At 56.9% G+C, this 68,730-nt stretch overlaps 2 protein-coding genes across 8 annotated transcripts; one reads left to right on the top strand and one right to left on the bottom strand.

The window, feature by feature from the left end:
- Positions 1-20,582: 20,582 nt before the first annotated feature.
- Positions 20,583-62,835, bottom strand: LOC135192403 (collagen, type I, alpha 1b-like). Of its 7 annotated transcripts, XR_010308979.1 has the most exons (5): positions 62,385-62,835; positions 60,251-60,392; positions 58,443-58,491; positions 58,173-58,330; positions 55,819-56,207 (listed from the first exon to the last, which is right to left on the bottom strand). XR_010308979.1 is itself a non-coding variant. In XM_064175509.1 (3 exons), exons 1-3 carry the CDS (start codon positions 62,828-62,830, stop codon positions 20,646-20,648), a joined length of 573 nt encoding a protein of 190 aa, XP_064031579.1. In that variant the 5' UTR covers positions 62,831-62,835; the 3' UTR covers positions 20,583-20,645. The 7 variants fall into 7 exon arrangements, 1 of the variants encoding a protein (XP_064031579.1); XR_010308978.1 differs by lacking the exon at positions 58,443-58,491 and having other exon boundaries at positions 60,227-60,392; XR_010308982.1 differs by lacking the exon at positions 58,443-58,491.
- On the top strand, positions 62,195-65,234 carry ZNF703 (zinc finger protein 703). Its single transcript, XM_064175508.1, has 2 exons — positions 62,195-62,423; positions 63,034-65,234. Exons 1-2 carry the CDS (start codon positions 62,211-62,213, stop codon positions 64,411-64,413), a joined length of 1,593 nt encoding a protein of 530 aa, XP_064031578.1. The 5' UTR covers positions 62,195-62,210; the 3' UTR covers positions 64,414-65,234.
- The last annotated feature ends 3,496 nt before the right edge of the window (positions 65,235-68,730 follow it).

Here is a 68,730-nt window from a genome sequence, read left to right as displayed (position 1 = left end):
TTGGACAGATTCACCCTCATATAGGTCATGAACTGGCTGGAGGGCTGGGCCTAGAGAGTGGTGGTGAATGGTGCCACATGCAGCTGGCAGCTGTCACTGGTGGTGTACCCCAGGAATCAGTGCTGGGCTCAGTCCTGTTCAATATCTTTACTGATGATCTGGACCAGGGAATTGAGTCCAGCAGCAGTAAGTTTGCAGATGGCACCAAGCTAGGAGCAGGCTCTGTTGGAGGGCAGCAGAGCTCTGCAGAGGGACTTGGCCAGGCTGGATGGGTGGGCAGAGGCCAAGGGGAGGAGACTGAACAAGGCCAAGGGCAGAGTTCTGCACTTTGGCCACAACAACCCCAAGCAGCTACAGGCTGGGGACTGAGTGGCTGAGAGCAGCCAGGCAGAGAGGGAGCTGGGGGTGCTGGGAGAGAGGAGCTGCAGAGGAGGCAGCAGTGCCCAGGTGGGCAGCAGAGCCAATGGCATCCTGGGCTGGCTCAGGAGCAGTGTGGGCAGCAGGACAAGGGAGGTTCTTGTGCCCACCCCTGTGCTCAGCACTCCTCAGGCCACCCCTGCAGTGCTGTGTCCAGTTCTGGGCTCCCCCATTGCAGAGAGATGCTGAGGTGCTGGAAGGTGCCCAGAGCAGGGCAGCAAGGCTGGGGAGGGGCCTGGAGCACAGCCCTGTGAGGAGAGGCTGAGGGAGCTGGGGGGGTGCAGCCTGCAGCAGAGGAGGCTCAGGGCAGAGCTGATTGCTGCCTGCAGCTGCCTGCAGGGAAGCTGTAGCCAGGTGGGGTTGGGCTCTGCTGCCAGGCAGCCAGCAACAGAAGGGGACACAGCCTCAAGTTGTGCCAAGGCAGGTCTAGGCTGGATGTGAGGAGGAAGTTGTTGTCAGAGTGATTGGCACTGGAATGGGCTGCCCAGGGAGATGGTGCAGTGCCCATGGCTGGAGGTGTTGCAGCCAAGCCTGGCTGGGACACTCAGTGCCATGGTCTGGTGGTTGGCCAGGGCTGGGTGCTAGGTTGGGCTGGATGAGCCTGGAGCTCTCTGCCAACCTGTTTGGTTCCATTCTATTTCATTCTAATAAGGTCACCTGGGAGCCTTCTCCTCTCCAGACTGAGCAGCCCCAGCTCCCTCAGTCTCTGCTCACAGCAGAGCAGCTCCAGCCCTCTGCTCATTCTCATGGCCCTTCTCTGGACCCCTTCCAGCATCTCCACATCCCTCCTGTCCCAGAGGCTCCAGAACTGGACGTAGTACTCCAGGTGTGGTCTCACCAGTGCAGAGTAGAGGGAGAGGATCATTTCCCTGGATCCAACTTGAGCTTCCCCAGGCAGAACTTGAAGCTGTTTCCCCTTGTCTTGCTCGTTGCATGCCAGAAAATGGCAGCCCCCAACACTCAGTCACTTCCAACTCGATTATTAGGGAAAATTTCCTTGCTTCAAGCGTGGTCAGGGCTTGGTACAGGCTGCCCAGGGGGGTGGTGGAATCCCCATCCTTGGAGGTGTTCAAGAAATGTGTGGCCATGGCACTTGGGGCCATGGTTTGGTGGCCAGGGTGGTGCTGGACTTGATGATCTTAAAGGGCTTTTCCAACCTTAATGACTCTGTGATTCTAAATCCCCCAGAGCTGTCCTCCTGTGCTGCACCATGCAGCAAAGTGAGGCTCTGCAGGAACATGGCAGTCTTGGCTAAGAAACCTCTGAGCACATGAGGCTGGCCTCAAGCACAGAATCACAGAACTCTAGAGGCTGGAAGGGACCTCCAGAGATCAGCCAGGCCAACCCCCCTGCCAGGCAGGATCCTCTAGGGATGCCCACAGGAAGGCATCCAGAAGGGTTTGGAAAGCCTCCAGAGAAGGAGACTCCACAACCTCTCTGGGCAGCCTGCCCCAGGGCTCTGCCACCCTCACTGCAAAGAAGTTTCTCCTCCTGTTGAGGTGAAACCTTCTCTGGTCCAGTTTGGAGCTGTTGTTCCTTGGCTTGCTGCTGCTGAGCACCAAACAGAGCTTGGCCCCAGCCACTGCCCCCCACCCTAAAGATATTTGTACACATTGCTCAGATCTCCTCTCAGCCTTCTCTCCTCTGTACTGGTCAGCCCCAGGGCTCTCAGTCTCTCCCCACAGGGGAGGTGCTCAGGTCCCCCAGTCCTCCTCGTGGCTCTTGATGCTTGGACTCAAAGGCCTTAGAGGTCTCTTCCAACCAAAACAGTTCTCTGCCTCTATGATTGTACAACTCTACGAGCACAGAATCAAACAGGTTGGAAAAGACCTTTGAGATCATCAAGTCCATTATCTGCTCAACTAAACCACGGCCTCGGGTGCCACCTCCAGCCTCTTTTTAAACACTTGCCGGGAGGGCAACTCCAGCACCTCCCTGGGCAGCCAACACGAACTGATCAGCTGCACGCTGCCAGGGCAATGCCTCCAGCTCCTGCATTCCGAGGCTCTGTGGCTCCCTGGTTCTCTGACTCAATGCTTCTCGGGTTCCATGACCCTTGCAGGCTGCAGGATGTGAGCGCCGCTACTTCACCACCGCCGCCCAGGTGAGAAGCCCTCTGCGGGCAGCAGCAGCAGCGCCTCACATCTGCCTGGATGGCAGAAGAAGACAGCAGAGCTGTTGTCTTTCTAATTGCCGCTGCCTCTGTGATGTGGGGGCTCCCCCCAGGCTGGTGTGCTTCTCCCTCCCCGCAGGTTTCACAGCCAGGCTCATGGTATCCATCGCAGCGCTCCCATCAGCAAGGCAAGCTCCAGGCTGTCACCGCACCTCAACGCGCAGGCAAACGTCCCAGAGAAGGGCTTGGGTGACCGAGAGGGGACCATTCCCATCCACACAGCCTTCCCTTCACATGAGCAGCCTGAGAGCTTAATGATTTCAAGGTAAAGCTCTTTCTATGAAGACAACAGAGGGAAGTTTTTTCCCTTCCTTCCCCCCCAGCTGACATCACTGCAATAAATCAGCAGCACGTCTTGAGGGGCTGGGAAAGCCAAAATCCTGTCAGGAGTGATTTCTCTGGCTAACTCATGCCTCCAGAACAAACCATGTGTTTTTAATCAACAAATCTTTGTTTTGCATTTCCAAGACCCCAGCACTCTTTAAATAGTCAGTGTTCACCAGAGGGATGTTTTAAATTCAGCACACTGCTTCCTCGCCCGGGAGGTCAGCAAGCAGGACAGCCACAGCCCCCTGCAGGCTGCCTGCCCTCGCCCAGGGCTGCTGGAAGCTCTGGGGTGGGGGCTTTGCTGTTGGTTGTTGTTAAATCCGTGCAGTACAGAGAAGGGCTTTCCCATCCTTGCCTCTAGCTTCACCAGACCTTTGCTCTCCCCCTCCCCAAATCAGGATATTTACTGCTTGTAGCAGTCAAAACGTTACCAAGACAGTAGGAGCAGGGAGTGCTTTAGGTTGGAAAGGACCTTTGCAGGTTGTCCAGTTCAAACCCCACCACCACCCAGAAGTCAGCAGGGACATCTGCAGCTAGGACAGGTTGCTTGGAGTCTCATCCAAGCTGGCCTGGAATGGTTCCAGGGATGGGGCATCTCCCACCACTCTGGGCAACCCGGGCCAAGGTCCCACCACCTTCTTGCTTCTATCCAGTGTAAATCATAGAATCAGCCAGGGTGGAAGAGACCTCCAAGCTCAGCCAGTCCAACCTAGCACCCAGCCCTAGCCAGCCATCTGCACCACAGCACTAAATGCCTCACCCAGTCCTCCCCCATACAGGTTAAACTTCAGTTGAAACTCTTTTAGTTTCGTGGTGGGGCCCTGAAATGAGCTGCCCTGGGAAGTGGTGAAGTTACCAACCCTGGAGGTGTTCAGAAGTCGTTGGGATGTGGTGCTTAGGGACATGATTTAGAGTGCACCTTGCAGAGCAGGGATATGGGTTGGACTTGGTGATCCTGAGGGACTTTGCCAACTGGAATGCTTCTGGGATTCTGTGAAAGCAACCACCTCTCACAACAGGCCCTGCTCCAAAGAAAGCCCTCCTAGGACACCAGCAGACATCAGGAAAGCCTTCCCTGTCCCAGGCTGGGAGGAAGAGCAATGGAAATAACATCACACCCAGGAAGGTTCCCAAAGCCTCTGGAAGCCAGCACCCATAAACACCCCTTTGCCCACCATCACATGGGCACCCCATGCCCATTATCCTTCACCCAGCAAAGCCCCAGAGGAGCAGGCTGCTGGGAGATGCTTCAAGCACCACCCTCTGTGTCCCTGCTCTCACCTGGCTGCTGATGCCAGCCCATGCCCAGGATGTGCCAGGCTTTTCCACTGAGTTTGCCCCCATACCACCTATGTGATGTGGGGGGCACTCACCTCCTCACTCTGGTTTCAAGGTCAGGATGAAAGGGGAGATGTCAGGATCCTCTTTCACGCCAGGCAGGAGCCCCTCCTGCTCCAGCAAACCCAGCGACGTGCTCTGCCTGCTGGACACAAATGTCAGGGCTGAGAATAAACCCAGGCCCAGCCCAGGCACGAAGGTGCCCATGTCAATCACAGCAGGCAGGGCCAAGGCCATGGGGAGCAGTGCAAGTGGTGAGCTGCAGCTCCCTGGGGTGCTGCAAGAGGCTCCTTGCAGGATAGGACCCACAGGGGTGGCTCAAGAACCAAGCCCTGCTCCTGGCATGGTGATGCCTTTGGCTGCAAACCTTCCCAGGTGGGGTTTGGGCTCTTCTTTTTGGAACACAGCTCTTCAGCCTGGAGAGGAGAAGCCTCCAAGGTGACCTTGTTGTGGCCTTTCAGTGCCTTAAAGGTACCTGCAGAAAAGCTGGGGAGGGACTTTTTAGCTGTCAGGGAGGGATAGGACTGGGGGGAATGGAACAGAGCTGGAAATGAGGAGATTCAGACTGGATGCTAGGAAGAAGTCCTGCAGCATGAGGGTGCTGAGAGCCTGGCACAGGTTACCCAGGGAGCTGGTGGAAGCCTCATTCCTGGAGGATGAGCCTGGCACAGGTTACACCAGGGAGGTGTTTCAGGCCAGGCTGGATGAGGCTGTGCACAGCCTGCTCTGGTGTGAGGTGTCCCTGCCCATGGCAGGGGATTGGAGCTGGATGGTCCTTGTGGTCCCTTCCAGCCCTGACTGGTTCTATGATTCAATGATTCTCTAAACATTAGGGCAAGAGGTCCCTGGAGATATTCAAGGTGAGGCTGAACAGGACTCTGGACAGGCCTCTGACTGCAGGGGAGGTTGGGCTGGATGAGCTTTGGAGGTCACCTCCAGCCTGGACCATGCCATGAGTCTACAAGAGGAAATGGCTTCAAGTTGCAGCAGAGAAGGTTCAGATTGGACATAAGGAACAGTTTCTTCCCCTCGAGGGCTGTCGAGGGCAGTGGCAGAGTGCCCATCCCTGGAGGGGTCTCCAGGCTGTGGAGATGTGGTGCTGAGGGCCATGGCTTAGTGGTGCCCTGGCAGTGCAGTCAGCAGCTGGACACAAACAATTCCCTGACTCCCGGACACCAATCCCGCAGGACCTCCTTACTGCCCCTGAGCAGGAATGAACTTTCCCCTCTGGATGAACTCACATCAACCTCAGCCCCCCCTGAGCTGACCCCAGGGCTGGTGCCAGAGACTTCCCCCTCCCCCTGCACATATCCCCCTCCCGCCTCGCAGACCCCCTGTGGGAGGCACAGAAGTGACCTGGGCACATCCATGGCTCTCGCCCCCTGCCAGGCAGCCGCTGGGTGAGATCAAAGCCCCCAGTGGGAATCCAAGCATGTGAGAGGCAGGTGTCCGTCCCCCTGCACAGCACCACCATTAATCATAGGCTCTGTCCCACAGGGAGATCAAACCCAACCTCCTGCCAGCTCCTGCTTCAAGCTGCCCTCATTAAAGTCCTCCCCTGGCCTCCCCCATGGCTGCTCTGCTGACTGCTGTCCCATGACCACCCCTTTCACTCCCCAAAACAAAGGCAGCTGTCAGGAGCTCCAAGCAGCCAGAGCTTGGCTGGGGCCTTGCTTTGCTCCTTGAGCTGCTGCAAAACCACAGCGCAGCTGAGCAGCCTTGCCCACGGCAGGGCTCTGGCTGCTGCCAAGCCTTGTGCCCACCCCGAGTCCAGCCAGGGGGGCAGCTTCTCCCTCCTCTGCTCTCGCTTACAGTGTTGAGTTTGTTGTTTGTGGCAGTTCTGCAGCTGCTCCTTTTCACCCCTAAAGCAGGAGAAGCGGCTGAAAGTCATAGAATCAGAGTGGTGGGGCCTGGAAGGGGCCTCTGAGCATCACCCAGTGCAGCCTCCCTGCTCCAGCAGGGCACCCACAGCAGCTTGCCTGGGTTTGGAGGCAAGGTGGGGTTGGAGGATGTCCAGAGAAGGAATCATTGTCACAGAATTGTCACAGAATGGTTCAGGTTGGAAGGGACCTCAGAGATCATCCAAGACTCCGCAGCCTCTGTAGGCAGCCTGGGCCAGGGCTCTGACACTTCCAGAGCCAAGAAGCTTCTGCTGCTGATCAGATGGAATCTCCTGGGTTCCAGTTTGTGCCTGTTGCCCCTTGTCCTGTCACTGGGCACCACTGACCAGAGCCCAGACCCATCACAGTCTCACAGTATCATCAGGGTTGGAAGAGACCTCACAGATCACCAAGTCCAACCCTTTAGCACAGAGCTCAAGGCCAGACCATGGCACCAAGTGCCACATCCAGTCCTGCCTTGAACAGCTCCAGGGACAGCGACTCCACCACCTCCCCGGGCAGCCCATTCCAGTGCCCAATGACTCTCTCAGGGAAGAACTTTCTCCTCACCTCCAGCCTAAATCTCCCCTGGCACAGCCTGAGGCTGTGTCCTCTCCTTCTGGTGCTGGCCACCTGAGAGAAGAGAGCAACCTCCTCCTGGCCACAACCTCCCCTCAGGTAGTTGCAGACAACAATAAGGTCTCCCCTGAGCCTCCTCTTCTCCAGGCTAACCAATCCCAGCTCCCTCAGCCTCTCCTCGTAGGGCTGTGCTCAAGGCCTCTCCCCAGCCTCGTTGCCCTTCTCTGGACATGCTCAAGCATCTCAACGTCCCTTTTAAACTGGGGGTCCCAGAACTGAACACAATACTCAAGGTGTGGTCTAACCAGTGCAGAGTACAGGGGCAGAATGACCTCCCTGCTCCTGCTGACCACACCATTCCTGATGCAGGCCAGGATGCCACTGGCTCTCTTGGCCACCTGGGCACACTGCTGGCTCATGTTCAGGTGGGTATCAATCAGCACCCCCAGATCCCTCTCTGTTTGGCTGCTCTCAGCCACTCCGACCCCAACCTGTATCTCTCCATGGGGTTTTTGTAGCCAAAGTGCAGCACCCTGCACTTGGAGCTATTGAACTCCATCCCATTGGACTCTGCCCATCTGTCCAGGCAGTCAAGGTCGTGCTGCAGAGCCCTTCTGCCCTCCAACCCAGCCACATCTGCCCCCAGCTTGGTGTCATCTGCAAACTTGCTGATGACTGACTCCATGCCCTCATCCAGATCATCTATGAAGATGTTAAAGAGGATGGGGCCCAGCACTGATCCCTGAGGGACACCACTAGTGACAGCTGCCAGCTGGATGTGGCACCATTCACCACCACTCTCTGGGCTCGGCCCTCCAGCCAGTTCCTAACCCAGCACAGAGTGTTGCCATCCAGGCCATGGGCTGACAGCTTAGCCAGCAGTGTGCTGTGGGGGACAGTGTCAAAGGCCTTGCTGAAGTCCAGATAGACCACATCCACAGGCCTCCCCACATCCACCAAGCAGTCACCTGAGCATAGAAGGAGATCAGGTTAGAAAGGCAGGATCTGCCCTTCCTAAACCCATGCTGGCTGGACCTGAGCCCTTTGCCATCCCTCAGGTGCGCTCTTATCACCCCCAAGCTAACCTGCTCCATCAGTTTCCCTGGCACTGAGGTCAGGCTGACAGGTCTGTAGTTCCCAGGTGCCTCCATCCGACCCTTCTTGTGGATGGGGACCACGTTGGCAGTTTCCAGTCTCCTGGGACCTCTCCGGTGAGCCAGGACTGCTGGAAAATGATGGAGAGCAGCTTGGCCAGCTCAGCTGCCAGCTCTCTCAGCACCCTGGGATGGATCCCATCTGGTCCCATGGACTTGTGGGTGTCCAGGTGGCTCAGCAGGTCCTGAACTAATTCCCCATGAATTTCCAGGGGAACACACTGCTCCCTGACCCCATCCCCCAGTTCAAGAGGCCACTTGCCCTGAACTCCTCCCTCCTTACTGTTGAAAACTGAGGCGAAGAAGGCATTCAGAACCTCAGCCTTTTCTACATCATCAGTTATAGTGTTCCCCTCCTGGTCCAGTAAGCAGTGGAGGCTCTTCTTGCCCTTCCTTTTAGCGCTGATAAATTTATAAAAGTGCTTTTTGTTATCCTTCATGGAAGTGGCAGCCTAAGTTCTAGCTGGGCCTTAGCCTCTCTAATTTTTCTCCTGCATAATCTGGCTATCTCCTTAAACACGTCAGGAGAAGCCTTCCCCTCCTTCCAGAGGTGATACACCCTCTTTTTTTCCCCCAATTCCTTCAGGAGCTGTTTACTCATCCAGGCTGGTCACCTTCCCTGCCGGCTCATCTTTCGGCACATGGGAACTGCCAGCTCCTGTGCCTTCAACAGCTCCTCCACCCTGTAGCTGTTGAGAAGATCCCACCTTAGTCTTCTTTTTCCAGGCTAAAGAGCTCCAGACCTCTCAGTGCTGTTGGCTGCAATACTTGCTGGGCTCATGGCCCTGGAGGATGCCCTCCTTGTGATAAAGGCTCCTCTCCAGCCCCTTCCCAAGGTTCTCACCAAGACGCCAAGAGCAGCATTCTGAGGTGAAGATGAAGGAAATGCTCCTCCCCAGCAACTCTTTGCTTTGATGTGCTTCAGGATGGCAGAAAAGCAACCTGGGGAGAACCCAGCTGGTGCTGGAACCAACAGCTGGGCCTCTGGGGGACGTCTGGGACAGGTCACAGAATGAAGCCTGACGTTTTCCCCTCTGCTGTGTGTGTTGTCACACTCACAAACTCAGGGGGTCCACTCAGAAGCCACTTCCAGGTGGGAAACCAAATCACAGAGTCACAGAATGGGCTGAGCTGGAAGGGACCTTAAAGCTCATCCAGTGCCAACCCCTGGCATGGGCAGGGACACCTCCCACCAGCACAGCTTGCTCAAGGTCCTATCCAACCTGGCCCTGAACACCTCCATGGAGGGGGCAGCCAGAGCCTCCCTGGCAGCCTGTGCCAGTGCCTGCCCACCCTCACTCGAGAATCTCTTCCCCATCTCCACTCTCAGTGTACCCTCCCCAAGCTTCACTCCACTTTGCCACAGCCTGGGCTTGTCCCCTGGGTGTCACCCCCAGAAGGGGGTGGTGGGACCCTCACCAACGCCTCTCACGCTGAGGGCTGGGGGCAAGTGACCCTTCGCCAGGGTGCTCACCAGTAGGGCACCACGCAGGAAGGAGCCTCTTGCTTCCCAGCTCCTTCCCGGTGTGCCCCAGCCCCGCTGCCGGCGCTGCGGTGATCGATGGCTCTGCCTGCGGGGCTGCCATCGCCACACGCTGCCTCTGCCTCTGGCACTGCCACAAGCCACCTTCCACAGCCTCCCTGCGACCTCTCCTCCCTCTGCCCTCTCCAGGCCACCACTCAAACGCCTGCCCCAATCCTGACCCTTTTGTCGTTCGCGTTTTTTTCCAGAGGAGCCTGCCCAAAAGCAGCATTTCTGCCCTAAACCCCCCCAGGGGAACTCTGCTGGCACTGGCAGGGCCTCAGCACAGAGCTGGTGCCAGCCACGGGCACTGGACAGCCCCTGGCACACGGGGCCAAGGCAGCCTGGCCGCTGTGGCGAGAACTGCAGCCCCTTGACTGTCTGTCAGTTTGCTCAGCTGCTCCCAGTCCCTCCCTGGAGTCTCCTTGCGATGTTCTTCTATCCTCTAAGCAGCAGTGTGGGGGTCAGGGCAGTGAGCTGCAAAGGAGGTTTCACCCTTGGGTTTGGAGAAGCATCCAGAAGTTCAGGCTCTGATAGGAGGGGAGGGGAGGGGAGGGGAGGGGAGGGGAGGGGAGGGGAGGGGAGGGGAGGGGAGGGGAGGGGAGGGGAGGGGAGGGGAGGGGAGGGAAGGGAAGGGAAGGGAAGGGAAGGGAAGGGAAGGGAAGGGAAGGGAAGGGAAGGGAAGGGAAGGGAAGGGAAGGGAAGGGAAGGGAAGGGAAGGGAAGGGAAGGGAAGGGAAGGGAAGGGAAGGGAAGGGAAGGGAAGGGAAGGGAAGGGAAGGGAAGGGAAGGGAAGGGAAGGGAAGGGAAGGGAAGGGAAGGGAAGGGAAGGGAAGGGAAGGGAAGGGAAGGGAAGGGAAGGGAAGGGAAGGGAAGGGAAGGGAAGGGAAGGGAAGGGAAGGGAAGGGAAGGGAAGGGAAGGGAAGGGAAGGGAAGGGAAGGGAAGGGAAGGGAAGGGAAGGGAAGGGAAGGGAAGGGAAGGAGGGAGAAGAGAAGAGAAGAGAAGAGAAGAGAAGAGAAGAGAAGAGAAGAGAAGAGAAGAGAAGAGAAGAGAAGAGAAGAGAAGAGAAGAGAAGAGAAGAGAAGAGAAGAGAAGAGAAGAGAAGAGAAGAGAAGAGAAGAGAAGAGAAGAGAGGAGAGATTTTTAAAGCAGTGACTTTCAGCTCTCCAGCCCAAAGCGCTCTGCCAGCCCAAGAAGCCCCTGGCAGACGGGGGGCACTGAGGGCTCCTGTGCCGAGGCAGAGCAGGCAGCGCAGAGGCTCCTCCAGGCTCAGCAGTGTGCTGGCTTCTGCTCTTGGCCTCCTGTTATTATTATTGATAACAATAACTGCAAGGTTTTGTTACCCTCAACAGGCAGATGGAAGTCAGCAGATAAAGGCCTGTGAGCCTCACAACCTGCTGCTGGGGAGAGATGCTTATCTAAATAAGATCTGAGTTTTTAAACCCCCCACAATAATAATGATAATGCTAATAATAATAATAATAGCAGTAATAATATCTCTTTTCAGCCTGCTCTGGAAAATCAGATCTTATCCTCACCAAGAAAATCATTCTGAGCCCCAGAGGATGCAATGAAAATTAATATTGATTATTAGGAATAATAGTCCTTCTAGGAATGGCACTGCAGTGGCCAGGGACAGGATTCCTCCAGGGCCAGGTAATCATCACAGTCGTGTTTAGTATCTGCACTGCACTGCCTGCCCCCAAAGCACATTAACCTCTTCTGTACCAGATGAGTTACCCAGGGGTGAGCTCGCTGGGCTGGAGGGGAGCAGCTCTGCCAGCTTCATAGAAGGGGTTGGGTTGGAAGGGACCTTACAGATTATCCAGTTCCAACCCCCCTGCCATGGGCAGGGACACCAGCACAGCTTGCTCAGGGCCTCATCCAACCTGGCCTTGAACACCTCCAGGGAGGTTGTGAAGCACAGAAGCACCCAATGTGATCAAAGATGATATTCTGTGCTTCTGTGCTCCACAGCCTCCCTGGGAAACTTGTGCCAGGGTCTCACCACCCTCAACCTGTGCCAGTGTCTCACTGTCAAGAATTTCTTCCCACTCTCCAGCCTCAATCTCCCCTCTTCTAGCTCAAAGCCATTGTCCCTCATCCTGCCACTACAAGCCCAGTAGTACATCCCTCCTCAGCTCTCACACAGCCCCTGGAAGGCTGCTCTAAGGTCTCCATGGAGCCTTCTCTGGAAGGCTGCTCTAAGGTCTCCATGGAGGCTTCTCTTCTCTAGACCGAACAGCCCCAACTCTCCCAGCCTGTCCCCACAGGGGAGGTGCTGCAGCCTCTGATCATCTTCATGGCCTCCTCTGGACCCTTTCCAGCAGCTCCAGGTCCCCAGAGCTGGAGGCAGTGCTGCAGATGGGGGCTGAGCAGAGCAGAGGGGCAGAATCCCCTCCCCATGCTGCTGCTCTCCCTGCTCTGGATGCAGCCAGCACAGGCAGGCTCTGGGCTGCCAGCAGCCAGTGCTGACTCCGGGGGAGTTTTTCATCAACTGCCACTCCTGGAAAACTCTCCTACCACCAGAACCCCTCAGACTCCACCAGTGCAGACCACTGGTACAGCCCCTGGCGTTGGCAGAATCCAAGTTTCCCTCCAGCTGCTCCCAACTCCGGGGAGCTTCAGCCCCCTCCCCTGCTCCAGGTTCTGCAGGAGACCACACAATGTGCCTGCTATGCCACTTAACACAGCACAAAGGAACAGTGCAAAGGCTTTCAAAACTCAACGTGTCGAGGCAGAACTCCATGGAAGATGTTTAACACTAATTCTATTAGGCATCCGAGTTAATGAATCACAACTGTAAGAAATCATGATAATCCAGGAGGCATTAGTGACAGATTAGCTTCAGAGCCACCATAAAAGTGCCAGAATGCTTACCTAGGAGGGTGATTAATGCCAGCAATCCAGGAATGGCATTAGGAGGGATGGGGTTGCACAGCAGTGACCTCGCAGCCCCTTTGCTCTGGCCATCACCACCCTCACACCCAGCTCCACGTCCCTCCTCCAGCACTGGGCAGCAAACCTGAGCTGGTCCCAGCTCCACAGCCCCTCTGTGAGCACAGTGCAGCCCCTGGTGTGGTTTGCCCAAAGGTCAAGCCCCTCAGGTGATGTCCACAGGAGCTTCTGCTCTCCTCCATCATGGCAGCAGTCTGTGGGAGGTGGTGGGAGATGGATGCTGCTGGTGTCTTCATTCAGGTCATGATGAGGAGGCCATAAGTGGGAGCTGGGCAGCACCAGTCCCAGTGTTGCTGCTGCTCTGGGGGCTCTGAGGGGTTGTTGCCTACAACAAAGATCCTGTGCTCTAAGCAGTTCAGTTGTTTCTTCACCCAAGGTACACACAGCTGAGCCTTCAGCAAACCCTCCCCTGCTGTCTGCTCCACTCAGATCAAGGACTTGGCCTGCCAAACCTGCAGTCAGTCTCCATGAGGACCACATCAGGAGAGCTTGGACCACTGCTCTGTCCTAGTTGTGCCAAACCAAGAGTTGATCTCCACTGAGGACCACATCAGCAGAGCTTGGACCACTGCTCTGCCCTGAGCTCCGTGTTGCTCAGTTGATGGAAATCCAACCAAGTTTTCCTACCTGGGCACCACAGCCCTGAGCGTCAGCAGAAACCTAAGTGGAAGGAGTTGCCATGGAATGAAAGTAGACATCTGATTATGGCTTTCCAGGATTGTTTTCCTACGTCTTTATTGCTCAGGTTTGCTTAATTCTGGTGTGGCTGAGTGCCAAATTGTCTATCAAATTACCTGCTGGCAAGGAAACCCAGAGCAGCTCACTTGAGTGCAGCCCTCTTATAGCTGACTTATAGCCAAGCAAAATATGGGTTTAATCAAGGGAGAAATTGGACATGATGTTTCAGTGAGAGATAGCAGGGCACTGTCTGTGCAGAGGAAGCAGGGGAAGGCACAGCTCCGGGCAGGCAGCAGAGGAGGGTTGGCCAATTCAGCTCCACAACAGTCAGCTGAGGACAGTGGCTCCGAGGTCGTGTGAGCAGCTTGAGAGCACCAAGAAGCTCAGTCCTCACCCACCAGATTGCTCAGCTGCATCCTATTGTATCCTTGGTGGAGCCAAGGTGAGGTTGTGGATGTGTCCAGAGCAGGGCAGCAAGGCTGGGAAGGGGCCTGGAGCACAGCCCTGTGAGCAGAGGCTGAGGGAGCTGGGGGGGTGCAGCCTGCAGCAGAGGAGGCTCAGGGCAGAGCTCATTGCTGCCTGCAGCTGCCTGCAGGGAGGCTGTAGCCAGGTGGGGTTGGGCTCTGCTGCCAGGCAGCCAGGGCCAGAAGAAGGGGACACAGCCTGAAGCTGTGCCAGGGCAGGGTCAGGCTGTTAGGAGGAAGCTGTTGTCAGAGAGAGTGATTGGCATTGGAATGGGCTGCCCAGAGAGGTGGTGCAGTGCCCATCCCTGGGGGTGCTCAAGAGGAGGCTGCATGAGGCACTCAGTGCCATGGGTTAGTTAATTAGCAGGTGAGAAGTTGGACTTGATGATCTCAAAGGTCCTTTCTAACCTGCTTGATTCTGTGCCCCTGTTTGGGCTTCCCAAGCATTTGCTGCCCACCATTGTGTGCCCTTCTGAGTCTGGTGGTGTTGTGCTGGCTTCTGCTGTTGCAGTTGTGTCTGGTGGGGATTTGTCTCCCAGCAGAACCCTTCTTGCCCCAGGAGGAGCTGGGCTGGGGAGCAAATCCTGCGGTGAGAGCAGCGATGATTAATGCTGGCATGTGAGGTGGGGCTCGCCCCAGGTCCTGGCTCTGCTGCAGGCTGGGCAGGTTCTCAGCAGACAGGAGTGGGTGAGCCTGCCCCGACTCTCTCAGCTCTCTGATTTATGGTGGCTGAGGACGTGCAGGAAGCTCTTTCACCTACCACCTCTAGAGCCAGGGGCCCTGAGCAGGTGGCACCCACAGCCCTGGCTCTGCGGCGGTTGTGACAGTCGCTGTGAGGTGTGGTGCCCTTTGAAGTCCTCACCCCCTGGCATCGCAGGAATCTGGCTGCTTTCCTTTCTTTTCTTCTCTTCTCTTTTCCTCCCCTCTTTAATTTTTAAAGCTGTTTCCAACTGAGCCAAGCTCAAAAATTTGACTCCTGGAGGCTAAAAACTGGAAGGTAAATAAAAATAACCCCGGAGTTAATTATACACTTAACAACTCCTGATTCCTTCTTCTTTCTTCCTCCTTTTCTTTCAAGGCAGCCTCATTCCTTGTGGGGGTCTGACTCATGGTTCTGAGCACTTGCAGTTGGCGATAATATCTTGCTGTAATTTGAATTAAACCACTTGTAGCAGAGCTCTGCTCTCTAATTTCATTTAGGCCCAGTGGGTGTCCTGTCTTCCTGGAATTTGTTAGATAGCTAATGAGAAGCAGCCCGGCGGAGCCAGCCGAGGAATGAAAGCAGGCACCGGGGGAGGGGGTGAAAAAGGGGTGGGGGGAAGTGGGGAGGTGAAAAGGGGCAGCAGGGACCCAGGAAGGGGTTTGTAGGACCATCAGCAAGGGCTTCTTGTGCATCAGGTGCTGTGAGCTGCATCCCTATGGCCACCCCTTGCCCCGGTCTCTGTGCCCACTCTTAGCCCTGGTCCTTGTGGCCACCCCTTGCCCCTGGTCCCTGTGGCCACCTCTTGCCCCTGGTCCCTGTGGCCACCCCTTGCCCCTGGTCCCTGTGGCCACCTCTTGCCCCTGGTCCCTGTGGCCACCCCTTGCCCCTGGTCCCTGTGGCCACCCCTTGCCCCTGGTCCCTGTGGCCACCCCTTGCCTCTGGTCCCTGCGGCCACCTCTTGCCCCTGGTCCCTGTGGCCACCCCTTGCCCCTGGTCCCTGTGGCCACCCCTTGCCCCCGGTCCCTGCGGCCACCACTTGCCCCGGTCCCTGTGCCCACCCTTGCCCTGGTCCCCATGCCCACCCTTGCCCCGGTGCTGAGCTCGGGCTGAGCCCGCAGGCTCCAGAGGTGCGATTGATCCCTGCCAGCTGCGGCGTTGTCCCTCTGAAAGGGACCTGTTTGCTCTCGGGGGCAGCCCCGAGGCCATGCGGAGCTACTGCTTGCCCCAGGGGCCTGAGCAAGCCGCGGGGCTGGGCAGAGGAGTGGCTGTGCCCAGGCAGATGTGGCAGTATGGGCACGGTTTAACAGCCATGGTTGGCATTAGGTCAACATCTGGGCTCTATCTTAGAGATCTTCTCCAACCCAAACGATTCTGATCCTCTGGACGAGCAGAGGGTGCCTGGTCCCCCACTGCCACCCACCCGTGCCAGCCTGTGTGAGGCTGTGTGGCAGTGGTGGGGGCACTGCTGTGTCCTGGGCACTCCTTGCTTGCAGGTCATGAGCGTGCAGCCTTTGCTGGGAGCTGGGCACTCAGCCCAGCCCTGGAATGGTTCCTCTGCTGCCAGAAGAGAAAGGCAGGGATGTTTTCAATGGCCTCCTTGTCCTGCTGGGACATGCAGCTTCCTGCAGCACTCTCCAGGAGAGCTCCTTCCACCAGGCCTTTGCCAACAGTTCCTGCTGGCAGGGAACATGTGCCCAGAGCTGATAGGTCTCTCCTGGGCTGCCTTCCTCCCTGTTGTGCCTCACTTTTATTGGCCATCACTCTCATCCATCCCATTTTGCAGCTGGCACAGGAGCATCAGTCCCAAAATCCCACTGAGGGGCTCTTGGGTACATCAAAAAAGGAGAAGGGAGGGCAGACCTTGTCAGCAAGGGTGGGGAGACACTGGAACAGGCTGCCCAGGGAGGTTGTGGATGCCTCCTCCCTGGAGATGTTCGAGGCCAGGCTGGATGAGACTTTGAGCAAGCTGGGCTGGTGTGAAGTGTCCCTGGCCATGGCAGGGGAGGTTGGAACTGGGTGATCTTTGAGATCCCTTCCAACCCATTCTGTGAATCTGTGAATCCCTGACAGTGACCTAAGCAGCTGATGCTGTCCCTCCTCAAGAAAAAATACAAAGAAGAGAAGAGGAAGAAAAGCAGTTTGGGGTTTTTAGTGTCACAGAGTGCCAGGGGCTGGAAGGGACCTCCGGAGCTCATCCAGTCCAGCCACTGCCAGGGCAGTGTCACCCAGAGCAGATCACACAACCAGGCAGGTCAAGCCTATCTCCAGAGAGGGAGACTCCACAGCCCCCCTGGGCAGCCTGTGCCAGGGCTCTGGCACCCTCGCAGGGAAGAATTTTTTTCTCCTGTTTCCATGGAGCTTCCTCTGCCTCAGCTTGTGCCACTGCCCCTGTGCTGTCAGTGGGCATCACTGGGCAGAGCTGGCTCCAACCTCCTGCCACTCACCTGCTCATCTTGATAAGCACTGCTGAGGTCACCTCTCAGTCTCCTCCTCTCCCAGCAGCTCAGCCCCAGCTCCCTCAGGCTCTGCTCCTAACAGAGCTGCTCCATTCCCTTCAGCATCTCTGTGGCTCTGCGCTGGACTCTCTCCAGCAGTTCTGTGTCCCTGTTGAACTTGGTAGGGGCAGATGGGCCAGAACTGGACACAGTGCTCCTGATGCAGCCTCAGCAGGCCAGAGCAGAGGGGACAAGAGTAGTTGTACAAGATGTCCTTGTAGGATCCCTTCCAACCCAAGGTGATCTGCAAACCAGTGGTGAGCATCGCAGTCCTCCAGACACAGCCTCAGCAGGGCAGAGCTGAGTGAGGAGAAGAAGAAGGGAAGGGGAGAAAAAAAAGAAAGAAAAGGCAAGAAGGAGAAAAAACAAAACCCCAAAACACACACAGGAAAGAAAAAAAACCTGCAGGCAAAGCAGAGCCCAACAGGCTGCAGAGCTGAGTCGCAGGGGCCGGGGTGGGATGATGAACTGCCCTCCTGCCTGCCTGCCTGGCGCTCGTTACTCACTCCAAACCTGAGGCTTCTCACTTACAGAGCCCGGCACAGCCTGACCATTTTTTCCACTGACTGCAAACACATTCTGACTGAAAACAAACTTTCGATCCCCAAGGCTTGGCAGGCCTCAGGTCCTTCACCATATTTAATCAACGGGAAGCTAAACACTTTCAATCTGTGATGGCTCATTTGGAGAGGGAGCTCTGGGCCCTCACGAGGTGCCAGATATAATAACTCTCCCCTTTTCTTTTTCTGGGGCCTGCTCTTATAATTTTGCTATTTTTCAATGTCAAACCCATCTTTTGAAGAAATTTTATTGGATTTCCTGCTAGACCTCAGCGAGGATTTTTCTTGCTTTGGCAGAAATATCAAGCAGAACAGGGGGAAAAACTCAATCATGCTCTTGGAACGAGGGTTATTATTAGTTGGGATTTCTTTGTCTGTTTGCACAAACACATTATTGAGGAGCCCTGGGGGTCAGCAGGCCCCTGGCTCTCACAGACCAGCCCCTGCTGCCGGTCCCTGGTGTCCATCTGTCTGTCTGACACAGCTGCTCCTGCTGGGGCAGGGGCGGTTGGTGCTGGAGCACGACATGGCAAGGGTGGGCTGAGGGTGGGTTCTGCTCCCCTTAGGGCATTGCTAAGACCTTTCCAGGACTTTAGAATCTGTGTAGAATCCTTCATCTCCTCAGGAACCAGATCAGCATGGCCCTGACCTTGCTGGCGTCGCCCTGCTTGCAGGCTCACAGGGGTGCTAGGCAGCGTGGGGGACCTCTTTTTGCCCACCAGAGCCCAGGCAGGTGCCAGTTGGTGCAGGCAGAGCCAGCAGGTCTGAGCTGGCACTCCCAGGGTGTGCAGCAGCAGGAGTGAAATGCAGGGAGGGGACCCGCAGGAACAGCCTCGGGGTTTAACAGCATCTCTTTAGTCTTGCAAATGCCTCCGGTGCTTTGCCTGCCTTGGTGCCCTCCTCACCCTGCCCCTCGATGTCTTGGATGGCAGCACAGCTCTGAAGCCCGACCTGGGTGCGCGGCAGTCTTTCCCACGGGCACACAGCAGCACTTCGGGGCGCGCAAAACCCAGCAAGGAGAGTTTCAAGCAGCGAGAGCTCCTGAGAGCTCTTCCCATGGAAGCCCGGAGGAGCAGAGCTCCTGCCCTCTCAGCAGAGCAGCTTTTTGCCATCTCTCAGGTTTCCCAGCGGCTCCCAAGGCTTCCCCTGGTGTTTTGCTGGGTTCCTGTTGTTTTTCCTCCCTCTGTTTGAGGTTAAGAAGCATGCTCCAGCATCCAATAAATCGCCTGGCACGGCACACGGCCAAGCAGGAGAATGTAACTCAGATTAAAGTCACCCCCTGGCTAAAATGATAGTTTATTAAATCAACTGCAGGGCTGCCAATCAAAGCCTGCTGGCAAAGCAGTCCTCTGGCATTAATCTTTCTCTGATGTGATTTAGGGCACACCTGGGCCTTTGTAGAGTATCTCCCATCATTTCTTTCCCATCTCCCTGGATGGGAGCCGCTGTGCTTGGCTCTGCTGACAAATTCCCCAAGTAATCCCTCAAAAGGTTGGAGCAATGCTCCAAACGCTCCATTAAATTTATTTTCCGTGCTTTAAGAGCCCCAAAACTGTGTCCAATAAATAAGTGTTCGCTGTGATTTATTGAAATGCTGCTCTGATTTAGAGTTATAGGCGGGGGGGAAATATGTCACCCCTGGGAGCTGGAAGACCAAGCCTCACAAGCGAGACCAGATGTGCTGGTGGGGGGAATGCGGCCAGGATGGAGTGGGGGGGGGGGGGGGGGGGGGCGAGGCTGGGGGAGGTGAGATCTGCAGCCCAGGGCCTGGACCCTGCTCCCAAACCTCAGCACAAAAGGTCCCTGGTTGAGTTTTCTTGCCTGAAAAATTTATTGTGGTTGTAGTTATTGGGGGAACCATCAAAAGAGTAATTCTGGCCCTTGTTTCCACACAGGCCTTTTGATAAATATGATACTTAGAAATATGCCTCCCACAAGAGAGGAAAGCCATAGAGCTAAAATGAAGTAATCTGTCAGTAAACTTGCTGGAACCGAGGCCAGACTCAAACCTGTGGAAGCGAGAGGAGGGAGAAGTGGAGCCCGAGCTGGCGGATGGGGGCTGCCCTTCCCCAGGCTGCTTTGTGCTCTCAGCTGAGACCCAGGAGATCTTTCCCAAGGGCATCTCTTTGTGCCTGGGACAAGTGCTGGGCTGGGGGGGTCCCTGCTCTGCACCCTGAGCCGGGAGCACCATGCCCCCAGCACCTCGTCCTCCCTCTTTGCATCTCTCAGAACCTCTGCCCCTGCTCTGTGTGCCCCCTCCTTGGGCAGCCGCATGCCAGGGCTCAGCCTCTGGGACCCAGGATCAGAGAATGGTAGAGGCTGGAAGGGCTTTCTGGAGACAATCCAGTCCCAGCCTCCTGCTTCACACAAGGGCAGGTCATGCTGGAACACATCCAGATGGGTCTTGAAGGTCTGCAGACTCCACAACCTCCCTGGGCAGCCTGCTGAGATGCTCCAGTGTGTGTCCACTGCCCTTTGCCCTGCCACAAGCCAGCTCCAAAGGGAGCCTGGCCCCTTCATCACCCCCACCCCTAAGATATTTATGACCTCCTCTCAAGCTGCTTTTCTCCAGGCTAACCAGCCCCAATTCTCTCAGCCTTTCTTCATCAGATACATGTCCCAGCCTCTTCATCATCCTCAGAGAATCTGAAGGACTCTCTCTGGTGCATCCCTGCCCCTCTTGAATCGGAGAGCCCAGAACTGGGCACAGCACTCCAGGTATGGTCTCACCAGGGTATGTCCCCCCATGTTAACACTCTGCAAACCCTACCTAGACCCTGAGGAGCAGAGAGGCAGGGGTCACATCCTGCCCCTTCCCGCAGCAGGGTGCTCTGGCCACAGTTGAAAGCAAGGTGTGCTGCAGCACCTGTGTTTACTCTGCACACTCTGCAGTTTACTCTAATAAAATCATTTCATACAGTCATGATCTTCTTCTCTTGGCAAGGGCCATGCTGATGGAGCTGCCTGAGAGCAGCCTGATGGAGCAGATAACTGCTGAGCAGGAGGCAACACGAAATTCCAGTCTGGAGACCACGCTCTGGTGCTCGCCAGGGAGGCAAAAGGCTCCTCTGATCCGTGGCCAAGCTCCCCAGGTGGGGAGAGCACAGGTAAGCAGCTTCCTCCTGCTGATCCCACCGGGAGAGCCTGCAGCTCAGAGCTGGCATCAGCAAACCACAGAACCCAAGAATGGGTTGGGTTGGAAAGGAACTCCGAAGCTCATCCATTCCAACTTCCTCTGCAGTCAGCAGGGACATCCTCCACTAGCTGGGGCTGCCCACAGCCCTGCTGAGCCTCACGTTGAGTATGTCCAGGGGTGGGGCCTGGATCACCTCCCTGGGTGACCTGTTCCAGTGTTCCACTGCTCTGATGGTGCAGAACTTGTTTCCCACATCCAATCTCACAGCAAACAAACCCTGCAATAGAAATGTTTCATGAGGAAGGGTGACCTGACCCCATCCTGGGACCAAAATACCCCAAAATAGCTCTGCTACACCCCCAGCCTGATAAAGCAGAGGTCTGGGAGTGGTTTTGGGCATCCTAACCCTGCAGAGTCGCAAAGCAAGGAGGGGAAGGGTTTATTACCAGCCTGAAGGCCAACTGCTGCTGCACAGCTCCTGAGTGAGTCCACTGGAGAAGGCTGGGGTGGGGGCGAGGGGCACTGAGACTCTGTCTGGGGCTTGGACCAGGCCCTGGTGTGGGGAGAAGGGAAGCCAAGCAGAGGGAGAAGAGGGAGGGGTGGGAGGAAGGAGCGAGGAGTGTGTGTGTGACTGCAAAGAGAAACAGGATTCATGGTAATTTCCTGCCAGATGCCTGAGCTCCTCCAGCACGCAGAGACGTTTCACATGCGAAATATCAAAGCCTTCCCGGGAACAAATGTACTTCCTGCAGCTCCTCAGATCTGCCTCCTGCCAGCCGCCGCCGCGGGCACGCTGGGGACGAGCAGCGCCCGGGGGGCTCTGCAAGGTCCAGCCCCCCCCCCCCCCCCCCCCCCCCCCCCCGCCTCTGGGGCTGCTGGGGGGGGGGGGGGGTGGGCATCCCTCTGTGGTTGGATGTTTACCTTGACGTTGCTGGGGCATCACTGCCATGGCAACAGAGCATCACCTGGACCACCAGACTAGAGGTGTCCTGCTGTCTTCCACACCTGAATGTGCCTGAACCCAGGTGGAGCAGCTCAGAACCCCCTGAAGGTCACCTAAGCCTCCTCGAGGACCCTTAGTGGTGGTAGTGGGCTGGGGAGGGACTATTGACAAGGTCCTGTAGAGGCAGGAGGAGGAGGAGGAATGGGTTTGAACTGGCAGAGGGGAGATTGAAAGTGGATGTTAGGAAGAAACTCTTGGCAGTGAGGGTGGTGAGACACTGGCACAGGCTGCCCAGGGAGGTGGTGGAGCACAGAAGCACAGAATGTGATCTGTCTGTCTTCCTTCCTTCCTTCCTTCCTTCCTTCCTTCCTTCCTTCCTTCCTTCCTTCCTTCCTTCCTTCCTTCCTTCCTTCCTTCCTTCCTTCCTTCCTTCCTTCCTTCCTTCCTTCCTTCCTTCCTTCCCTCACATTAGTGAATTTGTTGTTGGGCAAATAAAGTTGCTTAACTCTTGACTGTGGCTTGAGTCTTCATTCTGTCCCCAAGCAAAACAACTCTGCAGTCTCTGGCTGGCATGCAGCTCTCTGGGCTCCTGCTCCATGGTGGGCATCACCCTGTTGTGGACATCACCCCACTCTTGTAGTCCATCATGGGCATCATCCCCCTCCTCATGCCTGCTCTTGTGCTTCGTTGTGGACATTGCCCAGTTCTTGTTGCCCATGGTGGGTGGGCATCACCCATTCTCCCCACTCCTGTGCCCTACTGTGGGCATCACACCACTCCCACAGTCCACAGGATCATAGAATAGAATCACAGAATGGCTTAGGTTGGAAGGGACCTCAAACCTCAGCCAGTTCCAACCCTCTGCCATGGGCAGGGACACCTCCCACTACAACAGATCCAATCTGATCTTGAACACCTCCCTGGGCAACCTGTGCCAGTGTCTCACCACCCTCACTGTAAAGAACCCATCAAGGGCATCTCCCATCTCTGTCGTGGGCATCAGTCTTGTGCTCCACTGTGGGCATTGCCCCTCCCTGTCATGGGCAGCAGCACTCTGCCCTTGTGCTCTGTCATGGGCATCACCCTGCTCTCCTGCCGTGTTGTGGGCATTGTCCCGCCCTGGTGGTCCCCTGTGGGCCCTCCCCAGCTGGCTGCCTGAGGGCTGCAGAACATTCTCCTGGTGGTTTTGGGCGGCACTGCCTGCGCCTCGCCGAGAGCTCGCACACAGATTGGTCCTGACAGCCTGGATTAGTGCAGCAGGGTGCTGATGGGCGCTGGCGAAGGGCCTCTGACCCTATCAGCACTCTGCTTCCCTGCCTGAATGTCTCCTGGCCTCAAATTGATTCAGAGTTTTATAAACATCCTGACATCAGGGCTGGGAGACAAGAAAGGGGAGGGAAGAAAAGAACTCCCTCCCCTCTAAGAAGTGGCTGGGCTGAGCACCGAGCACTGATGGGCTGCATCCTACCGCCCTAAAGGCTCACTCAGCCCCTCCGTGCCCCAGCAAAGACACCCCCAGAGCCAGGAATGCTCCACGCCAGTCCCCAGTCCTCTGTGTTCCTCCTCTTGGGGGCTGCCTCAGCAAGGCAGTGCCTCGGCGAGGGCAGTGCCTCTCACCCGGGCTCACAAACCTCTTTGCAATCCTTCTGAGCATCTCACCAACGGCTCAAACCCTCCAGGCACACAAATCCACTCCCGGGCTGCTCTTGGAGCTCTTCCTAAGTGCCTTGCTGCTGGGGCAGTGGTGGAGTTTAGTGGGTATGAGGATGGGGATGGGCTCTTTTCAGTGCCTCTTAGGCAGGAGACTCAGCTTGTCACTACCATGGGCAGCTCTGGCTTGGCCACGGGTGGGTTCCCTGCCTCCAGCCCTGCTTTGAAGCTCCAATGAGAAGAGCTGGTGGCCCCTCTTAGGCTTATCACCACCATGGGAAGCTCTGCCTTAGCCATGGGTGGGTTCCCTGCCTCCAGCCCAGCTTTGAAGCTCCAATGAGAAAAGCAGATGGCTCCTCATGAGCTTGTCACCACCATGGGCATCAGAGAATGGTTTAGACTGGAAGGCAGCTCAAAGCTCAGCCAGTGCCAACCCCTGCCACAGGCAGGGACACCTCCCACTGGAACAGGTCACTCAAGACCTCATCCCACCTGGTCCTGGACACCTTCAGGGACCTGGTGGAGCACAGAATCACAGAGTGTGGTCTTTGGTCACATTCTGTGCTTCTGTGCTCCACCTCCTCCCTGGGCAACCTGTGCCAGGGTCTCACCACCTTCAACCTGTGCCAGTGTCTCACCACTCTCACTGCCAAGAACTTCCTCCTAACCTCCAGTTTCAATCCCTCCTCTGCCCATTCCTCCTTCTGCCATTCCAAGACCTTGTCAGTAGGTCCAATGAGAGGAGCAGATGGCTCCTCATGGGCTTGTCACCACCAGGGGCAGCTCTGGCTTGGCCACCGGTGGGTTCCTTGCCCCCAGCCCCGGTTTGAAGCCAGGGCGAGAAGCACAGGTGGCTTCTCGTGGGCTCATATCCACCAGGAGCCCCAGGCCTGAGGCTGGTTGTGGTGCTGAGCAGGGGGCACCAGCAGAGCCTCCACCAACCAAAGGACCCACCTAGCGCTGAGCTGCCCGGGGAAGGAGGGGACCTGTCCTTGGGGACCGCGGTGCTGCTCCTGGAGCCTGCCTGCTGGCTGTCACATCTGTCACTTCTCGTTAGCGCCTGCCAGGCGACTAACAGGACTTGACTGATGTAATCGGGGCCGACACAGCAGCCAGGGGAGCTGCAGAAACCCTACACCCTGTGCTTTCCCACCTCGCCCCGGCTCGTCCCTGGCAGCTGCCTTGGAGGCAGTGCTCTGCCTGGCACGCAGCAGAACGGGGGTCAGGCTGCAGCTTGGTGGGCCCTGGGCTCCCACCCGGAATGGGGGTCTTGTGCCAGCACAGAGCTCCCCACCAGGACCTGGCCAGGCTCAGACAAAGCTTCTGCTGACTTGGAGGGATATAAAGGTGCAGGCAGAGCTCCGGAGGTGCCCATCTGGCAGTACCAATCCCACTGCCAGGGTGCACAGCACTGCATGCCCTCGGAAGCACCCAGCAGCCAGGTCCCTGCGGGCAGCAGCTCCACCATGCTGGCACCCAGGGAGGGCTGTTTGGCAGTGGCAGCACCTGACATGCTGCCTGCAGGGGCACAGGGCTGCCATTAGGGCTGCCAGCTGTGTGGGTAGGGGCAGGGCTGGAGAGGGAGACGCAGGAGGAGATTTGGGGTGCTTCCAGCAGTGAGCCTGGCTGCCCAAAGAGGGGTGGTGAGGCAGGGAGTGTGCCCATCCCTCACACCCCTTCTCAGCCCTCTGCTGTGCCATGGTGCTGGGTCAGATCCTGGGCAACTCCAAAGTGGCTTCATCAGGAGTTTGCTGGGAGGAATGAAGGTGCTGGGGGCTGGGCTGGGCCTGCTGTGTGTGGCAGAGGGAGGTGGCAGCAACTCTTCTCCAGTTGTGCTGGGCACTGTGGCTGGGGACTTCTCACTTCCCTTTGGGAGCTCCTGGCCAGCTGTGGTTGGAGCTGTGCACAGGTCATGGACTCATTTCAGTTGGAGAAGACCTTTAAGAACATCCAACCCAACCATTCCCTAACTCTGCCAGGATGGGGCTAAGCCATGGCCCTCAGCACCACGTGGAGAGGTGGTGTGGGGACCAGCAGGGGATGTGGGAAGGGACATGAGAGGCAGGGGATGGCCAAAAAAGAGTTTTGAGTAACCTGAGAGTTTCTGTGGCATGAGGAATGGCAGCACTGAGGTCTCACCACTCCTCCCTGCCATCGACTCTCGCCTCCAGCCCTGGCACATTCAGTGCTACACAAAGCAACAGCTCAGTGAGGCCAAGGAAATCCCCTCCCGGGTGGGCAATCACGAGTGGAAGTTTCCACCCCCACTCTGGCAGAAGGAGGGTGCTAGGCAGCACTCAGGCACCCTGAGGAAGGTGGCACAGACCACAGCAGTGAGGGTGGAGTGACAGGAACACAACTGCCACCAGCCCCCAGCCCTCCTGGGTCCTTTTTGAGGTGGATTTTGGTGCTTTGTTTGCCAAAACCCTTCCTGGCTGCCAGAGCCGCGGGTGAGGAGCAGCACACCCGGCACTGGGAGGAGATCGATAGCTCTGCAGCTGTGAACGTCGCTGGCAATCGATGGGGTGTGGAAGGATTCCACCCATTCTCCAGCATCCCTTTGTAACACAGCTGCGCTTTGGCTAAAGGCAAACGGGGAGAGGCAGTGCTGGGCCGGCAGCAGCGCTGCACCCTGCGGCCCGACCACCGTGCCCTGAACGCCGAGAGTGCAAAGCACCTTAGCGAGGCCAAACTTGTCCAGTTCATCCCTCCTGCACCGAGCCAAAGCCCTCTCCTCAGCCTGGAGGAGCCCTCACTCTTGGCAGCAGCGCTGGCTCATGCTGCTGCTCCAGGGCAGCTCCTGGTGCAATCAGAACCACAGAGCTGCTGAGGTTGAAAGAGACCTCTGAGAGCATCAAGTCCAACCACTCACCTGGAGCTCACAATCCCAACGCTGCTGCTGAGCCACTGTCACTGAGCCACATCCCTCAGCACCACATCCACGTGGGTTTAAATATCCCCAGGGATGGGAACTCAGCACCTCCCTGGGCAGCCTGTTCCAGTGCATGGGAACCTTCTCAATAAAGACATTGTTCCTAATACTGAACCTGAACCTCCCCTGGCACAGCCTGAGGCCATTCCCTCTTGTCCTGTCACTTGTCACATGTGAGAAGAGGCCAATCCCACCTGGCTCGAGTGATTGGCACTGGAATGGGTTGCCCGGGGAGCTGGTGGAGTCGCTGTCCCTGGAGACATTCGAGACAAGCCTGGAAGGGGCACTGAGTGCCATGGTCTGGTTGATTGGCCAGGGCTGGGGGAGAGGTTGGGCTGGATGAGCTTGGAGCTCTCTTCCCACCTGGCTGATTCTATAATTCCTCTCAGGGAGCTGTAGAGAGCAATGAGGTCTTCCCTCAGCCTCCTCTTCTGAAGACTGAACACCTCCATTTCCCTCAGCTGCTCCTCCCCAGCCCTGTTCCCCAGACCTCTCACCAGCTTCATTGCCTCAAAGCTCTCAATGTCCTTCTTGTAGTGAGGAGCCCAAAACTGAACCCAGTATTCAAGGCATGGCCTCACCAGTGCTGGGCAGAAAGGGACAATCCCACCCCTAGGCCTGCTGGCCACACTACTGCTGAGGCAGGCCAGGATGCTGGTAGCCTTTCTGGCCACCTGAGCACGTTCCTGGCTAATGCTCAGCTGGCCAGCAACCAACACCCCCAGGGCCTGCTCTGCTGGGCAGCTTCCAGCCACTTCGCCCCAGGTTTGTCATGTTGCAAGGGGTTGTTGTGGCCCAAACACAGCACTCAACACTTGGCCTTGTTGAGTCTCATCCTGCTGGCCTCAGCCCATCCACCCAGTCCATCCAGAGCTCTCCCTGTTACCAAACCACCTCCTGATCTCTCAGAACTGCACTGAAGGGTAGGTGTCAGGCCTGTGGTTTAGGGTGGGGATGGATCACCCTTGCTGGGTACCACCAGCTTGCCCCTTCCTTTCCATGCTGGTCCTGACCCCATGGACAGGATGCTCCAAGGAGAGATGGTCCTAAAGAAAATACACACCTGGAAAAGAAGCTCCTGGCCTGACCCTGGGCAGTGCTGGAAACTGACTCTTGCCCTGGCTGTAATTACTGTGCAATATCCACTTGCTAATTGCAGAATGAAACCTCTCAGGGTGTGAGAGGTGGATTTAGGGATGAAATTCCCTGACCCACATCCACAGCAGGGTCAGGGACAAATGTGAGTGGTAGCAGGGAATAGGTTTAAATTATTTCATCTCCTTGGTCATTATTTCTCTCTAGTTTAACAGTGCCTGACTTTGGAGAGTGGAAAAGGAGAATCATAGAATGGTAGGGGTTGAAAAGGACCTTCAGAGAGCATCAGCCCAGAGAGCAACCCAGAGAGCAGGATCACCCAGGGCAGGTGGCACAGGAACACCTCCAGGTGGGCTTTGAAAGTCTCTAGAGAAGCAGACACCACAGCCCCTCTGAGCTGCCTGCTCCAGGTGATCCTGCTCTGGCACGGGGCTTGGAGTCAGTGACCCCTGGAGGTCCCTTCCAGCCCCTAACACGAGCCTATGTTCGTGCCAGAGAAGGGCTGCATGGCAGAAGTGAGGCTGGACGTAGGAGGAGAGGCTGGGAACCAATGATCCCCGGTGGAAGGCTGCTGGGGGTTGCCCCGGAGCAGATGATGCCCCCCGGTCCGAGCGCGGCAGCTCCCTGCGGTCCCTCTCCTCCTCGCCCAGGTAGTGGTTGGTTATTGGGCGGTTTCAGCTGTTCAACCTCCTGCAAGAGGTTTGTTGCTTTCTCTGGCGGCTTGGTGTTAGCAGACACCAGCAGACTGCTGGTTTGGATGGGAGGAGAGGTTGGAACTTCCCAGCTCTGCCTGGGAAGGAGGCGCTGCCGTCATCCCCGCCGGCCCGTGCCCACGGAGCCTCACCCTCCCTGGGAGAGGGCACAGACGTGTCCGGGCAGGGTCCCAGACATTCCTGGGAGATGTGCACCTGAGTGCTGGGAGTTCCCGAGGCAGTTAGCATCTCCGCGCTAACAGAGGGCTTCTCCTCTGTTGAGGCGACTCCTTCATCCAGGGGTGGAGCTGCTTTTGGCTCCGCTGCAGCAGAGCTTCTGGGGGAGTTTAATGAGAAGCTTGGCACAGGCCTGTGCAGTTACAGCAGCAAAGCTTTGCAGGGGCAATCAGCAGCAGCCAGAGCAGCAGCCCCGCACTGCCCTGGCTGCTTCCTCCGCGGCGGTGAGGGATCTGCTCTCAGCATGCCTTCAGCGTGCAGGTTTGGGTTTGCCCTGCTCTGGCTGCTGCTGCTTGGGGTTTGCTGGTGGCACAGCCGTGCTGGAGGTGCTCCATGACAGAGGTGCCTATGGTGGAGGTGCTCCATTGTGGACATGCCCTGTGGTGGATGTGCTCCATGGTGGATGTGCTCCATAGTTGAGGTGCTCCATGGTTGAGGTGCTTGAGGTCTTCTGTGATGGAGGTGTTCTGTGATGGAGGTGTTCTGTTATGGAGGTGCTCCATGGTGGAGGTGCTTGAGACACTCTGTGGTGGAGGTCCTCTATGACAGAGGAGCTCCGTGGTGGAGGTGCTCCATGACAGAGGTGCCCATGGTGGAGGTGCTCCACTGTGGACATGCCCTGTGGTGGATGTGCTCCATGGTTGAGGTGCTTGAGGTCTTCTGTGATGGAAGTGTTCTGTTATGGAGGTGCTCCATGGTGGAGATGCTGCATTGTGGAGGTGCTCCATGGTGGAGGTCCTCTGTGGTGGAGGTCCTCTGTGGTGGAGGTGCTCCATGGTGGAGATGCTCCATGGTGGAGGTGTTCCACGGTGGAGGTGCTCTGTGCATCCCCACTCTTTGTGGCATGGGGGAAGTTCAGCTCCTCATCAGTGTCATTCTGAGCCAAGCCTCTGAAGCTGTATGATCAGTTCAGCAGCTTTTGGACTCTTTGTACTTTAAGGCTTTCAGTTAAAAGGAGTTTATCCTCTCAAACTGCATCCATATTTAATTAACAAGAAGAGAGGTTTTGCTGCTGAGAACACAGAGAGAAAGAAGAGCTGCTCTCTCCTCACACACTGAACCAGACCTGATAAAACTGACTCCCCTTTTGAGGTCCCTTCCAGCCCTTAACCTCATCTACTGGATGCTGCCCGTGGCAGGGGGCTGGAAGTGGATGATCTTCAAGGTCCTTTCCAACCCAGGTCTATGAGAACTACCACTGTTTACCAGGGTTAGATACAGCCTCAGCCCCCTGAGCACCACCCTCCGTCTGCAGGCACTGCCTGAGTGATGCCACTCCGTGCTGCTGAGACCCCACCTGGAGCACTGCAGCCAGTGCTGGAGCCTCCATTTCAAGAGGGCTATGGAGGTGCTGGAAGGGGTCCAGAGCAGGGCCACAAGGATGAGCAGAGGGCTGGAGCTGCTCTGCTGTGAGGAGACTGAGGCAGTTGGGGCTGCCCAGTCTGAAGAGGAGAAGGCTCCCAGGTGACCTTATTGTGACCTTTCAGTATCTGAAGGGGGCTACAAGAAAGCTGGGGAGGGACTTTTTAGGCTGTCAGGGAGTGACAGGAGTGGGGGGAATGGAACAGAGCTGGAAATTGAGAGATTCAGACTGGATGTTAGGAAGAAGTTCTTCAGCATGAGGGTGGTGAGAGCTTGGCAGGGGCTGCCCAGGGAGGTGGTGGAAGCCTCATCCCTGGAGGTGTTTCAGGCCAGGCTGGCTGAGGCTCTGCACAGCCTGCTCTAGTGTGAGGTGTCCCTGCCCATGGCAGGGGGGTTGGAGCTTGGGGTCTCTTCCAGCCCTGATTCTGTGATTCTGTAATTCTGATTCTATGATTCTGTGATTCTGGTTCTGTAATTCTGTGATCCTGTGGTTCTGGTTCTGTGATCCTGTGGTTCTGGTTCTGTGGTCCTGTGATTCTGTGCTGTGGTGCCTTGGTCCCCACCAGCGTGACCCGCGGGAGCTGGTGGCAGGTGGCAGCAACACCTTTGCTGTCTGTGCGAGCAGAGTGGAAGTCAGCAGACAGCTAATTAGAAGGCAGCTCATCTTCATGCCCCATGACTAAGGCAGAATGTAGAGCAAAGGTAGGAACAGAACCACCAGAAGAGCAAATAAATAAAAGAGGCAGCTTTAATAAGGGGGTAATTACCCAGCTTAAGTACACAATCATGCAGCATTTTGCCAAACTTTATGACACATGATGACAAGTTAATAAATGAGATGTCTTACCAGCAGTAAAAGCAGCTGTTACCAGCCACCTTCCACGTCTGGGTAGCCCAGAGCAAAACAAAACCCAACCAAACCAACTCACCCAGGCAAATGAAAAGGAACTGGTTACTTCTGTTTGTTGAAATAGCCTGGGTCATAAATCACCCTTAATGATGCTGTCATTTATCAAAGGGAAAGCTCTTGCTGCAAAAAAAGAGCAAGCCTTTGAAGTCATGGCACCTATAATTTCCTACCTATAAAAAGGCACCTTCATGGATGTGTCAGAGCTGGAACTGGCGGCAGCCAGGAGGTGCTGGGAGTTCATCACCACCCCACAGCCTGGCTCAGGAGGGGGATTCTAACAAAGCAGGGGTGCCCCAGGCTGGGCTGGGCTGGGCAGGCTCTCAGGCTCTAACAAAGCAGAGATGCCCCAGGCTGGGCTAGGCTGGACAGGGTCTCAGGCTCTAACAAAGCAGGGATGCCCCAGGCTGGGCTAGGCTGGGCTGGACAGGCTCTAACAAAGCAGGGGTGCCCCAGGCTGGGCTGGGCTGGGCAGGGTCTAAGAAAGCAGGGGTGTCCCAGGCTGGGTTGGGCTGGGCAGGCTCTCAGGCTCTAACAAAGCAGGGGTGTCCCAGGCTGGTCTGGGCTGGGCTGGACAGGCTCTAACAAAGCAGGGGTGCCCCAGGCTGGGCTGGGCTGGGCAGGCTCTCACCAAGCTTCAGATCTGGTAGGGGTCAATTTGTGCTGGTTTAAAGGTGGTTTTCCTTTGGTAATAGCTCCTTTGGCCAGGAACACAGAGGTGGTTAATTCACATTAGTTAACAGGGATCTAATGTGGTTAAAAAAACAAAGCTGACATTGACAGTGCCAGGATGAGCTGGGAGCAGGACTTGGGATCAGCAACATGGCAAAGCTGCTTGCTGCAGAGTCCAAGCCCTTGCTGGGTCTCTCTGCTCCCCATCCTCACTGAGCATCACACAGGCTGGTGATACAAGCATAGAATCATAGAACTGTTTGGGTTGGAACAGGCTTCTGAGATCCTCCAGCCCAACCAGCAACCCAACCCCACCATGGCCACTGAACCATGGCCCCAAGTGCCAGGGATGGGGACTCCACCACCTCCCTGGGCAGCCTGTGCAAAACCCTGACCACTCTTGCAGCAAAAAAAATGTTCCTAATCCCCAACCTAAGCCTCTCCTGGCATCAGCATCTGCCAGGCTCCAGTGCCTGTCTCCTCCCTGCCCTCTGTGCTATGCAACCACAGCAGCAGGAGTGAGACGCTGATGGCTACAACCACGGGTCCTGAAGAGGAGCAGCCTGGCTGTCATCAGAGATTAAGTCCTCTGTCACCAGAGAGCAGGAGGGATCAGGTGCCTGAGCTCAGCGAGCATCTCCTCATGCATGTGAGAAAGCAGCAGGCCGTGTAGCACTGGGGAGCACAGGAGCAGGAGATGTGGTCACGGCCACTGCACACCTGGGAGTGCTGGGGAGAGGAGTGCCCATGGGGACCCGACGGTCACAGCAGGACTGTGCCCACCCCGAGCATGCAGGGACCAGCCCTGCTCCTCAGCCTGAGCAGAAACCTCACTGTGAGAGTGCTGGAGCCCTGCAGCAGGCTGCCCAGAGAGGTTGTGGAGCCTCATTCTCTGGAGACTTTGAAGACCCATCTGGATGTGTTACTGTGACCTGCCCTGGGTGATCCTGGAGCTTGGACTGGATGACCTCTGGAGGGCCCTTCCAGCCCCTACCATTCTGTGATTCTATGATTCTCAGACTGATGCCCTTGCAGGAGAGGAGACAGAGCAGAGATCTCCTCCAGCCTTGAAGCAGCCATAAGTGAGCTGCTGAGATGCCCTGGCTGAGCTCAGCCCAGCTCTGCACAGCAGCAGAGCTTGGAGGGCAGCATCCTGTGCAATGAATGGGCCCAGCCAAACCTCAGCCTGCCTGCAGACACCACCCAGAAGAGGGTAAGAATTGGTGGTGGGTTGGGCTGCTTCGGTGGGATTTGGCATCACCAAGAGCAGCTCAGTGGAGCAGGGAGAGCTGTGGGCTCACAGCAGAGCAACACCAGCACTACCCTGGCCATGACCTCCCCAGTACATCCTCTAAGGGAAGGGTTCTGCATGCAGAGGAGGCAGCTGCTGCCCAGAGCATCCATCTATTTAGGAGCAAGGTGCCTCTAGCCTGGAGACCTAAGGAGGTGTTTTTCCCCCCTTCTCCTTGACTGCTAAATGAGGCAGCTCCTGTGTAGCTTTGTCATTTGTGCTCCTGCTGAAGACACTTTCTCTTTTCTTCTCATCTGAGCAGCAGGCACCTCACCCACCTCATAAGCATCTGCTACAAGAAGTCTTCACCTGTCACCTCTCCCCAACTGACTTGAGAAAACAGGAAAGGAAAGCTATAAATAATTAAGACTCATCCCAGACAGGTGCACAGTGACTGAATATCAAACCTGCCTGAGCATCACCAACCCTCTCTTGAGAGCCAAGGGGAAGCTAACCTAGTTTGGAAGGAGGAGGAGAAGAGGCACAGGAACCACGTGCTGCAGGTGTCACCAGACTGGTTTTGCCTCCCATCAAGGACTCCTGGCCAGGGAAATACTCACTCGTATCAGTCCTGAGGGTTCACATCATCCCAAAAGCAAAGCTGGACAAGGCACACACAGGGAGTAGGAGCATGGCTTTGGCAGCCAGGGCATGTAGCCTGCACTTAGCCCCTTGTAAGCACAGAGGGGCCTGGGCAGATTGGATCTATGGCCAGTGTTGATGGCATGGGCTGTAACAAGTGCCAGGCCCTGCACCTGGCTCACAGCAACCCCAAGCAACACTACAGGCTTGGGACAGTGTAGCTGGAGAGCTGCTGGCAAAGGGACCTGGGGATGGTAATGGACAAGCAGCTGAATAGGAGTCAGCAGTGCCCAAGTGGCAAAGAAAGCCACTGCCATCCTGGCTGGGGTCAGAAATGCTGTGCCCAGCAGGAGCAGGGCAGGGATTGTCCCCTGGGACTGGGCACTGGTGAGGCCACACCTCGAGTGCTGGGTTCAGTTTGGGGCACCTCAGTGCAAGAGACATATGAAGGTGCTGGAGCCAGGGCAGAGAAGGGCAAGAGAGCTGTGAAGGTCCTGGAGAACAGATCTGATGGAGAGAGACTGAAGGAGCTGGGGGTGGTTAGAGTGAGACAGAGGAGGCAGGGGGCAGGGCTCATGGCTGCCTGCAGTTCCCCAAGAGGAGGCTGTGCAAAGGTTGGTGCTGGGCTCTGCCCACAGGGAGTTAGTCACAGAACAAGAAGGTGGCCTCCAGCTGCCACTGCCTGGGTGTAGGCTGGATAGCAGTGACAATTTTTTCCCAACAAGAGTGGTCAGGCACTGGGATGAGCTGCCCAGGAAGAGGCTGGAGTCACCAACCCTGGAGGTGTTCAGAAGTCACCTGGATGTGGGGCCTGGGGATATGGTTTAGAGTGAGCCTCGCAGAGCAGGGATCTGGTCTGGCCTTGGTGCTCCCGAGGGGCTTTGCCAACTGCAGTGATTCTGTAGGAGAGCCTCCTGCATTCCCTCTGCTGCTCCCTATCAACATGCCTGATCTCCTGATCACATCCCACAGCCGTCTGGCAGCTTGTAAGAAGTTAACATCAAAGCTGTGGAAGGGAGGGGATGGCAAGGGCTGGGGAGAGATGCCACATCAGTGCCTGCCTCTCCCACAGCAGGGAAGGAAAAGATCCACATCCAACTGTACTGTGAGCAGATCTGCAGCCCCCAGCACAAGCAGGACATGGAAGTGTTGGAGCCAGTCCAGAGGAGGCCACCAAGATGCTGAGAGGGCTGCAGCAGCTCTGCTCTGAGCACAGGCTGAGAGAGTTGGGGCTGTGCAGCCTGCAGAGGAGAAGGCTTCCAGGAGAGCTTGGAGTGGCCTTGCAGGAGCTGAAGGGAGCTACAGAAGGGTTGTGGAGGGACTACTGAGAAGGTCTGGGGATGGCAGGAGGAGGAGGAATGGGTTTGAGGTGGCAGAGGGGAGATGGAAAGTGGATGTGAGGAAGAAGTTTTTGGCAGTGAGGGTGGTGAGAGACTGGCACAGGTTACCCAGGGAGGTTGTGGAGCACAGAATCTTTGATCCCATTGGGTGCTTCTGTGCTCCACAACCTCCCTGGAGGTGTTCAGGACCAGGCTGTATGAGGCCTTGAGTGACCTGTGCTAGTGGGAGCTGTCCCTGCCTATGGCAGGGGTTGGCACTGGCTGAGCTTTGAGCTCCCTTCCAACCTAAACCATTCTCTGACTCTGTTCTTCACAGAACCTGTCTCCCATGTAGGAGAGAGGCTTTGGTGGCCCTGGGACAGGCAGCAGGCATGATCCTGCCTGGAGAGAGCTGCCCAGGAGCACTCTGGCCCCACAGAAGGATGTAAATCAGGCACGGGGCACAGCCAGGCTGATGAGGGCGAGATAGAAACTTCCCCTTCGGGCACCTCTGTTGGTGAGGGTGGAGGTGCAGCAGAGCAGGATTGAGCTCCCAAGTGAGCAACCAGGGAGATAATTAACTTTTTGGGACAGGTTACCTGGGAGATGAAGTATTCAGCACTCAAGGTCTTTACAGAGCAAAGTGAATGCCCTGCTGAAAGCTCCTGGAGGTGACCCTGCAGCCCAACTGGTGGGAAATAGCCTCCTGGGACTGGAAAACGCTGATCTCCCTGAATCTAAATGATCTGCAGGAGCAGGCTCCAGCTTGCAATGACAGATAGGCAAACTGCATGATGTGCTGTCAGCCTGCCCAGGCCTGGGGACAACAGGGTCACCCCCAGCCCCGCGGCCAGGCGTGCTCCAGCTCCCAGCTCAGCTTCCCCAGGCTGCTGCTCCAGCATCAGGCTGCCCGGGAAGAGGCATTTCCCCAGGCAAGCAGTGACAGCCTCAAGCTGTGCCAGGGCAGGTTTGGGATGGGTGTGAGGAAGAAGTTCTTCACAGAAGGAGAGATTGGCATTGGAATGGGCTGCCCAGGGAGGTAGTGGAGTCCCCGTGTTTGGGAGGAGGCTGGAGGAGGCAGTGCCAGGGGCTGGCTAAGCAGAAGCTGGCAGGTGATAGGTTGATGATCTCGAAGGTCTTTTCCACCCTGGTTAATTCTGTCATTCTGTGGCTTCAGCTCTCTCACCCTTCCAACCTCCCGGGGTGCTTTCTCCACCCACACACATCTCCTATGTCTTTTAAGTCTGATTTCACCCCAGCTGGGGATGAAACAGAATCATAGAATCATTTCAGGCCCTCTGAGATCATCGAGTCCAGACCAGACCAGCACCACCATGGCCACTAAACCATGGCCCAAGGTGCCATGGCCACACATTTCTTGCACACTTCCAGGGATGGGGACTCCACTACCCAACAGTGACCACTTTTGCAAGCACTGTTGCTGGGAGCACTGGGATGAGCTAAGACATATTCTGGAGCCAGCTTGGACAGGAGGGAGCTGACTCCCTGTGCATGCCAAGCAGGGAACCAAAAGCTTCTGCCCCCAGAGCAGCTGCCCATGGCCACCTGTGCCTCGGTGCAAGAGGGAAGCAGAGGGGCAGGGGCTTGCAGAGCACCCACAAAGTGCTCCCAAGGGTTGCTGCCAACCTGTGCCAAGCAGCAAGCTCTGTGAGGCTCTCCCCACAGAGCACAAACCTCCACCAGCTGCCCCTGCTGCCCTTCCCATGCGGGGCTGGGGCCGCAGCCCCTCTCTGGGCACCCAATGGCCCCGAGAGCTGTGGGATTTGGGCTGCCTGGCACAGATTTACGGCCTGAGTGCCTTTGATGTGGCCCCTGATAAGCATCAGGAATATTTTGGTTGCGTGAGGATGTCAGCAGCGCTGCCGGCCTGGGGAGGGGTAAGGGAGCGATGCTTGCTGCAGCTCCTGACCAGCTGCCACATTCCTGGGGCAGGCAAACCCAACCATAAACCCCTCTGGAAGCTTCTCCTTCCCGGGAGCAGAGAGCATTTCCATTTCAGTCAGGGGCACCTCTGGAACACGCCCGCGGCCAGGCCCAGGACTTGTCAGGGGTTAGCTGGAAGGCAGCGGGGAAGGATTTTCCCTCCGCACTCCCTTGGCTGCGGTTCCAAATTAGGCTCCCGGTGTGGGGCTGGGGGAGGGGCAGGGGAACCAGAAGGGAGCTGTGGTGGGAGCCTGGCTGGGGGACAGGGATGGAGCTCTGCAGGAGTCCAGGGGTGCACAGAGCATCTGGGGCACCCCAGAGTAGAGGCTGAGCAGCACTGGCGCTGGCATGGTCTGGTGTGCAAGAAATACATGGTGCTGCGTGGCACTGCATGGTGCTGCATGGTGCTGCATGGTGCTGCATGGCACTGCATGGCGCTGCATGGCGCTGCATGACGCTGCATGGTGCTGTGTGGCACTGCATGGTGCTGCGTGGTGCTGCATGGCACTGCATGGCGCTGCATGGTGCTGCATGGCATTGCTTGGCACTGCACGGTGCTGCATGGCACTGCATGGCACTGCATGGCGCTGTGTGGCACTGCATGGTGCTGAGTGGTGCTGCATGGCACTGCATGGCACTGCATCGTGCTGTGTGGCACTGCGTGGCACTGCATGGTGCTGCATGGCACTGCATGGTACTGTGTGGCACTGCATGGCGCTGCATGGTGCTGCATGGCACTGCATGGTGCTGTGTGGCACTGCATGGCACTGCATTGTGCTGCATGGCGCTGCATGGCACTGCATGGTGCTGCATGGCACTGCATGGCACTGCATGGCGCTGCATGGTGCTGAGTGGCACTCCCTCACCACAGAGCTATGGTGGGGATGGAAGGGACCCCCCCACCCCCAGGGCTGGCAGAAGCCTTTCAGTGGGGACAGATGGAGAGCAGCAGCTCCAGCATGGAGGTTGTCTTTGCTGCAGGTCCCAACTCTTCCCTGTGCTGGCTGGGAGGGGGGAAGGGGATTTTGTGCCCAGGGCTGCCATGAGGGCTCAGCACTCAGCCAGAGAATCACTGAGGTTGGAAAAGACCTCTCAGATCATCAGGTCCAACCAACACCTCCATGGCCACTGGAAGCAAGACCCAAAGGTTTCTTCTGGCTCTGAGCAATGTGCCCAGCTGAAAAGCAGCATCTGACTGGGGCTGACCACTGCCGAAAGAGCTGTGCCACTTTTCCTCATGGGACGTGTCTCTGATGGGCCCAGCTTGCTGTGAGGCTCCCCACACCACAGCAGCCCATCCAGAAAGGGACCAGGCTCCATCCTGGAAGTTTTGTCAGCTCCAATTCTCCATCCCCCTGCTTTTCCAGACCCTCACTTCCCTGATGAGTTTAACTTCTCATTTCCAGCCTAACTCTTTTTTTTTTCATGGCTAATTTAGCCTCTTGTCCCTGTGCCAACATTGTCCTGTAACTTAAACAGCTCATCCCCTGCCTGCTGGCTGCCCTGGTGTGTTTACAGAGGGATCATTTCCCTGCTCAGCTCTGCACTCAACGATAAACAACCTGAACTCAGCTGCTTTTTAGCTGCTCTTTCCCTGGGCCCCTCCCTGGCCAGCCTGGTGCAGGATGAGACCTCATCTCCACATCTTCCCGGGACTGCAGCACCATCCCTGTGGACACAGCAGTGAGGAGAGAGGGTGGGAAGGACACCCAGGGAGGGCCATGTGATGACTGCTAGCAGCACCATGGCAAAGACCAGGCACGGATAAGGGTGAGACACCTCCTGACCAGGCACAGATTGGGGTTGGGCACCCCTTGACCAGGCACAGATGGAGGTGGGACAGGTGTCTTGGCCTCCCCACAAGCTAAGGCAGACCAAACAGGTGTGGTGGGTGGTGTGGGACAGAAAAGAGACACCATGCAGGCAGAAAAATGGCCCAGCCCAGCACTGCTCCTCCTGGGAAGAAGTCAGACTGGACAGACAGAGCACAGAGGAACCAAATGAGGTTCAGCAAGGCCAAGTACAGAGTCCTGCACCTGGGGAGGGAGAATAAACTGCAGCAGCACAGGCTGGGAGGTGACTGCTGGAGAGCAGCCCCAAGGAGAGGGAGCTGAGAGTGCTGGGGGAGAGCATCCATGGCACAGCAGTGTGCCCTGGGGGCCAAGAGGTCAATGGGGTCCTGGGGGGCATTCAGCAGAGTGTGTCCAGCAGAGCCAGGGAGGTTCTCCTACCCCTCTGCTCTGCCCTGCTGAGACCTCATCTTGAGCACTGCCTTCAGTCTGGAGCTCCCCAGTTGAAGAGGGACAGGAACTGCTGGAGAGAGTCCAAGGGAGGGCTCTGAGGATGATGAGGGGACTGGAGCAGTGCCTGAGGAGGAGAGGCTGAGGGCCCTGGGGCTGAGAGTCTGGAGAAGAGAAGACTGAGAGGGGATTGAATCAATGTTCATAACTATCTGAGGGCTGGGGATCAGGAGGGGGAGACAGGCTCTGCTCACTGCTCCCTGGGACAGGACAAGCAGCAATGGATGGAAGCTGCAGCACAGGAGGTTGCAGCTCAGCACAAGGGCAACTTCTTGGCTGGAAGGGTCCCAGAGCCCTGGCACAGGCTGCCCGGAGAGGTTGTGGAGTCTCCTTCTGTGGAGTCTTTCCAGGCCTGTCTGGATGTGTTGCTGTGTGCCCTGAGCTAGGTTTTGTGGTCCTGCTCTGGTGGGGAGGGTTGGACTGGATGAGCTCTTTGGGTCCCTTCCAGCCCCTGACATCTGTGAGCTGTGATCCAGTGCTGGGGTTGTCCTTTGCTGGTTCCCCAGAGATGTCCTCACTCTTATGGCTTTCTATGAGGAGGCTTGGAGGGTTTCCCATCCACCCCAGGCAGAGCAGAGGGATGAAGAGGGGGCAGGGTGCCAGGCCCAGCCTCCCCCGGCCCCAGTCCATCTCTCACAGCAGCAGAGGCTCATCAGCCATCAGCATGGTGGAAAGACCAAGAACTCAGAGCCATTTTAAATGAACTTTCAGAATGATGAACAAAGAGCCCTTGTCCATGGGATGCAGCAAATAAATCACACCAAAATGATAGTTGTAATTCCCAAAAGTACACAGGGAATTGATTTTCCAATGACATTTATCATGATGAACTGGTGCAGCAGCAGGCAGCCACATCTTAAGCTGCAGCTGGTTGGCTCCCTCCCATCTATCACCCATCCCAGCCTGGCTGGCCACATTTGCACAGTTGCACAAGTGATTATTGCTACTAAGGACAGCAGTCCTGGGGCTGGTGGCAGCTCACCCTGCAGCACAGCTGGGGCTGGGTTTGTCCCTCACCCCATGCTGACCCAAGCTACAGCAGGTCCAGGGAGAGGAGGTTGTTTTAATGGCTGCACAGGCAGCTCCTGCACCCATTCGAGGTGGATGGAAAGTGTCTCTCATGTGCAGACCCACGTTCAGGTTGAGTCTGGGTTGCCTTAAGCTTCCCTTCAGCCTTGGGCTCTGGAGAAGCCTCCCAGGACAAAAAACAGGTTGAGTCTGGGTTGGTTTAAGGTCCCCTTCAGCCTTGGGCTCTGCAGGAACCTCCCAGGACAAAGTGTCTGAGGCAGCTGAGCTGGAATTGAGGCAAGGGGCTGAAGGGTCCCCACTCTGCCAGGGTGAAGGACTGGGAGGAAGGAGCAGGGATGTGCCACACATCTTGCTGGGCCAAGGAGCAGGGATGTGCCAGGTGCTTACCCAGCAGAGCCCAGCAAGAGGGCACACTGGACTGCTGGTGCTGCAGCAGGCAGGCAGGACTCTGCCCTCCAGAAGTGCCCCAAGAGATGGGAGCCAGACCAGCACCACCAGGAAACAGCCTTGGTCTGGCTTTGGCTCTGACACATGGAACCTCTTAGACCCTGCACTGCTGGGGCAGGATGGGTGAGGAGCAGCTTTACAGTGAGGGTGGTGAGACCCTGGCACAGGTTGCCAGGGAGGTTGTGGAGCACAGAAGCACCCAATGGGATCAAAGATCCCATTGGGTGCTTCTGTGCTCCACAACCTCCCTGGGGGTGCTCAGGACCAGGCTGGATGAGGCCTTGAGCGACCTGTTCTAGTGGGAGCTTTCCCTGCCTATGGCAGGAGGTTGGCACTGGCTGAGCTTTGAGCTCTCTTCCAACCTCACCCATTCTATTATTCTGTGATGGTCTTCAAGCTTTAGCAGAACCCCAAATCCTTCCCCAAAACTGAGGTGGCTCTCCTGGAGAGCCAAGGGCAAGTCCATTAGGATAGCAAAGCTTTCAGCAGCCACACACCACCCCCACCCCCACCAAAAACCCACCCCAAAAAGCTCTGTGCATGCTCTGAGTCCCTGCAGTGTGTACCTCTCCCTTTGGCAGAGCCTCCCCCCAGCCCCCCACCTTTATTTGTCTTGCTGCCATTGCAGGGAAAATGTCCTGGCTCTGCAGTTAGTGATTGGATGTCATCACAGACCCAATTTATAACCCCATGCCCCAAAGAGCAGCTGTAATAAAGCCAGGCCAGGAAACAGGGATGCTATAAAGCAGAGCAGCTCCCAGGTCCTGCCTGCGTGCAAGGGGAGAAAATACTGCAGCTGCTGGCTTGGGCAGGGGGGCCCAGGGAGGAAGGGGACTGATGGGGTGGGGCTGTGTGCTGCTGTGGAGCTGGCTGGAATATTTGGTGAGGAGAATTAGAGCCCAGGCTGTGAAAAGCACACAGTGGTGAGGGCTGCTGCACTCATAGGCTTGCTGAGATGGACAAAGACAGGGGCACAAATGCAGGTCACAGAGCTGCTCTCTGGCTGCCTGCACTTCCCTCCCTGACCTGCTCTGTGACTAAGCCCTCTGCTCCCTGACCCCCCTGGCCAACTCTCCAGACTCACCTTGAACGTAAGGCAAAGCCTGGGATAAGGCAGAGGGGTGGAAAGGAGGTTGGGAGCCCCTGCTGGGAACTCTGCTCTCTGGGAGGGCTGTTGAGTTTCTGTGCCACTTTTCACCTTGTCTGTTTCTGCCTGGAGCTGGGCAGATTGTAAATGCCTGCTTGGAGCTTGTGCTAAGCTCCATTCTAATGTCCAGCTGGGCTGAGCCTGGTCTGGGTGACTTCACAGGAGTGGGGGGCAGGCAACACCCAAACCATCACAGGGTGGTGTGTCTGTGCCCCACAGGGATGTGGCTGGGGGGCTGGGGGTGTTCAGGCCCAAAGTTGCTGCCTGGGATGGAGAGCTCCGAGGATGCTGAGGGGACTGGAGCAGTGCCTGAGGAGAGGCTGAGGGCCCTGGGGCTGAGAGTCTGGAGAAGAGAAGACTGAGGGCTGGGGGTCAGGAGGGGGGGACAGGCTCTGCTCACTGCTCCCTGGGACAGGACAAGCAGCAATGGATGGAAGCTGCAGCACAGGAGGTTGCAGCTCAGCACAAGGGACAACTTCTTGGCTGGAAGGGTCCCAGAGCCCTGGCACAGGTTGCCCAGAGAGGCTGTGGAGTCTCCTTGTGTGGAGCCTTTCCAGGCCTGTCTGGATGTGTTCTGTGTGCCCTGAGCTGGATTGGATGGTCCTGCTCTGGCAGGGGGTTGGATGGATGAGCTCTTTGGGTCCCTTCCAACCCCTGACACCTGTGATCCTGTGAGCCTGTGGTCCTGTATTCCTGTGGTGGGGAGGATTTCAGAGGGGTCACAGCCTCCAGGTCTGGCTGGAATGGGCAAAGTTTTGCTCTGGCCACAGAGGAGTTGCTCCAAGATCCAGGCTTTGAGTTAGTTTGCTTGATTCCTCTCCTCTTCAAGGGGAGGAAAAGTGGCAGGGGAGGGGGAGCTGTTATCTCCCAGAGCTTTGATTCCCCTCCACCTTTCCATGGAGCCCCCTAGACCCCGAGCCAGTGCACCAGGAGAGGTGCCCTGCGAGAGGACTTAACCAAAACAACAACTTATCTGCTGTGGTTCCTGGGCCAGGGAGAGCTCCGGCAGCGGGAGGAGCTATCGCCAGCAGAGATAGAGGCAGCTCGGTCGCGATAGCAGCGCAGTGCCAGGGGCTGATAGAGCAGCAGCAGCAGCAGCAGCAGGGCTCTGGTGCCCAGCGCTCTGCCCTCCGACAGCAGCAGCTCAGATCTCAGCTCCTCACTATCAGCAAGTTTTTGTTTAATAACCCAAGGTAATAAAATGCTCCTCTGGAGGGTGCAGCTCAGATAAAGGAAGGTAAATTGCTGATAGAAGGGTTTGAGTGTAGCTGCCACAAAGAACCTGTCAAAGCCTTTCTGTTCCCTCTGCCTCCACTGCCGACCTTGGCTATGCCCACGTCCCTGCTGCCAGCTGTGCCTGGTGTCACTCCTGCACCCCGGGGACAGCTGCAAAAAGGGATGAGCTTCCCAGCTGGAAGGACTCCAGGCTTTGCAGGGTAGCTGATGGTTCCCAGGGAGCCAGGGTGGCAGTGGGGTCCCAGGGAGCCAGGGTGGCAGTGGGGTCCCAGGGAGCCAGGGTGGCAGCGGGGTCCCAGGGAGCCAAGGCAGCAGTGGGGTCCCAAGAGCCAAGGTTTAATGACCATGGTGCTGTCAGGTTCGTGGCTGCACTCAGTGATCCTGCAGGTCTTATCCAAGCAGAACAGTTCCATGAGCTGGGCTGGGCCATGCACTGGTGGTGGCAGCAGGATCACAGGTGGGCACCTTCCAGAGGGATGCAGTTTTCCAGTGACAGCAGAGGCAGTGCTTTGGGAAAGGGCCAAGGCTGGGTGCACCCAAACCCCTGCTCCAGCCAAGCTGAGCAGATGGGCAGGAGCAGGACCTCATCCAGGGGCAGAAACAGAGCCCAGAAGGAGTGAAGGACAACAGCAGCAGAAGTCAGTTCCTAGGCTGTAGATGTCGTTTAGAAACTGATGCTATGCAAATCAGCAGGCGTCAGGAGCTAATCACTGGGAAAGGTCAAAACTCAGATTCATAATCGGCCTAAACAAAAAAGCTAATTTGAGGCCTTTTGTGTGCCTAAATGAGGCCAGAGAATTCCCCCTGCTCCCAGGGGTGAGCGATGCTCAGGAGGGCTCTGGGCAGGATTATTCCTTCCATGAGCTACTCACCAGTAAAAGCCTCTCTCTGATGAGTGGAAACAATGATGCAGGGATGGCAGCAGCCCCGCGGGTGGATTAGTGCGACCTGGAGCTGCTGCTGCAGCAGGAAGCATCTGCTCCAGAGAGGCCAGGGCTGGAGAGTGATGCTCAGTGCCAGACTGCTCTTGGGATGCAGCTGACACCAGCCACGTCCATCCCAGCCGTGGTACAGCCACCACCAATGGGCAGTGTGAGGGCAACAGCTGCCTGCACGTGCCCAGGAAGGATGAAAGAGTCACAGGATGCTGGCACTGTTTGGGTTGGAGAAGGCCTCTGAACTCACTGAGCCTATCAACTGTGCCAGCACCACCATGGCCACCAAACCAATCCCAGAGTGCCGTGGCCACACCTTGCTTGGACACCTCCAGGGATGGGGACTCCACCACCTCCCTGGGCAGCCTGTGCCAGTCCCTGACCATGCTTGCAGCAAGGAAGAAGTTCATAATCTCCACCCTACCACACACACACCCCCCCCCCCACCACCCCCCCCCCCCCCGGGCACAATTTCAGGCATTTGGTCTCATCTTATCACCTGATGCCCCTGCCCCTGTCAGATGGTGCCCAGGAGCCCATGTCCCCTCCCCAGCTGCCCATGACTGGGGGGCTCTGTGCTGCTCAGGGGCCAGCAGAAGCTCAGCTTCCCCAGCCTGCACACACCAGAAGCTTGGCTGCTCCCTGGGCTCTGCCTGTGCCCAGGCTGCACATCACAGAATCACAGTGGTAGGAGTTGGAAGAGATCTCTGAACCCAACCTCCCTGCCAGAGCAGGATCACCCAAAGCAGATCACACAGGAACATGTCCAGAGAAGTCTTGAAAGTCTCCAGAAGCAGAGGCTCCACCACCTCCCTGGGCAGCCTGTGCCAGTGCTCTGCCACCCTCACACTGCAGAAATTCCTCCTCACCTTTAGGTGCAATTTCCTGTCACAAAATCACAGCACCATGCAGGCTGGCAAAGCTCCTCAGGATCACCAAGTCCAACCTAGAACCCTACTCTACAAGGCTCACCCTAAGCCATATCCCCAAGCACCACATCCAAACCACCTCTGAACACCTCCAGGCTGGGTGACTCCAGCACCTCCCTGGGCAGCTCACTCCAGTGCCTGACCACTCTTGCTAGGAAAAGTAGTTCCTAATGTCCAATCTAAACCTGCCCAGTGGCAGCCTGAGGCCAATCCCTCTTGTTCTAGCACTAACTACCTGTGAAAAGAGACCAGCACCGACCTCTCCACAACCTCCTTTCAGACAGCTGAAGGCAGCCACGAGGTCTCTACGCTCAAGCTTGTGCCCATTACACCTCCTCCCTCCTGGCGAGACCCCACCTGGAGCACTGCAGCCAGTGCTGGAGCCTCTGTTACAGGAGGGCTACGGAGGTGCTGGAAGGGGTCCAGACCAGGACCACGAGGATGAGCAGAGGGCTGGAGCTGCTCTGCTGTGAGGAGACTGAGGCAGTTGGGGGCTGCTCAGTCTGGAGAGGAGAAGGCTCCCATGTGACCTTATTGTGACCTTTCAGTATCTGAAGGGGGCTACAAGAAAGCTGGGGAGGGACTTTTTAGGCTGTCAGGGAGTGACAGGAGTGGGGGGATGGAACAGAGCTGGAAATTGAGAGATTCAGACTGGAGGTGAGGAAGAAGTTGTTCAGCATGAGGGTGGTGAGAGCCTGGAAGGGGTTGCCCAGGGAGGTAGTGGAAGCCTCATCCCTAGAGGCGTTTCAGGCCAGGCTGGATGAGGCTGTGCACAGCCTGATGCAGTGTGAGGTGTCCCTGCCCATGGCAGGGAGTTGGGGCTGGATGATCCTCGTGGTCCCTTCCAGCCCTGACAATTCTATGATGAGGAAATGCATCTTTCCAGAAAGGGTTCTCAGGCATTGAAGAGAGCTGCCCAGGGAGGTGGTGGAGTCCCCATCGCTGCAGGTGGACATGGTAGAGTAAGGCACCATGACAGGGGGTTGGAGCTGGATGATCCTCGTGGTCCCTTCCAGCCCTGACCGATTCTGTGATTCCACTGCTGGGCACCACTGCGAAGAGCCTGCCCTCACCTTCCTCACCTCCACCCCTCAACTCTCTGCAAGCACACAGCCACCACAGCCACCACATCAACTCTACTCCACCCCTGAGACCCACCCCCTACCCCCAGCTCCTCGAACGCCTGAAAGCAGATTTTAACACTTGCCCAGCAGCAGCAGCAGCAGCAGCAACCCCCCCAGCCCTGAGGCTCGCCCCGGGCTGTCAGCGGCACCGTCCCTCCAGCTGGTCCGAGCTCTGGCTTCCCTGTTGCCAAGATATGGATTTGGTTTTAATAACAGTTAGTGCAAACACTGTAAATTTACTGCTGCTAGAGAGAGTTTTTGAAGGCGTCCAAGTCCTGGGCTGTAATTCCTCAGCCGCAGCAGCTGTTTGTGCCGGGCTCGTACCTGACAGCGCCGCTTTGAAACAGCAATCACTGTATTTATAAGAAGGGAAGGCCTCATAAATATGTCAGGAGTGGAATATACAAGGGCCATATTTCACCATTTTCTATTTTAAAACGCTGAGTTATGGCTCCAGAAATGTGGTCCCATTAAAGGTGATATGATGTATTTTGTGTCTTGTTCAGGAGCCCATCCATCACTCCAGACAATAAAGCAAATCTCACTCACTCCTTTCCCCCCCCCAACCCCTTCCCTGTCCTCTGTAATTTATGATGCCCAAAAAGCTGTAACCTTTTGGCAGGCTTTGCAGAAACTGCTGCACTGTTAGCAACTAAATAACCTTTTATAAGGTTTTAAATGTGTTGCTACAGTCTCAATGCACTTGCTGCATCGATCCCGAGGATCCTGCGCACACGCACGGCAAGGGGAGGGCAGGGGGGAGGGGGAGGATGATCTATAACAGGATCGATCACGGCGTATGGATTGCTGAAAGGTGCTCCTAATGATTTTTGCCAGCCATCATCTTTCAGCCTGCTGCTCCCCATCTTTTAGGCTTCAGTCTTGGCTCAAATTAATTAACCTTGCTCAGCTTCTCCCAGTGCCACTTCTCTGGGCAGGGAACTGGGAGCAGCACAGCAAAGTGCTGTCAGCCTGCAGCTTCCCCCGGGAAGGAAGGGTGAGAGTAGCACCAGGCAGGGAGCAGCCCCCTCCAAAACAAAAAGAACCCAAGAATCATAGAACCAGTCAGGGCTGGAAGGGACCTCAAGGATCATCCAGCTCCAACCCCCCTGCCATGCCCAGGGACACCTCACACTGCATCAGGCTGTTGAAGGTGCTGAGTGGGAAGCAATCACAGGGCAGATGTTTGGGTGCTCACAGGGCAGGGTTTGGGTGCTCACAGGGCAGAAGTTTGGGTGTCAACAGGGCAGAGGTTTGGGTGCTCACAGGGCAGAGGTTTGGGTGCTCACAGGGCAGAAGTTTGGGAGTCAACAGGGCAGAAGTTTGGGTGCTCACAGGGCAGAGGTTTGGGTGTCAACAGGGCAGGGTTTGGGTGCTCACAGGGCAGGGTTTGGGTGCTCACAGGGCAGAGGTTTGGGTGCTCACAGGGCAGAAGTTTGGGTGCTCACAGGGCAGAGGTTTGGGTGCTCACAGGGCAGAAGTTTGGGTGCTCACAGGGCAGAGGTTTGGGTGCTCACAGGGCAGGGTTTGGGTGTCAACAGGGCAGAGGTTTGGGTGCTCACAGGGCAGATGTTTGGATGTCAACAGGGCAGAGGTTTGGGTGCTCACAGGGCAGGGTTTGGGTGCTCACAGGGCAGAGGTTTGGGTGCTCACAGGGCAGGGTTTGGGTGCTCACAGGGCAGATGTTTGGATGTCAACAGGGCAGAGGTTTGGGTGCTCACAGGGCAGGGTTTGGGTGCTCACAGGGCAGAAGTTTGGGTGCTCACAGGGCAGGGTTTGGGTGCTCACAGGGCAGAAGTTTGGGTGCTCACAGGGCAGAGGTTTGGGTGCTCACAGGTCTGTCTAACCATAAATACCAGGGGAGGGGACAAAGGAGGGGGTGCAACTGGGCACTGGCAGCATTGCTGGCAGTGAGTAGAGCTCTGCCACCCTCCCTGCTGCCCCCCAGGCTTTTGTCATCCACGGGCTTGGGGCTTTTTCCCTTTTGCCCCAAAGCAGCCTGCAAATGATTATTAACTTCCTGAAGAGAAGGAGAGGGCAAAGTTATTAACTGTGAGCTATGTGGAGCCCTCCTCGGAGTCGCTGCCTAGTTCATAAATATGATGGCTTAATTTCGTCTGCAGCCCAAACGGCTGATGAAGCATTACACAGCTCTCTGTTAATTGAAGTTGTTAACAAAGCTGAAGAGAGAGATTATTATGTATAGACTTTTCTCCTTCAGGGGTATCATCATAACAGATCATAAATGGAAATGAATTCATGGCTCCCACACGCCAGCACGGGAGCCCTGTGTGCAGCCTTGCGCCAGCCGGCGGCCACAGCAGCTGGAGAGGTGGGATATGGGGTGGCAGGGGTGGGGTCCCACCCACGAGGGTGCCCCCACCCCCTTCCACACCCCCAATGTCAAGTCTCATGTCCCAACCAGCCCAGCCTCACCCCACAGCTCTACTACTGGTGTCTTCAGGATGAGCTTCCAGCGGGTCACAAGATCACAGGATCACAGCATCAGAGGATGTTAGAGGTTAGAAGGGACCCAAAGAGCTCATCCAGTCCAACTCCCCTGCCACAGCAGGACCACACAATCCAGTTCAGGGCACACAGCAACACATCCAGACAGGCCTGGAAAGGCTCCACACAAGGAGACTCCACAACCTCTCTGGGCAGCCTGTGCCAGGCTCTGGGACCCTTCCAGGCAAGAAGTTGCCCTTGTGCTGAGCTGCAACCTCCTGTGCTGCAGCTTCCATCCACTGCTGCTTGTCCTGTCCCAGGGAGCAGTGAGTAGAGCCTGTCCCCCCCTCCTGACCCCCAGCCCTCAAAGAGTTATGAACATTGATTCAATCCCCTCTCAGTCTTCTCTTCTGCAGACTAAGCAGCCCCAGGGCCCTCAGCCTCTCCTTACCAGGCAGTGCTCCAGTCCCCTCACCATCCTTGGACTCTCTCCAGCAGATCCTTGTCCTTCTTCAACTGGGAAGGCCCAGACTGAAGGCAGTGCTCAAGGTGAGGTCTCAGCAGGGCAGAGCAGAGGTGGAGGAGAACCTCCCTCAATCTGCTGAGCACATTCTACTTAATGAAAGTGAAGAGAGGTTCCCTTCCCTCTCTACTCTGCCCTGGTGAGACCACATCTGGAGTACTGTATCCCGTTCTAGGCAAGTCCAAGAGGGACAGGGATATACTAGAGAGCGTCCAACAGAGGCTATGAGGATGATGGAGCAACTGCATCCTCTGATGAGGAAGGGCTGAGAGCCCTGGGGGAGTTAGCCTGGGGAAGAGCAGCCTGAGAGGGCTTCTGATCAATGTTTACAAATGCCTGAGGGGTAGGTGTCAGGAAGAAGGGGCCAGGCTCATCTCAGTGGTGTCCTGTGACAGGACACGGCACCATGGACACAAACTGGAAGCCAGAAAGTTCCATCTCAACGTGAGGAAAAGCTTCTTTGCTGTGAGGGTGCTGGAGCCCTGAGCAGGCTGCCCAGAGAAGATGTGGAGTTGCCATTGCTGGAGACCCATCTAGAGGCCACCCTGTGTGACCTGCCCTGGGTGATGCTGCTTTCTTTTGGGGGATTGGACTCGATGACCTCCAGAGACCCTTTCCAAGCCCTGCCAGTCTGTGACTCTGTGATTCCTGGAGTCTGGCTATCCATCTGAAAGGCCCTTGGAGTCTTTAGCTGTGATGTGTGATCATTGCCATCATGTGGGGCATGCCATGCATCAGAGAGGATGGAAAATCCATTCCCTCAGCCAATGTATCCTGGCTGAGGCTCTTGTGTGCAGGAGGATCTTCAGGGAATTTACAGCAGGGCACAGAACAAGTTTCTCTGTGGGTCCCCAGGGCTCCATATATTTCTGGGCTCCTCAAGCAAAAGGTCATTTCCACCTTGGGCTGCAGCTTCCAGCATGTTGTTTGAAGTAATAATTGTTTGCCTCCCAGTTAGTGATGGGTTGGTTGGTTTACAGAATGGTTCAGATTGGAAAGGACCTTAAAGATCATCTGGTTCCAAGCCCCCCTGCACTGGCTAAGCAGAGACACCTTCCACCAGACCAGGGCCCACAGCTTTCCATGTGTGGTCCTGAGGGACATGGTTCAGTGGCAGTGGCTTAGCAGCACTGTGGCTCTGCAAGCCTCTGGACAGTGTTTGGATAAACTGCAGCACAGGAGGCTGCAGCTCAGCACAAGGGCAACTTCTTGCCTGGAAGGGTCCCAGAGCCCTGGCACAGGCTGCCCAGAGAGGTTGTGGAGTCTCCTTGTGTGGAGCCTTTTCAGGCCTGTCTGGATGTGTTGCTGTGTGCCCTGAGCTGGATTGGACGGTCCTGCTCTGGCAGGGGGTTGGATGGATGAGTTCTTTCGGTCCCTTTCAACCCCTGACATCTGTGATCCTGTGACTTGGTGCCCTTAAAGGCCTCTTCCAGCCTCAACAGTCCTATGATTCAGTGGTTACTCCTTACACCCTGCTCCTGCTGAGCCCTGAGAGATGCTCCCCCAACAAACAAGTGCCAGCACCCGTCCCAGCCCCCAGCGTCCCCTCCGCACAGCAGGACAAGCCAGCCTATCCAAGGGCTTGCAGCCTGTGTTTCTGGGCTGTGCTGCTTCCAGGTGGAGTTATGCAAACACACAATGCTGTTTCCCTCTCCTGGATCTCATCAGCTTTTTCCACCCTGCACATGATCCAGGAAATTCCCGTCTGTACCTCGGAGGAGTTACGGCGATGATCTGGAACGCGTTACCCGCACACAGCAAGCGCAGATTAATGTAGTCTTCACATTTCACCGTGGCAAGAGAAGGGAATGTTGACATCAGCCTGAAAGTAGAATTAACTTTTGCATTATGTGGTGTGAGAGCGAGGTGTTGAAACCCGCGGCCGAGCCTTGCCAAGTCCCAGCCAAGAACTGTTCTGGCAGCGCCGCAAAAAAGCCCACGCCGGCGCTTCCAGGAGGCAGCGGCTGAGTGCTCGCTTGTTCCAGGCTGGCTCATCGCATCTGCTGGGCTTTCACAGCCCTGCCATTTTGTCTCCTTACCTCCTAATGTGCTCCTTGCTTTACTGCAAGCTCATCTCCTTACGGGAGAGAGTTACGGCGCGGTCAGGCTCTGCTTCTCCCCGACAAAGAGCCCGCGGCAGCAGCCGCCCCCTCCCCGCCGTAACCCCACCGCAGTCCTCCTCCCGTCGCGGCCGCGGGGACCCTTTGAACCCGAGCAGAAGAGGGCTGGAGGGACAGATCCTGCCTGGTTCTGCTGCCTTCTCTGCAGCCGGATCCCCACAGCTCGGTGTTGACACCGTGGGCCGCAGCGGCTCGGAGCTCCTTAAATCACAGCCGAGGCCAGATAGGAAGGGACAAGGCTAAGAGCTGCATCGATCCCAAGTCCCGCAGAGACAACAAAACCTGGCGTGGAGCATCTGCTGCCACCCCGGCAACAGCATCCCTGGGCCCTGTCCTGCTTGGAGGAGCTTGGTCACACTGCAGATGTTCTGGGATGAGGATCCTGGGATGGGCACTGGGAAATTTCCTTCTGGAAGTGGGTCAGGTCCAATTTTGTGACACCTGAAGTGAGGGGCAGTGGCTGGGTGGTGGGAGCTGGGTGAGGTGTTTCTTGACCACCTCCAGGGACAGTGACTCCACCACCTCCCTGGACAGCCTGTGCCAATGCCTGACCAAGTTGCTGGCACAGAATGGAACTGCTAAGACCCTCCGAAGGAGCAGCTGAAGCGGCTCCACTGCAGGACTTGGATCCCTGGGATGGGGCTTCGCAGGCAGTGCCCAGCACCCAGGCCCTTGGTGAGCACCCAGATCTGCAGAGGGCAGAGGTGAGGGGGCACCCAGAGCAACCCATCACCTCTGCCTGGGATGGGGCAGATGTGGGGGCAGATTTGGCACCGTGAGAGGCTCATTATGCCCTCTGAGGGGGCTGCACCCCCCTGCCTGGCCAGGCTCCAGGGCAGCTTGGGCTAAGTGAGCTGTAAATGAGGGAGAAGGGAAAACAAATGATGGCAGCAGCAAGTGAAGGAAGTGTAGGAGCATTATGTAAAATATTAAATTTAATGCTATTCCATTTTCCATCTCAGTTATTAAATTAACTGAGAACTATGCTTGCACTTAAAAGATTCCTGTCATATTTTATGCACACGATGCTCTCAGAGTAATTCCTGTTGGAAAGATGTCATGAGAAATTACAGCTCCCAGTAAACCTTCCTTCCACTCACCGTTGATCATGTGCAGGAGATACACTCCTCAGGGCCAGCTGCCCCCGGGTCATGCACCCCTCAGCACCTCTCCCAGTGCAACCCACACCCGGGTGGGAGCTGTAGTGGAAAGCATGGATTTGATTTCCCCTTTCACCACCAGCAGGTCCCAACGGAGGGCTGGGCAAAGCCAGGACACGGAGGGGACATGGGCATGGGGGGACAGAATTGGTTTGGTTGGAAAAACTTTTAGCCTCATCCAGTCCAAACAACTCTGCCAAGCCTAAGGCTGAACCATGTCCCTCTGACTCTGTTAAACACCCCTAGCAAAGGGGATTCAATCACCTCCTTGGGCAGCCTGTGCCAGTCGTTGGGGACACTCCCAGTGAAGAAGTTTCCTCTAATGTCCATCCTAAACCTCCCCCAGTGCAACTCGAGGCAATTTCCTCCCTTCCATGGGCATGGAAGAAATTCCTGCCAGTGAGGGTGAGCAGACAGTGGCACAAGCTGCCCAGGGAGGCTGTCGATGTCCCCTCCTTGGAGCTGTTCCAGGCCAGGTTGGATGAGACCTTGGGCAGCCTGTGCTGAAGGGAGGTGTCTCTGCCCATGGCACGGGGTTGGAACTGAATGAGCTTTGAGATTACTTCCAACCCATTCTGTGCTCTATGAATCTATGGCAGAGAAATGGGCACGGCAGGGACATAGGCATGGCAGGGACACAGGCATGGCAAGGAAATGGGCATGGCAAGGATACAGGCATAGCAGGAACATGGGCAAGGCAGGCACACGGGCACGGCAGGGACATGGGCACGGCAGGGACACGGGCACGGCAGGCACACGGGCACAGCACGGACACGGGCACGGCAGGGACAGGGGCATGGCAGGGACAGGGGCATGGCAGGCACACGGGCTCGGCAGGGACATGGGCACGGCAGGCACACGGGCACAGCAGGGACACGGGCATGGCAGGGACACGGGCACGGCAGGCACACGGGCACGGCAGGCACACGGGCATGGCAGGGACATGGGCACAGCAGGGACATGGGCACGGCAGGGACATGGGCATGGTGGCTGCTATCTGCCGGGGCCAGCAGGTGTTGCCTGACATGCGTGGGAGAGCCGGGGCGGGCGCGCCGGGCGGGGGTGAGGGGTGATGGCTCTCCGTGGGGAGGTGATACCCCTTATCGGCAGGAGATTTGGTGTCACCGTATCAAAGGTGGCACGGCCAGAGGCTGTCTCCTATTCGGTGTCACCTCTGCTTGCACCAGCTTCGCCTTCCCAGCTTCCCCCCGCAGATGGGGGCAGGGGGCGCCGAGGGTGGGCGCAGCAGCAGCTGGGCCATAGAACCACAGACGGGTTTGGGTGGGAAGGGACCTTTAAAGGTCCTGCGTCCAACCCCCACCCCCAGCAGTCAGCAGAGACATCTGCAATCAGAGGAGCGGTGCAGGAGGCCCTGCTAGGATCAGATGTTGGGGTTCAGGTCCTGTTCTGCAGATGAAAGAGGTGTGGGGTGCTCAGGGAGCTGCGTGTGCTCGGTCTGGAGCACCATGGTGGTGCCCCTTGTGCCATCCACAGCCCCAGAGGCAGATGGACCCTCTTGAGGTCTGCAAATCTTCTCTAGCAGGAGGAGTGGACTCGATGCCCTCCAGAGGTCACTTCCCACCATTCTGTGGAAGCCTGCACACGGGGAGCTCAGAGCCCTCGGTGGGACAGGGCCACCAAGCCCCTTCCCAAAGCCCAGCCTGCAGCCACCCTGGGCTCACTCCACTCCCTCTCTTTGCTGGGTGGCAGAGCCCTCATGTGATCCAAGATCCTGCTCCTCCTTCTGGAGACAGCCTCTGCCTCTGTGTGCAGGAGTCACAAGCTCCAGCTGCCCCCAGGATGCTCCTGCCACAGCACAGAGCCTGGCCAAGAAAGTTTGGTCTCTGCCTTCCCTTGAATAGAGCTGCTTGTTCCCAGCAGCTGATGGCCCTGGCCACTTCCACCCACTGCTGGGCTCCAGCACCCTCTTCCTCAGCACCCTGGGCTCCAGTGACCTCCTCTCCATCAGTTCAGATGGTGCTGGAGACTCAGTGGGTTCAGGTGGATTATGGCAGGAGCCCAAATTTCTGCTCAGTCATCCTCATGTGGAGTGACCTGATGGGAAAAATCCTCTCCCCAGGGACCACTGCTGCTAATCCAGGCCCAAAGAGCACCCAAAAGCTAACCTGTTGGCTCCTCTCACCATGTGAGTTGCTGAGAGGGTCCCTGATGATGGTCACAGCTCAAACACAACTTGCCCAGTGCATGGCAGGACCACCAAGACCACCACAGAGAGTGACCTCAGGGCTGTGGTGTGACTGTGCCTATCAAAAGCAGCTTCCCAGAGCTGCTGAGAGCCATTTTGGGAGCTATTCCCATGCTATCTTGGCAACCAGACAGCTGCTGGTGATACTGGGTGCTGAGCACCCAAGGGCTGCTGCTGAGCTCTCCATACACACTCCTGGCACCAACACAACCCAACGCTTGCCACAGCCACATGGCACTGCCAAAACAGCCCCACCAGCAGCCGTGACCCTGCAAAGCTGAGCTCTGCTGGGCACACCAGCCCTGTGCTGGGTACCCCACAGCTGCCAGCCCCACGGTTGCCCCTTGCCACAGCCACCCATCACCAGGGGAGGGATGGGGTGCAGCAGCACAGGGTCGGGGCCGCTTTAATCCTGCTCCAGGTGGCTGGAATCCAGTGCAGGATTTACAGTGCCCTGACCCTGAGCTGTCAGGAAGGAACAGGCAGATTAATGGGGTGGGCGGGCTGGTGCAATAATCGTTTGTTTGATGTGACAAGGCTGATAGGCGTTGATTTACTTACAGACTGATAGGCTTTTAATTGAGCACCTCCGTCCCAGGCACATCAAAGGCAGAGGCTGACAAGGGGCCCCTTTTACCAAAAGCTCCCCGTGACTGACAGATCCTGGATGCTAATTCTCCCGGGGAGGGCCTCCCCCTCCTTCTCTTCTTGGGATTTTGGGTTTTTGGTGTTTGGATTTCGGTTTATTGTGGTTTGGGGCTTGTTGGTTGTTTCCCTCCCCTCCTTGCAGGAAGGAAGAGGCTCTCTGCCCCCTCCCCACCAGGCTCACCCAGAGCCTGCCAGGAAAACCAAATCCCCCCTGCACAACCCAGCCTGGCTTTGGTGCACCTCTACAAAGTGTTCTGGGGTCCTCCTGCCTCCTCTTCCTGGTTGCAGTGCCCAGGATGCTGCATGCAGGAGGGCATCCACTGCCCGGTGGCACTGTGCCCATCATGGAGATAGTCACAGCCTATCTTGGCCCTGAGGATGCCTCTCCTCAGCATGGGACCGGCAGGTGCTTCCCTCCCACCTCACTCTCTGCCCCCAAAGGTTGGGTGCAGGTGTTTTGGGCTTGCTCTGGCTGATACCCCTCCTAAAGAAGAGGAGGGACATTTCCCTCCAGGTTGCCACAGGTTGGTTGCCAGTGTGGTGCCACACTCTCTGCCAGGACAGACTGGTCTGGGGGCTAGGATGCAGCAGCAGGCACTGACATCACTTCTTACGCCCACCCCCAGGGCCAGTGGGGTGGCCCAGTGTCCTTGCACCCACCATGGCCCACTTTGCTCAGGACCACCACAGCACAGGTAAGAGCATGCCAGGGTGGTGCCAGTGGTTAGCAGGTACCTCTCCTCCACCACCACCAAGTGCCCACCACCAAACCCACCTCTGGCTCCAGAAAACAAAAGGTGGTTTAAAGGAGTTGAAAGCCCAATGCATGGCCAATTCACCAACGATTTTAGCAATCAAGGTGGAGGAGGAGTCCCTGCCCACAGCAGAGGATTGGAACTGGATGCTCTGAAAGGTCTCTTCCAACCCAAACCATGCCCAGAAGCATTCTCTGATGCTCATTGTCTCCAGGTGGTTGACCTGTCTCATCTGGGAGCTCTCCTTGCAGGACTTCAGTTACCTACCAGAACAGATTCTGGGGGAGTTATCTATGGATGTGCTCCTTGGGGCCAGGATGTGTGCCCAAGCACAGAGGGCAGCTCTGCACCCCTCAACCCACTAAAAAGGACCTGGAAGAGTAAAAGAAAAGGCAAAAGTTGGGTGCCAGGAGGGGTTGGGCTCTTCTCACAGGCAGCCAGCAACAGAAGAAAGAGACACAGCCCCAAGCTGTGCCAGAGCAGGTTCAGGCTGGATGTTAGGAGGAAGTTCTTGCCAGGAAGAACATTGGAATGGGCTGCCCAGGGAGGTGGTACAGTGCCCATCCCTGGAGGTGCTGAAACCAAGCCTGAATGGGGCACTTAGTGCCATGGTCTGGTTGACTGGCCAGGGCTGGGGGAGAGGCTGGGTTGGATGAGCTTGGGGGTCTCTTCCAACCTGGCTGACTAAGATCCTGTGATTCATTATTGGGTTTTCAGCAGCTCCATATAAATTATTTTGACTGTATCAATGATTTAAATATTTTTTTTCCTTTGAGATCATGAAATAAATTTAACAAAAAATAAAAATAATAATTTTAATGTTTCTGGAAAGCCTTTCTTTATTTTTTCTTTACAGAAGGGGGGGGTTGGGATTCAAATCAAACCAATAAATAAATTCAAAGTGCCTCTGAGAAGCCCTTTTGTCATTTGCAACCAATAAAAATGCCTATTGTTAGGAAGGGCTCATAAATAATCTGATTTTTGGCATGCCTTCATACCAGCCAGAAAATGCATAAATTAAACTTGATTTACAGCCTTCTTTTTTCCCTCTTTTCCATTCGTATGAAGAGCTGCTCCAAACGTTCTCTGCCGTGGCCGTGCCAGATGAGCTGAACCAAATGGTTTGAGGCTCTGGCCCTGATCTTACAGGAATGAAGTTGTTTGAATTTGCATAGTTTCATTAAGTAATGCTGGCAAAGGAATAAAAGAGGAACAGAGGTAAAAGTGATTTTTTTGTAATCTTTTTTCTTTGTTTTTTTTTTTTTCAGTGGTGTCCAAGGATAAGATGAAGCTACTGAGATCCTCCAGAGGGGCTTGGGTGGATGCCAGCCGTGGGAAATGCAGTGCTTTGCAGGGGAGATGTTGCCACAGGCATTGCTGGGACATCCCAGGGCCACTTCCCACCACTCTGATTCATAGATTCACTGAATGACTTGGGAGGGACCTTAAAGCTCATCCAGTCCCAACCCCCGTCATGGGCAGGGACACCTCCCACCAGCTCAGGTTGCTCAAGGCTTCATCTAACCTGGCCTTGAACAGCTCCGAGGAGGAAGCATCCACAGCCTCTCTGGGCAACCTGTGCCAGTGTCTGCCCAGCCTCACTGTAAATGGTGCTGGTGATTGAGAATGACTTATTTCACAGCTGGGGAAACCGAGGCCTGTGAGTTAAAAGGCTTCATACAGCTCTCTGCAGGACAACCATGAAAGGACACCTCCAAAGTGTCCTTTCTAACAACCTCAGCTTGTGAGAACCACCACAAAGTCCATCAGGGTGTCTGGCAGCAGCCCATGGGGAGCAGAGCAGGGTTAGAGTGGAGCTGAGGAAGAAGTTCTTCAGCAGGAGGGTGGTGAGAGTCTGGCACAGGCTGCCCAGGGAGGCTGTGGATGGCTCCCCCCTGGGGGTGTTCAGGGCCAGGTTGAGCAGCGAGGTCTAGTCGGGAAGTGTCCCTGCCCATGGCAGGAGGTTGATGATCCCTGAGGTTCCTCTCAACCCAACCCATTCTGTGATTCTACGAGATAAAGGACCCAAAAAAACCCAAACCTGAAGTAAAGCCCCTGGGACCTGCCACCAGCCCTGCTGCCTGCTTGTGGTGCAGCAGTGTGGAGCTTTGCTCCTTTGATAAGTGGGGGATGTTTTCCTCCCCCTCCTGCAATTCATCCTGTAGAATTTCACACCAGGAAACAGCTTCATCACAGCAACAACAGGAAGACCCCACTGATTTGTCACACAGAAACCAGCTGCTAGTCACACATCGAGGGAGAAGGGGAGGGGAGAGGGGAAAAAGAAAGGAAAAGAAAATAAAAGAGGGAGAGGGAAGAGAAAAAGAAGAAAAAGGGGGAAAGAAGAAAAAGGGGGAAAGAAGAAAAAGGGGGAAAGAAGAAAAAGGGGGAAAGAAGAAAAAGGGGGAAAGAAGAAAAAGGGGGAAAGAAGAAAAAGGGGGAAAGAAGAAAAAGGGGGAAAGAAGAAAAAGGGGGAAAGAAGAAAAAGGGGGAAAGAAGAAAAAGGGGGAAAGAAGAAAAAGGGGGAAAGAAGAAAAAGAAGATAAAAGGAAGAAGAAGAAGAAGAAGAAGAAGAAAGAAAAAGAAGCAGAAAGGAAAAGAAGAATAAAAAGGAGAAAGAGAAGAAGAGAAAGAGAAGAAGAGAAAGAGAAGAAGAGAAAGAGAAGAAGAGAAAGAGAAGAAGAGAAAGAGAAGAAGAGAAAGAGAAGAAGAGAAAGAGAAGAGAAAAAGGAAGAAGAGAAAGAAGAGAAAAAGAAGAGAAAAGGAAGAGAATAAAAAGAAGATAAAAGGAAGAAGAAAGAGAAAAGAAGAAGAGAAAAGAAGAGAAAAGAAGAAGAGAAAAGAAGAAGAGAAAAGAAGAAGAGAAAAGAAGAAGAGAAAAGAAGAAAAGAATAAGAGAAAATAAGAATAGAAAAGAAGAAGGGAAAAGAAGAAGAGAAAAGAAGAAGAGAAAATAAGAAGAGAAAAGAAGAAGAGAAAAGAAGAAGAGAAAAGAAGAGAAAAGAAGAAGAGAAAAGAAGAAAAAAGAAGAAGAGAAAAGAAGAAGAGAAAAGAAGAAGAGAAAAGAAGACAAAAGAAGAAGAGAAAAGAAGAAGAAGAGAAAAGAAGAAGAAGAGAAAAGAAGAAGAAGAGAAAAGAAGCCCTCACACCCTCACCTTTGGGTGTTTTTCTGTGGCTGCAGTGCTCAGCCTGCTCCATAATGTGGGTCTCTCTGCAGAGGCAGAGGAGCTGCCCAGCTCTTCCATACCCCCATCACCCTGGGAGAATCAGTTAATAGCCGAAGCCTCTCCCTGCCTTCCCTGCTGCATGATCGCTGGGGAAAGAAGATTAATTCCAACTTTAAAACAGAAAACCTTATTTTTATCATTGCCAGCGAGTCTGCATGGGTTTAAAAGAGGGGGGCAAGAAAAAAGGAGAGCACTTGCTTGTCGTTTTACATCTTGCAATGTTGTCAGTTGTTTTAAAACATGTCTCCTGTAATAAATAAGATCATTTTTATGCACTTGTTCCGCAGCTAAACGCCAGGCCCGGGCTGGCGCAGCGCTGGGGAGAGGTGGGACCGGGGGCAGGGCAGGGAAAACCGCTGACTGCGGAGCTTTGGGCTCGGCGGAGGCGACGGCCGCTGCCTCGTTAACTGGGTGGCTAATTGAGGATGATTTCCCTATAAAGCAGCAGCCCCGGCGAGCTCCGACACGCTCGGGCTTTTACAGGGCGTCGGAGAATCGCAGCGCTGCAGAAGTGCTGAGGCTGGAAGAGAGCTCGGAGCAAAGAGCATCGAGTCCAAGCGCCCGCCTGGAGCTCGCAGTTCCTGCGCGGCCGCTGAGCACCGCATCCAGCTGGCTTCCAACACAGCCAGGGGTGGGCACTGCAGCACCTCCCTGGGCAGCCTGTTCCACTGCCTGGGAACCCTTTCCATAAAGACATTTTCCCTAACATCCAACCTGAACCTCCCCCGGCACAACGTGAGGACATTTCCTCTTGTCCTGTCACTTGTTGCATGTGAGAAGAGACCAACCCCCACCTGGCTCCTACCTCCTGTCAGGCACTTGTAGAGGGTGTTGAGGTCTCCCTTCAGCCTCCTTTTCTGAAAGCTAAATGACCCAATTCCCTCAGCTATTCCTCACAAGATTTGTGTTCAAGGCCCTTCACCAGCTTAGTTGCTCTTCCTTGGATATGCTCCAGCACCTCAATGCCCTTCTTGGAGTGCAGGGTCCAAGACTGAGCCCAGTACTTGAAGTGTGGCCTCACCAGAAGGAATCTTGGATCCTCATCCTGCTTTTCCTTTGGTGCCTGTGCTGTTTTCACTTGGCAAGTGGTCTTGCCTCCTTGATTTGAATGTCCTTTGTGACAGGCAGTGTCTAAGCAGAGAGTGACTCATCCTGGAGCAGAACAAAACCTGAAAGCCCAGTTCTAGAGCGCAGGTTCTAGAGGGAAGTTTCATTCTGTCCCCTGTGCTCACTGCTGTCCTTAAGGCAAACAGGACCTATGCAAGTGATAGAATGGAGACGATAGCTACGGAGAGTGAAGGCACCAGCACCGAGCAGGGATCACTAGGACCTACCACAACCTTTTCACAGGAGGGTGACAGAGCTGCTCAGGGGGACTGTTTGGATGCCTTCCACTGCGATCTGCTCTGGGTGATCCTGCTCTGGCAGGGGTGCTGGACCAGACGATCTTTCCAGGTCCCTTCCAGCCCCTGACATTCTGTGATTCTATGATTCTACAAACCCTCTGATGAAGCAAACACAAGATCAATCCAGACACATTCTCTGGTGCTAACCAGAGCAGCATCAGGCTTCTAAGATCACCCAAGCCTGGGGTAAAGGCAGCCATGGAGGTATCTATTGCTGTTTTGTGCTCTTCCTCTGTCCCAGCATCCCCTTTCCCTTGGCTCTCATGCACTGGTGCTGCTTAGTGGCCTCCCTCTGTCCCAGCATTCCCATTCCCTTGGCTCTCATGCACTGGTGCTGCTTCGTGGCCTCCCTCTGTCCCAGCATCCCCTTTCCCTTGGCTCTCATGCACTGGTGCTGCTTCGTGGCCTCCCTCTGTCCCAGCACCCCATTCCCTTGGCTCTCATGCACTGGTGCTGCTTAGTGGCCTCCCTCTGTCCCAGCATCCCCTTTCCCTTGGCTCTCATGCACTGGTGCTGCTTCGTGGCCTCCCTCTGTCCCAGCACCCCATTCCCTTGGCTCTCATGCACTGGTCCCACCTCCCTTTCTCCTGATTTGTTCACCCCTGTTGATGTTGGCGTCGGCCTCGAGCAGCTTTGAGGGAAGACTTTCTTCTCCTTCCCCTTCCCTGAAAGGCTCCTTTGAAAGGCGGCACCTCTCCGCTTACATCCCACTCCCAGCCCTGAATCAATCTTGTGGTCAGCTCTGGGGAAAAGCAGGGGGAAAAAGAAGAAGAAAAAAAATCCTCACAAAGAGGGAAAATTGACAGGCCCGGCCGTGGGCATGATTGATAGCGGCTGGAGAAGGGGGACTGGCCGCTGGGCTGCGCCGGGGCCGTGCCGGTGCCCACCGGGGAAGTGCAGCAGAGCCTTTTTCCCAGCAGCCGGAGCAGCCGCGCTGGGAGAGGGGAGGCTGCGCGGACTTAATAATAGCAGCTTTGTTGGAACATAAAGCTCCTGTCAGGACTTAGTGTGATTCATTAAAGGTGTCTGCCTCTCCTCCGCTCTCCCCTTCTCTGGGTTGGTAGCAGGAGGCTGAAACCCAAACCCAAGGAGGGCAGAGGGTCCCAGAAAAGTTGGTTCCTGCTCACCGTCCCCAGCAGCACCACAAGCAGTCACCAGGAGGCTGCTGCTGTCAAATCCACCTTCAGCCGAGAAGGACAACAGGCCAATGTCACCAGCGTGCAGGTGGCACACCGCACCGCTCAGAGGGACAGGTGCCCAGGCTCTCCACGGGCAATGTGTGCCAGATAAGCCTGGGCTGGAGCAGCTCAGTGATGATGTCACCCAACTTCACTCATCACTTTGCTTTTTGGCACCAGACCTGGCAGATGGGCCCAGCCTGTGCAGTGTGATATGGGTCTGCCTGGCACGGCAGGTGCCCAGCCGACATGACACTTCAGGACGTGGTTAAACAGCCACAGTGGTGCTGGGTTAGTGGTTGGAATGGATGATCTTAAGGTTCTTTTGCAGCCAAAACGCTTCTGTGATGCTATCAGCTCCTGCCAGCCTTCCTTCCCAGACACACCACTCCCAGGCATGCAGGGATGAAGGGGTGAGGCTGGGCACGGGGCACAGGCACTGGGTGCAGGAGGCATGGCAGCAAGGGTGCTGAGCTGTGCCATGCAGAGCTGCGCCAGGCTGATCTCATCAAAACCATGCCAGCAGTACCATGCCATGGTGTGACAGCTGAGCCATGCTGTGCCATGATAACCCATGCTGGGCATGCCATGCCATCTGAGTCATGCTGTGCAGTAAGAAGCTGTGCCAGCAGTGCCATGTCATGCCACCAAAACCATATTGTCCCAAGCTGCCTTAGCAGCACCATGCCATGCTATCAAAACTGTGCAGTGCCATGCCAAGTCATGCCAGACATTTCATCCTCTGCTAGCTGAGCCACTCCACTTAGTGCCAAGCTGTACTAACAGTGCCATGCCATACCAAATCACATCAGCCATGACATACCAAGCTGTGTCTTCCAAGCTGTACTATACTATGCTATGCCATGCTGTGCCAGCTGAGCAGTCCTATGCCATACCGTACCACGCAAGCTGTGCCATACCATGCCAGTCGAGTAGCTCCACACCAGCCACGCTACACCATGCCACTAGAGCAGTGCCATGCCATGCCATACAACCTCAGCTGTGCGATGCAATGCAATGCCGCGCTGTGCCGTGCCGTGCTGCGCCGTTCCAGCCGTTCCGCCCCACTCCCGCTTCTTGCCGGCGTGGGGCGGGTCCGGGGGCGGTGTCTGACCCCCCTTAGCCGCCGCTTTCCCCGCCCCGGGGGCCCGGCCGGGCTCGGATTGGTGCTCGACTGCGGCCCCCTCGGAGCGCGGCCGCCATCGGGGCTATTTGACGTGTCGCTCGGGCCGGGGGAAGGTTTCGTCTCGCCGGGGCCGCTGCCGCCGCCGCTCCGCCGCCCGCCCGGCCCGGCCCCGCGGAGCCCGGCGCGCCGCCTCCCCCCCCCCCCCTTCCCCTCCTCCCTTTCCCCCCCCTTCCCTCCCTTCCTCCCCCAGCCCCAAATGAGCGGTGCCCCCGGTGGGCCCCGGCCGAGGACCCCGCCGAGCCGCGGAGCCGCGGCTACCCCGTCGCCCCGGCCGCCCCCCGCCGACCCGCTGCGCCAGGCCAGCCGGCTGCCCATCCGCGTCCTGAAGATGCTCAGCGCCCACGGCGGCCACCTCCTGCACCCCGAGTACCTGCAGCCGCTCTCCTCCACGCCCGTCAGCCCGATCGAGGTCAGTGCCCGCCGGTCCCGACAGATCCCCGAGGCTCCCCTCCGGCAGAGGCTCCTCGTTCTCCTGCGCCGGGCTCCTGGCTCTTCCCTTCCCGGCCGGCCTTCTTCCCTTCCCGGGGCTCCCGGTTCCTCCCGGTCGAGCTTCTTCCTTCCCCAAGCTCCCGGTTCCTTCCGGCCCGGCTTGGCTTCTTCCCTTCCCGGAGCCCCCGATTCCTCCTGGCCGGGGACTCCCGGTCCTCTTGGCCGGGCTTCTTCCCTTCCCGAGGCACCCGATTCCCCCTTTCCAGGGGCTCCCGGTTCCTCCCTGGCTGCTCTTCCCTTCCCGGGGCTCCCGATTTTTCCGGGCCAGGCTCTTCCCTTCCCGGGGGCTCTGGCTCCCCTTGAGCTGCTCCTTCCTCCTCGCTGCATCCTGGCAGCCCCCGCCCTATTCTGATTCTCCCCAGCAGGGCACAACCCCTCACATCCTCCTCATCCCCTGTGCCCTCGGTCAGTCTGGCCCAGCCCTGCTGGACCCGGAATTTTAGGGGTTGAATCGTGGAGGGGGGCGGGAGAAGGGCCGGGCTGGGGGTGCCGTCGAGGCTCTCCCCTGACCAGCTCCGCTCCTCCCGCAGCTGGACGCCAAGAAGAGCCCGCTGGCACTGCTGGCCCAGACCTGCTCGCAGATTGGCAAGCCAGACCCGCCACCCTCCTCCAAGCTCAACGCTGTGGCCTCCGCCGGGCTGCCTGCCACCGACAAGGAGCCTGCTGCCCGCCCTGCCACTCTGAAGCCACCGGGCAGTGGGGACACGCCACCTGAGGACAAGTCCAGCTTCAAGCCCTACTCGAAGGGCAGCGGGGAGCCGCGCAAGGAGGGTGGCACGGACAAGGCTGGCTTTCGAGTGCCCAGCGCTGCTTGCCCGCCGTTCCCGCCGCACGCCGCCACCTCGCCCGGCGGCTCCCGTGGTGCCTCACCGCAGCACACCGACCCCAAGGGCACTGAGGAGAAGAAGGAGCCTGAGGCGGGCAAGCCCAGCCCCGAGGGGACAGGCGGGGGGCTGGGGCGTGGGGTGACAGAGGCTGGGGCACATGGTGAGCCGCCCTCAGGCCGCAAGTCGGAGCCCCCTGCCTTGCCACCTGCCGGCCATGTGGCCCCCGTCTCGCCCTACAAGCCAGGCCACTCCGTCTTCCCTCTGCCACCCTCCAGCATTGGCTACCACGGCTCCATCGTCGGTGCCTATGCCGGCTACCCATCTCAGTTTGTGCCCGGGTTGGACCCCACCAAGCCGGGCCTGGTGGGCAGCCAGCTGCCAGGGGCACTGGGGCTGCCAGGCAAGCCGCCCAGCTCCAGCCCGCTCACTGGGGCCTCGCCGCCCTCCTTCATGCAGGGATTATGCCGGGACCCATATTGCCTAAGCTACCACAGCGCCTCGCACCTGGGCTCCAGCAACTGCTCCAGCTGCGTGCACGACCCTGGCAGCCTGAAGAGTGGATACCCCCTGGTGTACCCCACGCACCCCCTGCACTCAGTGCACACCACGCTCTCCTCCAGCGGCACCCCCAGCCTGCCTGGCCACCCCCTCTACACCTACGGCTTCATGCTGCAGAATGACCCCCTGCCCCACATATGCAACTGGGTGTCTGCCAGCGGACCCTGCGACAAGAGGTTTGCCACCTCGGAGGAGCTGCTCACCCACCTACGGACCCACACGGCCCTGCCAGGGGCAGAAAAACTCTTGGCAGGTTACCCTACCTCCGGGCTGGGCTCCGCGGCCTCCTGCCACCTCCACCTCCCACCCGCCGCCCCAGGGAGCCCCAACACGTTACCGGCCTCCCTCTCCTTGAGGAGCCCACACACTTTGGGACTCAACAGGTACCACCCCTACGGCAAGAGCCATTTGCCCACGGCAGGTGCCCTGCCGGTGCCCTCCTTGCCGGCCGCCGGACCTTACTACTCTCCATACGCGCTCTACGGCCAAAGACTAACTTCAGCTTCTGCACTGGGATATCAGTAACTCCAGCAGCCCCCTGCTCCAGCCTCCTCCTCGCCCCCCAGCCCCCCTCCTTGGACTGTGTATTTATTTACTGTATGTTAGCTTAAAGCTGGGAATATAAGTGCATTACTACCCCATGAAGCGACGGTATGCAAACGAGTCTGTGTCCAAAAAAAAGAACAAAAATAAGAAAAGACAAAAAAAAAAGACAAAAAATATAATCTCCCCTCCCCCCTCACTCTGCAGGTGTGGGGCTTTGCTATTTTTCCCCTCCCTCCTTTCTCTTCCTTTTGAATTCTTTTTATTTTCTTGATTTTTTTTTCCCCCCCTGAGCCATTCCTGCATGACTCCTGTGCCACTCAAGGAAACTAAACAGAGGAAAAAAAGAGCATTTTTCTTCCTCCTCCTCCTCCTCCTCCACCCTCTGGAATTCTGTTCCTCTTCAGTTGTAAACTTAACAGATGTCCTTTTTTATCATTATTATATTTTTATTGGGTTTTCCCCCCCTTTTTTTTGACGTGTTGGGGCCGGGGCTGGCTGTGGTGATGCTCTGCCTACACCGACACTCCCCCACATCCCAATCCCACACCGTGGCCCTACCGCTCCCCCTCTCCCGCCCCCCCCCCCCCCCCACCGTGGGATGCAGGACAGTGCTGTGTGACCCTCCCCATTCATACAAACACAGACCCTGGGGGGGGAGCCCCGAAGAGCGGCGGCTCCTGCGGGCAGCGCCGGTGGCACCGGAGGGCGCAGAGCCCCGGGAGGGCGGCGGAGCGTGGCGGGTGGAGGAGCTCGGCTCGGTAAGTCGGATTTTGTTAATAAATGACTCTTGGTTATATTCACCCTGTGGTGTCTTCTCTCGTCCCTCCCCGCACCCCTTCGCCCCCTCACCTCGCCCCTTCCGGTGCTGCCCGCGGTGGGGAGTCTCCGTGCCTGGGGGCTCGGGGAGGGGGAGCTCGGTACCGGGGGTTCTGGGGGTCTGTATGCCGTCGTGGGGCTGGGAGTGCTCCGTGCTCGTATGGGGGAGGGAGGGGTCTGTAGCGGGGGCTCGGGGAAGTTTCGTGCCGGGATGCGGGGAGCTCTGTGTCGGTGGTTCCATGCTCATACTGGGGACTTCGTACCGGGGCCTGGGTGCTCTGTGCCCGTACTGGGGACTTCCGTGCTCCGCGTCCGTACGAGGCTGGAGGCTCGCGGTCGCCGTGTCCTTAGCGGGAATGGCCCTTCGGGAGTGCTCTGTGCCCGTACTGGGGCCTTAGGGGCTCCGTGCCTGCACCGGGGCCGAGGGGCAGGGTGCGCTCTGTGCCCGTACCGGGAGCTAGCGTCTGCTCCGTGCCCTACCGGGGGCTAGGGGGACTCCGTGTCTGTGCCAACAGCTCCGTGCCCGTACCGGGAGCTAGCGTGTGCTCCGTGCCCGTACCGAGAGCCCCGTGCCTGTACCGGGAGCCTCTGTACTGGGCCCGCAGGCTCCCAGCACCATCTAGCGGCGGCGACGGCCAGTCCCGAGCCGCGGAGTCCTCCCGGTGCTGGCGGGACCTAACCCGGGTCCGAGCGCGGCCGCGCCGCATCCCCAGTGCTGAGCTGCCGGGCCCGGGCCGGGGATGCGGCTCTGGCCGGGGCAGAGAACTTGTGTAGGAGTGCGGGGGCCGTCCGTGGGCCCCCCGTGTCCTGGTTCCTCGCGTGTCTCCCGGGGAGGGTGCTCCCGTGCGCGGCGGCATAGGGAAGGTTCGAGAAGGCGTTGGAACCGGAATGGATGCGGAGAGCCCCGGGGAGGGGCCCGGGTGCAACCCCCCGTCCTGGCTGCAGGAATGAAGTTTTAGGCATGGAATTGTGATGGAATAGGGCCAAGGTTGTCCTCCCCCCTCCCCGTTTCATCTTTCTCTTGTCTGCAGAGCACGCGGGGGGGGTGACAGCCCCCAGGCAGGTCCCACGTCCCCTGGCAGGGATGCTGAGCTGCCCTGCCGCAGCTGCCCCTCGGGAGGGGTTCAGGCCACTGGCCAGCCCCGAGGCTAGGGGCAGCCTACCCTTTGCAACAGGACCCCCAGGCCATGCCTGTGCTCCCCCTGGCAGGCCCCCATGTTCCTCTTGCCCCACATCACTGGGGTAGTTTTTTTTCCCTGCCATGGAGCACTTCACTCCTGTTGCATTTTGGGTGAGTCATGCAATTAATCCTGGTTAATTGCCTTCTCTGTGCTGCCTTCTGCCCTGCGTTGAAATTCCTTTGTGTCCTTGGAGCTGAAAAACACTGGGAAGTGGGGGCTTGTTTTGCCAAAGGGATTTTGATCCAATAATCGTTGGAGGTAGGCGTGAGGCTGGCAGGGAGGACCCTGGCTGTGGTCTCCTGCTGGATATGGGACGGACAGACAGGTGCTGGAGGCTGGTGGAGGAGTGGGCAGCACCATCCCCAGGGCTCGGGGGAAGCAGGTTTTGTGGGCCCATGGCTACACCTTCACTGCTGTGGCCATGGCTTGGGCCTGCAGTGGTCCTGCTCCATTAGGAATGTTGGCAGGATGAGGGCCTGGAGTTTGCAGGGCTGGGTTTGGAGCAGAGAGGGCTTTGCTGCAGCTGTTCCCAGTACCAGGTGGCAGGCCCAGGCTACTGCAACTGTGCCAGTGTCTTCCCATCCCTGTGTCCCAACTAGATGCTGAACGCTTTGGCTGTGGGTGTTGCAGCCAGTGTTCAACAGGCAGCTCCTGTGCTCCCATCCCTTCTGCTGTGGGGCTGCATGGGAACAGCCAAAAGCATGCCAGAGCTCCCAACCCCTCTGGAGCATCACTGCCCCCTGGATGTGTGCCCTGCTCCCACCACTGATGCTGCTTGCTGCTGGCTTTGCTCAGGTGCTGCTGGTTGATGGGCACGGATCATGGGGCCGTGCCGTGGTGTTTCCTTCTGCCATTCTTCTCCCTCACATGTGCAGCCTCACATCTCTGCTGCCAGTGCCACCAGAGAGCCTCGTGCCAGAGGGCAGGAGGGCGATGCCATGATGCCCATGGATGTGCGCGAGGCACGGCAGAGCGGCGCAAGATGACACTGAGCGTTGGGGCTGCCAGGACTGTGCCCTGTGCCAGCCAGCGCACAGCTGCCACAGAGCAGGTTGGACATGGGTGAGAGCGTGCAGAGCTCACTGTCCTGCCGGCGGCACCTTGTAAAGGCTCATCTGCGTTCTCTCTCCAAGCTCCTCCTCGCACCAGGGTGCTCCCAGGCGGACCCCTGCGCGTTCCTCGCGCCCATGGCTGGAGCTCGATGCCGCTCAGGAAGGTTCTGCCGCGCAGGAGATTCCCTGAGGAATATCTGTTTGTATTATTTTCTCCCTCCCTCCAGAGCGCAGCGGCAGGGCTCCGTGAACACCGCGGAGGATCATCCCCTGGCAGCCGGCGCTCGGGGGCTTTACCTGCTGGGGAGCGAATGTGCCACCAGCACATCGAACAGCTCCCCCCGCGACGTGCGCCCGGCTCGCTGCAGAGCTCATTTTGCAATGGGAGCGCCGGGATGCACTTTATTAATCATCCTGTCTAACAACCTGCACTCCACACTTCTTCGGTTTGATTTGATTCCATCCTGTCTTTCTCCAAAATATATGGCTGAGTGGGCTGGGTAATGTATGGCTTAATTTAGAGTTGTATGGCTTTGAATTACCATTTTCATAATGTGCTGTGCATTAATGTGCCGCATCATTTATACAGAGAAATGTGCTGCCTTGCAAGCCTCTCCGGGAGGCAAAAGTCACCTGAAGGGAACGTGGAGCGGCAGCAAACCACACAAAAAATGGCCCTTGCAAACTGGTTTTGGGTTGGGGTAATGCAGGTGGGTGTTGGACGTGGGGATTTGTAGAATGGGTTGGGTTGGAAGGGACCTTAGAGCTCATCCAGTTCCCTGCCGTGAGCAAAGGACACCTCCCACCAGCCCGGGTTGCTCAAGGCTTCGTCCAACCTGGCTTTGAACGCCCCCAGGGAAGAGGGAGCACCCACAACCACCCTGGGCAACCTGTCCCAGTGTCTCCCCACCCTCACTGTGTGGGTGGCTCCTCTCCCTACTGCACGACAGCAGCTTCTCCAAGCTGCCCGAGACCTCCAGCGCTTGACTCGCCGGTGACCCCGGTGCCGGCGCTCTGCACCGTCCCGCCCGCCGTCAGTCACCCCGCGCCACGAGGAAAAGGCTCTGATTATCCAAATACAGTCATTAAAGGGGAAATGTGTTTTTAGGACTGTCAGGGTGATTAATGAGGGTTAGCAATCCTTGCAAATGCACTTGTTTAGTCTAACTGGCAGCCTCTCTTTTTCCTATTGATTTATTGCGGCAGTTGCCGGGGCCGTCGGTGTGTGCGTGTGGAGAGGAGCGGGC

The sequence above is a fragment of the Pogoniulus pusillus genome, chromosome 42 (genome assembly GCF_015220805.1).
Source record: "Pogoniulus pusillus isolate bPogPus1 chromosome 42, bPogPus1.pri, whole genome shotgun sequence".
In the NCBI taxonomy this organism is placed as follows: Eukaryota; Metazoa; Chordata; class Aves; order Piciformes; family Lybiidae; genus Pogoniulus; species Pogoniulus pusillus.
The sequence above is the reverse complement of the archived record's forward strand: the minus strand, read 5'-3'. Positions and strand labels throughout refer to the sequence as shown.

Coding starts and splice junctions, on each gene's coding strand:
- ZNF703 (XM_064175508.1), top strand. CDS start 62,211: ATGAGCGGTGCCCCCGGTGGGCCCCGGCCGAGGACCCCGCCGAGCCGC. Junction 62,424..63,033: donor CGCCCGTCAGCCCGATCGAG/GTCAGTGCCCGC, acceptor CTCCTCCCGCAG/CTGGACGCCAAGAAGAGCCC.
- LOC135192403 (XM_064175509.1), bottom strand. CDS start 62,830: ATGCAGCGAGGAGGAAGGAGCAGCTCAAGGGGAGCCAGAGCCCCCGGG. Junction 49,951..62,384: donor GTGGAGGAGAGCGGCTGCAG/GTACTCGGGGTG, acceptor TTCTACTTTCAG/GCTGATGTCAACATTCCCTT.